This window comes from Oreochromis niloticus, linkage group LG2 (assembly GCF_001858045.2).
Source record: "Oreochromis niloticus isolate F11D_XX linkage group LG2, O_niloticus_UMD_NMBU, whole genome shotgun sequence".
Lineage (NCBI taxonomy): Eukaryota > Metazoa > Chordata > Actinopteri > Cichliformes > Cichlidae > Oreochromis > Oreochromis niloticus.
This window is the reverse complement of record NC_031966.2, coordinates 25,196,394-25,254,464: the sequence shown is the minus strand read 5'-3', so window position 1 is coordinate 25,254,464 and position 58,071 is coordinate 25,196,394. Positions and strand designations below refer to the sequence as shown.

Sequence of the window (58,071 nt, the reverse complement as noted above, 5' to 3'; positions counted from 1 at the left end):
AAAATACAAATTTAACACTTGGAATCAACAGATATTATGTCTGCTTCATTTTTTAAAAATAACACCCTGTCAATAAATTGTCCAGTTAATTCTGAGAAAATGGGTGACTGTGTAGAAAAATTGCTGCAATTTTTTCCAGCAAATTATGAACCTCATTCTGCGCATGAACTTCCTGTTGTAATCCATTCATTAGGAGAAGCATCTGAAGTCCCAGCAAATGTTTAATAGCTAAAATGTAAACAGAAATACTGTTATTTACTCCATGACAAAATAATTTCGGTGTTTCTCATGAGAAATAAGATTCAAATCTGAAGCAGCTTCTTGATAAAACATTTATATTCATTTAAAATAAGGTAGGAACAATTTGAGTGGACAAAACAGATACTTTACAGTTTGTCATATGTTTCAAGCCACAGTAAGAACGCACGTCACATATATGAGAGTAGATTCTTTTAAAGTTTTACACACAGCAGCTGACAAAGAGTACAACCCAGTCTTTAGCAGAGAGATCATGAAGATCATCATGCTTTGCTCAAAATCAGTAATATCTCAGCTTCTTGATAGAGCAAATTTCAGCACCTGATAAAGTAGAGCAAGATAGTTCCTGAAAAGTGTCTGAGACTGATAGAGAATGAAATAGGTTTCTAGCTGAACCCACACGGGGAAGGAAAAGAGTCCAGACTGACATAGAAACTGAAGCCGGATTATTACTTCCCTATAAAGATTTTAGAGTTGCGCAATTGTTGACAGACACTGTGGGAAATGTGGACTGGATGTTATCCAATAAAAACAGGAAGCGAGGAGAGAAGAACACGAAGGAAACAGTTTCTGTTGGCACAGTTAGGAACAACAAAGGAAAAAAATTGGTGTGAAACAACAACATTCCAGTTGGATAGTATAAAACTTTACATTGGAACACAGAGTTTCAGTGATAAAGCTTTTATGAACGCCTCTGCAGTTTTGCAATGACTTAATTTGCAGCTTTTTTGTTGATTGTCTCATTTGCACAAAAGAAAAAAAACGAGACATAACACATCTATGAAATATTCATGTATCTCTTCTACAGTGAAAATAAAGATCATTCTTGATTCATGTGTTATATATACATTATTCGACATCTCACTTCTGTTTCATTCAGATGCAAGCACATTTAAAGTAGCCAAAGTCACAGAAATTGGCAGTCCCCGTCTCTCGTATAGCTTATATATATATATATGATCATATAATCTTCATACATTTGGCAGTGTAGGCTGACTGCTACATACAGATGTGCATGAAACTTATCGTCTAACGCTACAGGAAAGTACAAGATTCAGCTGCACCCTGCTAACCCCACCAACCCCAAACATCAAACATTGTTCTTCTGCTCCGTAAGACATCTACCGATTTCCCTGCTCAGCTCAGTCGTACTCCTTGTTCTAAAATCACGCTGACTAATTAGATTGAAGTGGAACAATCACATGCTGCAACCCACTGACAGCTACTGCAAGTGTGTCACAAGAAATACAGCTGTGACCAAAGCCCAGCGAGGAAAACACTGCACTCATTATCTGCCTCCTCTTTGGCTCCTTTAGCATGTTTAAATCAAGGGAAAAACTTGAGCACTTTATATTTTTTGATTATAATTAATATAACACAAGTTGTCTGGAGAGAAGAAAGGCTCTCATGGTTTTAATTCAGTGTTTCCGACTGTTGTGCTGCTTCCTTTGGAGAAAACGTACATGCCAAAAAACGACAAATTCCCCCCGAAATAATGAAAGACAGTGATCCTGATGGAAGAACACATAATTCTGAGTCTCCTGTGGCTGTAATAAAAAGTACACTAAACATGGTGTGCAACAGATAATTAAGAGCACACTCACAAGAACAAAACAAAAGAATCAGGGGGATTCTTGCTTGGAAAAACTGATAGATTCGACCTCAAACAGAGAACAGAAGAAGGGCTAATAAACAGCCTGCCACTGAGCAATCTTTAGAATAAGCTACCCTTTGATACCTTGTGTGATTTGTTGACATTGCTTCTTCCTTTCATTTTAGACGTGGCAATTTCTAGTCATGGATCGCATGCAAAAGAGGCAGGTCACATGCTTGCCGCAGCTGCTCGTCTGTCTGGAGAGCAGGCACGACAGGCGAAAAATAGCTGATAAGGCGACTCTCCGGCGATTGGAACAAGCTGTGGCGCTTTGGCTGCAAACTAGAGATCATGCCAGTGTTCTGATCCTTGTTGAAGATTGATTGGTTTGCTGATTGATTTGAGCTTAAGGCCTTTCAACAAAACTGGTAGTTGTTGGTCTTCATCAGAGGCTGCTCCTCTTCTTGGTGGTCACAAGACTGGTCACAGGGGCCGTCGAAGCACTCGTCACACCCTTCACCCTCCGTGACCTGCTGCTGCACATTCTGGTATGTTAACTGCGGAAGAGGTATCATCCAGATGGTGAGAGTTATACAAAACATGATTACAGAGTTTATATTTTAGACTGACATAAATAGTGGCATTGTGAGTATCTTCAGTTGGAAGAACACCCAAACAGACATTATCGCAAAGAATCTAAATCATGTAATTGGTCTGACAGCAAAGCTAAATTTGCTGTCTCTTAAGGAGCATCAAATTAAAAGAAACAGGGTTTCCCGAGGACATCTTGGCCGGAGCACCACATGTTTTTCTCCCTGGGTGCTTTTGAAGAAGACACATCAGGACCACACTGCACATGCAGACTAACTCACCTGTTCCTGCTCAGGTTGGTCCCCAAGTAGCCTTTGTATCATGTGACAGATTTTGCTGAAGGTGGGACGCTCTGTCGGCTCCAGATGCCAGCACATCTTCATGATACCGTAGCTGAAATAAAAAAGAGTTTTTTCAGAGAAACAATTCATGGTGTACATTAAAGGGGTTTCACACTCTTATTTTTCACTCCTCAGACTGAGCGGCGTAAAGCTGAGGAACTAGATAAAGCTGAGTTAGATGAATAAGGAGAAGCTTATGGAGGTGTTGACGCAGTTTTAAAAAAGACAGACTTGTTTATAAGGACCCCTGCCCCTCCAGTTCCATTTAGTTGCCATGAAATAGCAGTTACATGGCTCTCTAGCTTCGAGATCATGTGGCTAACAGGCAGAACTGAGGCCTGACTCACAGCAGAACAAGAAATGATTTGGCCCTGACTCAGATTCAGTCTATTTCCACAGCACATTTATTCCTGGCTAGTGTGACATGCCATGGCAAATCAGCACACACAGATGTTAGGGCTGTATTGCAAAAAAAAAAAATCTTTGTTTTTAATTTTGATGGCTTGCAAAGTTTGGAGTTTGAACTTATTTAGTTTTAGGTTCGAGGTCGAGAGAGAACCCAAAAGCAAATTAAATTCATGAATAATGGAAGTACTTTATGAGGTTATCTCATCTGTCAGTTATTTCAGATGTCAGATAGCCCGCAAGACTGCAGGAGGAAAAAAAAGGACCTTTGTTCATTCATAAAGACCATTTAGAAAGCAGACTGTTTGAACTTTGGGAGGCTAGCGCCTAATTGCGATCAGCTACATTAATAAGTCTGTCATCTTAAATTAACTTGTTACTAGTTAAGTCACCACATGTTATCAGCTGATCTCACTGGTTAGTAAGCATAACCATAGTATTACTCCTACGATTGCTTAACTACGTGCCACCATCTGATACGAAGGCCTTTAATTGGATGATTTGCCATTGTATCAGTCGTAAAAAATCTGCTGATAGTCACTTGATACGCCCGTAAAACTCAACTGATAATCAGGTGATGGTTAGCAAGATAAGAGCCTCGGATAGACAAAGTAAAGTGTTTGAGAAAAAGGGGGAAGGAGTGACTCATCCCTGAATGAGCCATGCTGCTGAAGTGTCAAACTTACATTTCAGGTGGAGCAAAGTCTGGTTGGGACATCTGGTAGCCACGCTTCACCATCTTGTAGAACCTAGTGTCCACAGCCATGCTGGGGTAGGGGCTTTTGCCTAGTAGTGAATAACATGATGCGATTTTCAGCACCAACCCATGAAACAAATGCAAGTAAGCACAGAAGACATGTTTACGCATTCTTACCTAAAGAGAAGATTTCCCACAAGAGGATGCCATAGGACCAGACGTCACTCTGGACGGTGTACACGCAGTCAAAGATGCTCTCGGGAGCCATCCACTTCACTGGCAGACGTGCCTTCGCACAAAACAACACACAAACAAATTAAATGATTTGCAATGGATACCATGTAAGCAATATTTAGCTCTTATCAGATAAAACGCTTACATTGCCCTTCACCACATAGTTGGAGTCATTCATGATGTCCCGTGCCAGACCGAAGTCACAGATCTTTGCCTCTCTGCGACTGGTCAGGAGCACATTCCTCGCAGCCACATCTCTGTGAATACACTGCACACACACATTTCACACAGTTTGTCTCTGCTTGTAGAGCTTTGCCCAGTGAAAGACAATAAGATCAGTGGAAGGCTTAATTTAGCACGAAAGATCTCCACCAAGAAATGTACAACGTCGAACTATGACTAAATATGTAATGGGAAATACCCCTCATGAGCCCAGAGGGGTGGTTTAACACACAGGGACGCTGTGTAAAAACAAATAGAAGCTGAAAGCAATGTTTTTGTAAGATATTAAGACCCCATATTTATTTGAAAATACCAAAAATAAAAGAGAAGATTTTAAAACTGAAACAAATATATGATTTTGATGCCAGCTTTAAAAAAACATGGAAGCGGAACTGGTCACAGCGGGTTGTCTCACCTTTTGCCACACTCTGTGTTGGCCCATAAAAGATTTCAAATGTCTGCTTTGTCATTTTTTTTTTTTTTATCAGATAATGCCCAATATTCATAATTCTTGCTATGGAGCCACACTCCAGCAAAACATGCATAATGTGGGTTTGCATTTCTTATGTGCATTTTAAAGCACCCAGTGTTCCCATAAAGATTTTTTAAATTAGCCTAACCACAGTTCCTCTTTCACGTCTATTTTTATTGCAGTGCCACTCATGGATTAAAAATCAACCATTGCTCCTTGTGTGATTTTTATAATGACATTATGTATCTTAGATAATCTACTATCTACATCATTTGCAATATTAAACAGGGAAACATTATCGTAAACTGTTTGCCCAGGGTCACGCTCTCCACATTGTTACTTCTAAAAGTCTAAGTCTTTCCTGGCTTCTTAATGAAATCATGTTACACCTGCGGTCAGTTAACCTCACACCCATCCTGCTTTCCAGTGCATGATTTTTTTTTGTCTCTGGTATGAAATTGAAATCATTAAGTAATTTGTCATATAAAAAAACAAAGTTTCAGCATTCATGTGTTGTACTATTTCAAATTAAATGTGGGGCTGTAACAATTTGTAAATCACATTCTGTTCTTATTCACAAATCAGAGAGAGAAGAAATTTCTAATTTGTTAATGGAGTGTTAAACTCACATTTTTGCTGGCCAAAAAGTCGAGGCCCTGAGCGACTTGGAAGGAAAATCTGAGCAGGTCATCAATATCCAGCGGCCAGTCACCACTCTCCTCACAGACAGGGTCTAGAAAAGAATCAGATAGGAATAAAATCCTGCGGTCAGCATACTGATCTGATCATTCTCTACAATTTAAACCTCAGGCTGATGACGAGCTTACCTTCAGATGATTCCACAGTTGGCAACTCTGCTAAGCGGCTGGGTCTCATCTCCAAGTAGGTGCTGGAGGTTTCACTGGAGATCCCGCTGTCGCTGTTAAAAGTAAACAGAGATATCAGCGCTTGGATACATTCCACATGTCCTCTTTCATTAAGCGTGTTTGCTGACGTACCTTCGAATGAACTGCTTCTGATTGCAGATGTTCTTGTAGTCGGTAGAATTTTCCATGATGTCGGGAATATTCATGACAAAGTTCACAAACGTCTCTGCCTTCTGGCGAAGGAAGTTCAGCAGGTCGCCGAGGCAGCAGTACTCAGTGATCACAAGCACTGGACCTGATGAGGAAACCCGCTATGTTATGACCGTTGAAATGAGCTTGCATGCTTAGTTAGACAGGATTTTCCATGATGTGGATGACTTTTAATTTTAACATAAGTTTTTGCAGTGTTTTCATTTCATCTGCGTTCTCTGACCTCCGTAGGTGCAGGCTCCAAGTAGGTTGACGATGTTCTGGTGGTGACCCAGGTGACTCAGGATCTTCAGTTCAGACATTAGAGCCTCCCTCTCATCTGAATGGGCACTGGCTGCAGAAACAGTTTTTTTTCAGAGGTCTAAATATAATGTATTTTACACAGAGTCAGTCTGACTTGCTCATGTGGACAATAACCTCTCAGTTAGGTCCTATTTTCCATGAAAGATCTGTCACGCTCAACTCAAAAAAACCTCACAGTGTAACAGTGGATCCAAACCTTTTAACATTTTCACAGCTACACGCATCACATTGTCTTCCTTTCCCAGTCCATAAGCCGTGGCCTCAACAACTTTTCCGAATGCGCCTGCACCCAGGATCTTCCCTGTTTGTAGAGAAAATACACAAAGGAGCATTTTGACTTCAACCTAGTCTGCAGTTCACAATCAAATATTCAATTATTATTATTTTGATTTAATATAATGAGAATTTAGTCAATTTGATGAACAAGTTGCACACCTAGTTTGAGCTTGTCTCTAGGGAACTCCCACTTTTCATTGTAGGGCAGCTGCGTGGGGTCAATGAAGGTGTAATTGTTCCCATCTCTCGCCTCAATGATCTTCCAGCGGATCTCATACCTCGGTTTCTGAAAAATAAAGTCAGTAAAGAATGGGTGTCATATTTGGATGTTGGAGATGCTTCTTACAGTTTATTTTGCGATGTTACATTTTAAGAATTGACTCAACTTACCTGCTTGTATTTGTAAAACAGGAAAATGAGGAGAACAAGAAGGATGGTCAAAATTGCTGCCGCTCCAATCAGAAGGGAAGTAAAGGGCCAGTCTGTTCATAGAGAGAGATTTCTATGTGAGTAACCTCATTAAGAGTGGCTGTGTGACACACAAGCTGATGTCCTTAAACAGAATTTATCGAGCACTTGCATATTTATTGAGGATAATTAATAACCATGTTCAGAAAAGAAGAGAAACAACATTTTTCTTCTCTTTCCTTGAAAGAAACATTAGATTAGATCTGAACCACATCCAGTAATGGTACTCTAGAGAAATGAGAAATATAGAGAGCAGCCTTAAAATGGACATATGATCGAGTGCTCACCGTTAACGTTCATGGCAAGAGTGTCACTGCTGACGCCAGCGAGGTTGAAGGCCACACACTCAACCGTCATCCTCCTGTTGGAAAACGCCACAGTGAGGACGCTCTCCACTTCCACAGCCCCGTACTCCTCCCTCTGGACCTCCACTGTAGGAGCTTGGAGAGGGATTGCCATCTGCAGTCCGCTATTGTTTTCATTGCACCTGCACAGATAGAGAAAGGCAATAAACTGACAGAAACATCAGCGCTTAACCTTATCTCAGAGAGAAATCACTAAAATCACTACAGTTTGCGTTCATTCACAGGTCAGAGACTGGGTGAGGTCTTTTCTGCATAGTTATACTTACGTGGGTCGGATTCCAAAACACTGATACCAGATGATTCTGGGAGGCGGATAGCCATGCGAAGTGCAAGTGAGTGTGGTTACATTTTCCCATTTCACGACAGCAATTGGTCTCTCTGCCAGTGGGAAGAAATGAGGGGGGAAAACAATAATTACTGAACAGTGAAGGATCGAGATATATGACCAGTTGACAAAGAAAAAATTAAACAATGTTAGTTTGTGTTTCTGTCACTTACGATACATCTGGACTTGAAATGTGATGGATGCATTGGCCATTTCACTCTGAGCATAAAAGGTGTACTGGCCCTGCTCCTGTATGTTCATTCTCTTCAGCTGCAGAATAGCATGGTATCTAAAACAAAAATAAATGGTGAAAAAGAGGAATATCTACAGAACCAGAAGTGACTAACTTGGTGGCTTGAATTCAGACAGCTCCTATGCATCATTGGTGAAATAAAAAGAGAACAGTACTCTTCCCTCTTTGAGTTTCATGACCTGAGGAAATATAATGACCTGGTCAGATTTACGCAGAATGCAAGGACAGCAAATCTCAAATTTAGTAAAACTTCCTCTTCCTGTAGTACACTTGATTTTTGCACTTTTCTAACTGTACTGCTGAGATACCAGAATGATGAGTAGGGGGATTGTACGTTTCTTTCCCATGAAGCTATTTTAGTTCACCTGTTGTTGTATCGGATGAGCTTGTGCTCCTGTGTGGCTGTGTTGGGAGATATCGGCGTGTCCCATCTGTGCTTTGTGATGTGGGGGTATGCTTCGATGAGCACGCTGAGCTCCAGATCGTCTCCCTCGTTCACCTCCACTGAGAGGCCCTCGTGGGCCAGCTTAGGCGACAGCTGGGGTGATAGTCTGATGTAAGGCTTGTCTGCTCAAACAATGAAGAGACAAACTTTTTAGTTTATTGAAATCATTAAACAGTTTATAAAGTGAATACTTTAGACTCTTCTTTATAAATTCCAAGAGGTTTTAGCTGTTGGGTGTTTTTTTGTGGCTCACCCACAACCAGCAGGTACGTGGTCGAAGTGTTCACCCCTGCTTCGTTAGAACCAATGCAGGAGATGTTTCCTGTGTCGGCCAGGTCCACAGCAGCGATAGTCAGTGTGCTCTCTATGTCCAGGCGATTTTCGCCATTGGAGCGAACTATCTCAGCAATTTTTGGGACCTGAAGACAAATACAAAAAGATGTTTAAAGAAGAAAAAGAAGAAGTAAAAATTTTGATTAGTAACACTGTGAAACTTGAAAATATCTTGTACTGACTGATTTGGTTGTGTATTTCCAGGTGACGTTGTAGTAGAAGTTGGGATTGTGTGTTGTGCATGGGATCTTGAGTTTTTCCCCAACTATGCGCACATATTCCTCTGTCTCCAAGAAGACGTATGGAGGGAAACGGAGCTCTAGAACAAGAGAAAAATCACACCCAAATGTCAAAATAGACACAAATGGTAATGGGCGGATTCTTATATTTGTGTTTTCTACTCTACTTGAGCACTCAAAGCATGTTTTATAACATACCTCATTCACCCAAGTCTCTATTTCTACACCTAAGTGCTTTCTATTTAATATTCATAATCCAATAAACGCATCAGAGAGCAACTTGGGTTGAACATCTTGCCCTTAGGCATGCAGACCAGAGACAGAAGCAGCCAGTGACTGAACCACCTGCTCTATCTCCTGAGTTACAGCCACCCCAGACAAGTTTCAGTTTACTGGACTTTGAAAAAGCTTTAGTAAATTATTTTTCTCACTCTGAATGACATTGATGGAAAAGGCCTTAGAGGTCTTCTCCACTCCGTTGACCCTGGCCGTGCAGATGTAGTCAGCATTAAAGCTGGGGTGAAGGCTGTGGATGAGAATGCCGCGGTGTCTGAAGATGGTAAAGTTCATTCCTGGTGGCACAGAAGTGCCATTGTTCATGCGCAGGCTTATGTCTGTAGCTTCTGGGTCGGTCAGTAGGCAAGGCAGCAGGTAGCTCTCACCCTCCTTCACTACCACCTGCAGGGATGTGCTGCTAGTCCAGAAAACATGACTTGGATCTGGAAGAAGGATTTTCAAACAATTAACGAATGCGAAATTTAGCCTGAACACTAATAAACATCCAGCTAAGCACAAACTTCAGGAAGCTGAAAGCGGAACAACAGAAGCTCACCTTTTACATACACATACACTGAGGAGTCACGATGTGACCCATTGGTGTAATAACACTTGTACGTTCCAGTGAATTCTGCGGTGGGACGGTCAACTTTAAAAGTACGGACAGTCCCATTGCCCTTGGATATGTAGCGTCTGTGTTTGGGTAGTCTGGTTTGCCAGATTACAGGCGCTTCACCCTCACACCTCAGATCCAGAGGGCTTCCAGCTCTGACCACCACCTCAGCGCTCTTAACCACCTTGGAGTTTAACTTGATCACTGGACGCCTCCACTCAGCTGAAAATAAGAAACGGCACAAATTAGAGTGACATAGAAAAATAGGGTAGAACGATTTAATGAACTGAATTTGTTCCTGATGGTCTCTGAGGGTTTTTATTTATTTTATTTTTTTTATTGTGTTGCATATTATTTTTGTTCTCGCCATTTCATCATCTCATCTGCTCTGTGATTCAAAATTATTTTAAGAGTATGAATCAGGAAACAGATTGAAGACTCTTGGCTCCATCTATACTTGATACTTCTGCTTTTTGCATTGTTGTTATATCTCAACAGTGGGGGTATAAAAACTGTTACTATGGGAAACCTCAAATATTACTGCTGTAATTTTTGCTTAGACCCTTTGTCCTTGACACCAAAAATAAAACTAGGGACACATTTAAGAATTTTAAACACATGAGGACGGAGAAATATTTATCAGCCGTTTCTGAGGAAGGGATTTCTTGTAATGGGCCAAACCCTGAGGGGTTAATAAAACATATTTTTGCAACAAAGAACACTGATTTCTTTGACTGTTATGGTGAGAATCTCGACGTTTTTAAAAAGCTGGATAGTGCATTACGTCAAATTACCGACACTGGAGAAGCTGAGACGTCTTTCCAGTTAGCGGTCATAGAATTTTCCATTTGGCCTTTCTTACAGTGCGTGTTGAATCTTGAAGCAGAACTGAGATTCCACGTTCAGCATTTTGCATTGGCCACATAGCACAATGTACGACACTGAAAATTAAATGTTGTGTCAAGCCAGCATTTTATTTCTGATGTCCTGCTCAGCAGTGTAAACAGCTACCTTTGCCCCAAAGTCCTTCAGCTGTTTAAAAGAGCTTTTCGTGCAACCTCAATATGACCCAATATAAACGTCATACAATAATCAACCAGAAAGCAAAGCTAATTCATTCAGACCTAACTCAGCGAAACAACAGATGCTTTTATCTATTAAAATGCAAATACATAAAATTGCAATTGGATGGCTGTTGGGTGATACTCGTATTTGTCATGTTAAATATTATCACAAGAAAAACCCTGAACCCCCAAAACTGAAGACAAATAACAGCTGAGAAGGCTGCCAGCTCTTCTCTGCTGTGAGTACAAGTGCATCACTCCAAATATGATGAGTACGTTGTTGACATTTTTACATCTCACATTTAAAAACATAAACAAATGAATGCTATTTTCTGTAATCGCATTTAATTTGATTTCACTAACTTAATCTTTTAGTGTTACACAAACTTTACTCACACAGTACTTTTCATTCCTCAAGTCTATCAGGGAATGTGACAGTTACGTGCTTTACCCAGTCATCTTTCACGTCTAATGTTTGATTAAAAATTGTGGATTTAAGTCTACAATAGCTTTCAAAAACAAGACAAAACAGAAAGGAAAACATGTGATATAAGGGGGGCAAAATCACAGCAATTGTAATTGTTGCTTGTCAGAGCTTACCTGAAGCAGCAGAGGCCACAAGCCACAGCATAAGGTAGGACAGCATCCTTGATCAACTCAGACCTGCAGTTTAAACATTGTTACTTATGAGTGCAGGAAGAAAAAATCGGATTTGTAGTGATGGGTGCGAGTTTAAAAACAAAAAAACCCAAAGAAACAACTGTTGCTATCACTGAATTTCATCTTTTACTTCTTTCTGAATGATCAGGAAAAACACTGGACAAACTGTTTCCATTATTATTACCAGTGTAATAAAACCAGAACTGAAATATTAAAACTTGAGATCATAAAAACAATTAAAGAATGACATACCCTGAGAAAGAATTTCATTTGTGAATGTATTAAAAGTAAAGAGTCACTCTAACTTGAAACACAGCAGAATTATAAATTATAGAAGAATCCCATATTTTTTTCCAGTGTATTCACCTGCAGATGTCTTCAGCTTGGGTCTAATAACTTCCCTGAGTTAGAAGTTTCCAGCACCCAGAGCTGACACAGCTGAGTTCCTCGTTCCCTTTCTGTGCGTCTCCGCGCTCCTTCTTCTTTCTTGTTTACAGGCTTTTTGCCACAGAAGTCACACAGCAAACAGAAAGTCGTCTGGAGAGCAAGTGGTAGAGGGGTGGAGGAACAATGTGTGTGTGTGTGTGTGAGAGAGAGGCGATGTGTGGGGGTTGGGGGGGCAGTCAGCATATCACGCTCAACAAATTAATGAGGCAGTGTCAATTGGCCTCAGAAAGGCACAATAATATCGAAACATCCGCAGAGGTGAGACCAATCATCTTCATCCCGGCTGAACTTTGGACATGCGTGAGGAACGGAGGCTTAGAAATTCAGCTCGGTAATAAACTGTGAGAATGGACAGTGAGAAAATTAAATCACAGAAAGATTACAGAAAGTTTTCCTTTTTTGTGTGTGCTTGAGTTGCATAAACAGCAGTAACGACAGTGAGAGACACCAAAGAAAACACCGGTTATTCAAGGAATACTACGATAATACACTTTATTGTCACATTTACAACATAGAAAATGACACATATAAAAAATACATTTGTAAACGTTAAGAAGAGCTTTGGTACCATAGCTTGTGATAACAGTGATCTTGTGCATTTTACATAGAGTAAGAAAGGCTACAGGAAATACAGACGTGTTCTTCCTTTAAGTGGTGAATTACGTTGAAACACAGTCAGTGTTATCCAAAGCAACAGAAGACTACAGGTATTTTTTTAGATTTTTTCATGTGTACATACTGTATGGCTATCTATTTTTTGAGCAGCAGCCCTTCATATGCAAGCAACAACAGCCCACGACAACAATCAGTCTATACAAAGGCACTCATCTGTGCCATCTTGTGCTAAGGCAGTGATATGCTGTATTTATTGTTTTCACTTGAGAGTCACAGAAACTGCATATCATAATCACTCTAACATTAGATCCCCAGTTGCTGCAATGTAACTTTCACATAATTGAAATGGTTTTTTTGTTATGAATATCCACATTTTCTACATAAAGTGCAAATCTGGCACAGAACTACGAGTTAAGCATACAGAACAAAAAAAACTCCCAAAAGTTTTCATACACATACAAGATAATATTCAAAATACACAAATAAAAACACTGACGCTGTGGCATATAAAACTAAAAAATAAAGTATATCTCACATTAAAACAGTGCATGTGGAACCTGTTTGTATTTACTACGATTAGTTCTCTTGACTGTACCCAAGGTAAGGAAAAAGAAGGAAGGTAAAGGTTTCATTTAAATATCACCATTTCATATCTGATCATGCTTTAGGACAAAATGTTCTGTAACCTGTCAGTTAAAGACAAATTAACTTCTTTTCAGGTTCTTGAGGATGTTTAACCTCTTACCTGAAAAGCCTCTTTAGCTCTAAAAAACTGATGTGGACTAGCAGGTCTTTAACCTTTAGTTTGGTTGTCACCTGTTGGTGGTCCTCATCATGTGAGTCATTAGGGACACATGGGTGAAACTCACACTTTGACCCATGGCTTGGGTCTGGTGATCCTAAGAACTCACGTGATAACAGAGTGGGTGAGCAACTCTTACGACTACCTCTAAGGAACCTTTCAGACAGAGGTGAAATGTCTTCAGAAACCTAAATCGAAGTCTAGTTGCCTTTAATCAGCCAATTAAGCCTGTTGTGACGTGGATGAAATCTACACAGAAAAATGGATTTGAGGTTTTCTCACAATGTTGTGTCAATGATTTCGTACTTTTTAAAAAAAGGAAATGCAGCCTACTTGTGAACAGTGAATATGGGGAACAGTTGTTGATTAGTTATCTAAAAGATAAAGCACTTATTTATTAAGGCCTCATAAACCTCACTACACCTTGTAAACTAAGTGTAAATTGTGAGGAGGGTACCGCATTAATTTGTGGCAAGTTTCCTAATACAATCGATTGACAGAAGATAATTTTGTAGTTAACTGCTTGTAGTTAAAAAAAAGAAGAAACTTTCTGTGTGCCTAGTGAAAATACAGAGATTTCCATCTCAGTCTCTACTTTGCTACATTTTAGTTTATTCACGTTCCTTTTCAGCCCCAGAAAGGAAATCTGTTTCCTCGGGGCTCCTACATCTGGCTACAGGAAGCTGTCTTCTACCTCGGGTGTCCCGGAGGAGCCCAACAGAGCGTCTCTCTCGCTGGTCTCTTCCAGCCGGTCCTCCTCTGGAAGGGTGTCAGCAGTGTCCTGAGACATGGAGTCGGTCTCCGCCCCCAGACCCACAGAGCTGAAGGAGAAAAAAATCATTCACAAGTTCACAGAGTGCATTTAATCACAAAGTCATACACAGACAGGTCTTTTTGAGGTGTTGTTGTAGATGAAGTATTTCAACCATAGTCACAAGATTGTAGGGGAACATGAACTTGTTCATAAAAAGGCTCATAAAAACCACCAAAACATATATTGGTTATATAAAAGCCCAAGATGCTAGCTGTTTTATTATATCCTTATATATTATTTTCATATGCCAGCTAATTAGTGGATGTTTATTTGGTTTTTATTATAAAATACAATAAAAAAAAAATCAGTGATCTGTGTCAGTGATCTTGGACAAAGCAAATGGTTACAAGGTAAGACTTCCAAGCCAAATATAAAACAAAAAGATTTCCATCACTGGGTTGGATGACTCCCAAGCTGGAAAAAAACAACTCTATGTTCAAGTTAAATGTGACTAAAATTAAACTTTGGTGGTTCAAACATTCATTTTCTCATTAATGCTGAGTGAGTGTTTATCTATGCAGTAAAAACACTTCTCCATAATACAGCTATTGTTTCAGCTCAACATCTGGATGAGTGGGTGTTTGGATGAAAAAACTGCTTGTGTTAAGCAAAGACGAATTCATCTTTGTTTCAATCCCTGCTCTTGGCACACATGTGCGGCATCATTTCAGTGACTCTGTACCTTCCAGGACTTTCCGACGGCATGTCAGTGAAAGCGTCTTCTGGCTTGGGGTCCGGAATGGGAATGATGTACTCGTTGTATGACGGTATGACTTCCTGTGCCTCTTGTCTGAAGTCTTGTCTAGGCCTTGAGTTTTGGTTGTAGGCATCCAGTGGAGATTGGAGTGTGACAGGAGATGGGGTGCCAAATGCTGGGTTGGCGACTGGAAAGGGTGAGGTCAGCCGAGGTTTGGTGCGGGCGACTGCCGGGTGGTCACTCTTCATGAAGTTTTCATTGACTTGGTTGTATTTCTGTTGTCAGGAGAGAGAGTTTGATTACCTTAACAGCATGGGAGCAGTCTGATGAGCTTGTAAGAAGAATGATGATGAGCATTTTAGTGAAATTATTTATGTTTTTTATTGACTGTGACAAACCTAAACTCAGGAAGGGGTAATTTCTTCAACCTCTGATGATGATTTAATATGTTCAAAAGAGAGCTACATCAATAATCTCCAGCTCATTAGTTGCACTCCATATGACAGGAAGAGCTGTCATATGGAGTGCAACTACTGCGCTATGACGCTGCTGCTGTTGGCACCTTGCTTCACGCTTCGAGGTAGGTAGTGTGACATCAGTGACATTAGCTTATTGGAAAAATAAAAGTATGGAAAATGTCATTTATTTATTTATTATTACTTATTTATATATATAAAATATTACTAAATAAAACATTCAGTATTTCTATTCTGTTTTCTGTTTGTCAAAAATATCAAAATTGTTAAAAAGATTTTTAAATATTGTGATTTCATTTTGAGGCTATATTGCCAACACTTTCTGAAAACACTTGCAACATATGTAATATGTGTTACATATAAAATATGTATTGATGGTAAATGGCTGTAAAAGGTAGTACAAATATTTTTAAATCACTGTATTGGTGGGAGGTAATACAAATACTGAATAAAAGAAAGGGTTAGGGGGGTTAGTGTGAAACTGGCTTATTTTAAAGATTTTTTATTTTAAAATACAAAACAAGTGATTATTATTGCTAATGTCATAAGGTGACTGAAAAAGAGCTTAAAAAACACCAATTTCCATCTGAATTTGGTTGAAGCAGTAGCATAAAAATAGAACCATAAAACTGAAGTACAAATTTAAGGTTAAAGTGCAATTACTGTAAAATTGCACCGATGTAAAGTACTTGAATGCTTGCCAATATCTCAACCAGCTACTAGGAAGTGTTATTATGTACCTTTTTATAGCTGTCTGTCAGCATATTCCCCACGCTGTGGACCAGAAATGAGAACTCGGGCCTTTTCTCAAACTTTTCATCCCAGCATTTCTTCATAATCTCATAACTGCAACATGAGCAACATGAAATAAGAAAATAAGTGTGTTTCTTTTCAAGAGTTGTTGAAAAGGCAAGAAAATGCCAAGGTGACAGTGAGACTCACACTTCATCGGAGGCATGGGTGGGTTTGGCCATTCGGTAGCCTCCCTTCAAAGCACTGTAGAATAATTCATTCATGGGCAAATCAGGGTAGGGGGTCCCTCCTGCAGAGAGCATTTGAGATAATTCAAAAGCTAACTTAGAAATCAGAAGCAAAGGCTAGGAATCTAATTAAGTTCTGTATCTAACATAACGCAACCTTGCACACAGAATTACATTGTTTCAGCCTATGAGACAGTGAGACATTGAGTGAATTTAATGTGTTTTCTGAGAAGCAGAACACTGACTTATTATTTCAACTTCATTAAAGTAAAGTATTTATGCTGACCCAGATCTGCGAGAAAAATTGATCCATAAAGTCCAGTTAATTTCACATTTAGACAAGGAAATACAGAGAATTTCGTAAGTGTCTCGCTTACAAAAGTGGATTGTGAGTGTGTTTTCATCATTCTTGCTCACAAGTGCATATCCTAAAAACTGTCTACTTTGTTTTCATGGTACTTTCAAAAAATTGGTGAAAGGATGCTTAAAAACAAACAACAAAAAACTCACAATACTCTGAGCAAGGAAATGCTGATTTCAAAGCTTGACTGTGCCTAATAGGAAGATTGACCTCATATGAATCTTCAAACAAACTGGTACGTTCTTGCAATCAGACATAGAACAGAAGATTGGCCATGGCCTTGTATACTCTCGTTTACTGTCACATGAAAATAGTATGTCTCTTTATTGGTTACACTTTAGGATAGAGAAGTGCGTAAAGAGTCCAGGAGAGTTTGTGTGACAAGCCACCAAAGACCAAGCAGGTTTAAATGTTCAGTACAAAGTGTCCTACATTACCACTTACAAATAAGGTGATTCTCTTGTACAATATGAATACAGCACTTCAGCAGTAGGACTAAAAGCTTTTTGTGTGTTGATGTGAGTGTGCTTGAACTGACCCAGTGTGAAAATCTCCCAAAGAAGAATGCCATATGACCACACATCGCTTAGGGTGGTATACAAATTATGGAAAATGCTTTCAGGTGCCATCCACTTCAAGGGAAGGAAAGTCTGAATGAAAGAAGAAACACATCTTATTAAAGAACCACTGTTCCTAACTTGAAACATGCAACAGTCAGCAGGGCTAAAAGAGTCCAGCTAGAATTTATTTGCTGCTATTAAATTTCTGTTATATGCGGATAAAAACGTCAAAACAGGTGAAAACTTGTCAGAACAGAATAGAGTAACTTTCCATAAGTTTTTCCATAAACCACATTTTTTTTTACACTTACGCTGCCTTTGGAGATGTAGTTGGAGTCATGCATGATGTCTCTGGCCAGGCCGAAGTCACAAATCTTCACCAGTTTGCCCTCACAGATCAGGACGTTCCTGGCAGCCAGGTCACGATGGACGCACTGCGGAGGATTGAAAACGAACATACCTGTTGTAACCATCACGAGGTTGCCACATAACCACAAATTCTTGTTTTTAAATATAGTTACAAATTTGGATGCTGATTAGCTAATCTTTATGTCTTCTAATTTGATTTAGTTCTCTTTTGACAGAGTCAGGCTACCTGTTTTCTCCTGTTTCTTTTCTCTTTTTAAAAAAAATCTTTACGCTAAACTAAGCTTCCAATTCTTCTCTACATAATTGGAAAATTAAGACTAATTTTCTAATTTCATATTTGTCTAGAAGGTTGAGTCACCAGCTAAACCGAGATGAGTATTTTGTAAAATATCATACGTTCTTAGAGGCGAGGAACTCCATCCCCTTTGCCACTTGGTAGCTGAATCCTAAAAGATCTTCGTAGGTGAGACTGGGAGAGTCGCTGATCACCAGGTCTAAACTGTTGCCTCCTGAACACGGTGAAAAGGTGAAAGGATCAACAGGAGAAAAAAAGGAAGGTGATGAACATAAATGTAGACATTGTCTTGTTGTGATGGGGGAACGCTGGCTGTCCTGTGACTGCCCAGCTAAAAAGAGATCAGGCTCTTTATATGCTGCCACATTTGTCTGTACATTATCTCCAGCATTTCATCAATTAAGAAAATAAGAATTCATTAGTCTATTATATGAAAAGCACTGTGCGTTTCAACCAGAAGTACAGCTTATACTGGCAGAGTTCATCATCCATCATGGTTAAAGTGATTTTAAAACAGTGGTAAACTGGCTCAAATCAAACCTTGTTCCTGGTAGAAGCCGTGTTGGTAGAGAGACTCGTACGGAGAAGGCTGGATATCTGCATATTTGATGGAATCTATCTGCTCTTGCATGGGAACGTAGACTGAGGGCTCATCTTTGCTCATGTCCATGTATCCTCCATCACTCTCACTTCCGAAAGACACATAGCTGGAGGGATGGAGATATATATATATATATATTTTTATTGTGTCTGAGAAAGTGCACTAAAGTGACCTTAAAGGCACATTTGTTTATTTATGCTCCATCATCTGAAACTTTACAAGAGAAAAATATCTATTAAACTATCCCCTTAGGAATCAATAAAGTATATTTACTTATCTATGAGTAGCTGTTTCAGAGTACATAAGAGGATATATTTTAATAAAAAGAACCTCCCACATTATACAAAAAGGCCCTTTGTGCAGCTCTGAAAGCACCAGTCTGCTTCTCTCACCCTTTCCTCTGGCTGAGAGGGGTGCTTCCTCTGGAGATGAGACAGCTGTAGTCCTGGTTTTTCTCAGCATAGTACTGCAGGAACGTGTGCTTGTTCCTGTGCAGGTAATCCACCAGGTCGCCATAGCGACAGTACTCAGTCACCAGGTACAGAGGGCCTGTGATCAGAGAACAAGAAGTAAAACAACAACTTCTTTATACTTTTTGATGTATGATGTATGCCTCATAACATCAACTATAACTTTCAAAAATATAGAGCTTTTATACAATACTATTTTCACTGTGTGGTTAACTCTATGCTTTGAGCATATTTAGCTGAGTGACTCTCTTTTCCTGCTTCTCTTTGCAAAAGCAGCTGTTCTAGTTGTAAAAAAAAACACTTGTAAGCTCTGATGTGTTACAGTTAATGCACTTGACTGTTTTCTTTCATTCAGCGTTCTTTAAAGAAATTCCACAGCTATTTAAAGTGCAAGACATGCCAACACTCATTAACTCATTATCCAAAGTGCAATGTAATGTGAATTATATAATCTAGAACAGGAGTTCTCACATCGTTACCCAAAAGGAGTGGGGAGGGAGTAGAATAACGGATACTTTTTTCAGTAGTGATATGAATATATTCACTATTAGATGTAGCAAAATTTTACATTTCCTAGGGTATTGTTCTGAGAACCCTCTTGCTATGAATGGTAGAGTCACAACCAATACTCAGAAACATTGCATGCCATTTTTGGGGTAAATCAAAGCACTGTTTTAAGAAATTAGACTTAAGGGTTTAGGAAGTCTGGTGAGGTAGTATAAAGAGCCATTTAGAAAGGTCCATTTAGAAAGCATGCTATGGTAAATGGGTTAAACATCAAATTTCTAACAAACAGTCTGGTTCAAAACCTTATTTTTACTTGCTTGACTAATTCTGTCCAGTTTATTATGCTTTCAGTTTCCAGTAGTTTTGTTTTTAGTCATGTGTAAGAAAGCCAAGAAAGCTTTTCTATTCCTTTGACCAGTGAAATAAACTTATTTCTGGGCAATGAAAAAGAAACTTCCAAAATGACAAACTGTATTTTTCTATATTTAAAAAATCCTTTTCTATTAGTCACATTTTCTTACTTAAAAGCAAATTTCCTTACTTGTAGCCTCTTGTACTGATTATTTTAATGTTAAATGTATTGTGACTTTAAAGTAAAAAAAAGAAAAAGGCCCAAACAAGCACAAAATACCACTGAACTTCCCACCACCTTTCTCTTAAATAAATCTTCACCACTACTATCCGGTACCCTTAGCATTAAACAAAGGAAAAACGAGCAGACAGACATGTGATCAAAGCAGTTTTCCACAGTTTGTCATTGTGATGCATGCTCACCATGTTTGGTACAAGCCCCTAGCAAGTTCACGATGTTGAGGTGAGGACCCAGGTGACTCATGATCTTTAACTCTGACATCAGGGCCTGAGTTTCGCTCCTTCTCGCTGTAGCTGGATGTCAGAAGAGCGAAAAAGAAGGGAAGAAGAAGATGGAAAGATTAGATGCACAAACCTAGGGTAGTTGGAAGTACATATGAGAACAAGAGAACTAAGAACCCTGAGAGCAGGACACACTGTGTCTTTGCCAAACTGCTCAATGACCTGTGAGCTACGACTTGAATCAGACTGGCAAGCAAACTAAAGCTCAGCGGGCTGCTGCTCTCTCTGAGCCCACAGGAATATGGCACTGGTGTCACAACATCTGACAGCTAAGCGGGGGTCCATATACTGTTCACACAAATTACGCACATGGCTTTCTGCTTTGTTTTTTAAATTGTAGGGCTTACATTTCAGCATTTTCACTGCCACCTTTGTGCTTGACTGCGAATCTGTGAGACCATATGCAGTTGCCTCGACCACCCTGCCAAACGCTCCTGATCCAAGAGTGCGACCTGAAACACAAAGAGGAGCTCAGAAGGACAGAGTCTGAATGGGGCCCACATTGGACCTGCAAGAGTAAGGGAGTACATTTTTAACTAAAATAATAGTGTCAGCAAATGTATGTTATTTTCTCAAGAAGGGAAGATTATTGCCAATAAATAGTATCATATGATGTTTTTTTCGATCTTGAGATGCGTCCTGTTTGTAGGGGAGCAGCTGACTACGAACAGCATGTCGTTAGACATGAGAGTTTAAAAGCTCTCTATGAATAGAGCTTTACGAATGAAGTGCCACTGGAGCTGATAAGAGAAGTTTAACAAGGTTTGTTTAGTATTCCAGCGTCGACTGTGCCCAGACAACACAAACCACCCACAGCACTACAGCTACCGAACAAAAACTCCAGTTTAAAATGTCTGTGGAAGCAAATACGTCTATTTAGACAAATGAAAAGTGGCAAGCTGAAAATTTAGCTGCAGCTAACCACAAATCCGTGTCCTCAGTTGACTAGGCTAATTTTAATGCCTAAGTTAATAAATATTTGTTCAAGCCTCTGTGTGTTGATCGGTTTAAAACTCTGTTTTTTGTGCCACATAATTTTTTAAATATTTTTTTAACCGCACATAATATTTTACCATTTATGGAAAACCTCTATTAAAAAAGTTTAATGTAGCGGGAGAAAATTACAAAGACATTTTCTGTTCCGTTTCTTTCTTTTTTCTTTTTTTTAAACTTTTTTTTTAAAGTTTTATTTAATTTAATTTGGTTTTGCCATTTAAATGTGTTATTATGATTCATATTTTATGCTGTTGTCGCCTTTGTTTTCAGCATTGTTCATCTTTGTTCATTAAGTTGGTTTTTCCTAATTTGCACTAACAGCAGCTGATTTAAGTTAAACTGCACACATGCAAGATATTAGGGTTTCCATCAGGACTAGTTTTTTAGCTGAGCTTAGCTCATCATCTCTCTTAAATGAGGACTCACCCAGCACTAGGTGGTCACGACGCATTTCCCAGGCCAGGTCATAGGGCAGGTGGATGGGATCCACGTAGATATACTCATGTCCATCCTGGCTGACAGATTCTATCACCTTCCATCTGATCTCATAGCGAGGTTTCTAAGAACAAAAAGTGTTGCTTTTGAAGAAAAGAAAAATGAAAAATGTAAACTAAAAAATGTTTGAGTTTCTCTTACCTTCCTCCAGATTGCAATGAGGATGATGAAAGACATGATAACAATGACCACTAAAGCTAAAACAGCAGCCAACACTGCCACCTGGGAGAAAAGGGCTGCAATAGGCAAGAGGACATAGAACATTAGACACAATATAAGTAACATGAATCTCCACATGCTGGAAATTAGTATAATAAAGCATAAATAAAGCTATGTTTTGTCTAAAACATACAATCTACTCAAATTTGCTTTGCGTCTCTATATACTTATCAGATTTTCCTATAGTGTTTGTGCAGTTTAAGCCAAATAGAATTTAATTTTTTCTTATTGATTTACCCGTTTTACAGTAAAGCGGTATAGTCTATATTTACATAATAAAAAAATTGGATAAACTTTAAGTATAATGTTCTATAATATCCTTTGATCTACTCTAAAATATATATATATAAAAAAAAGAATCACAAGACACGTACAGCTGAATACCAGTTTGATGTCCCGCCTGCTGATGAGCCCCTCTTGGTTGCTGGTCTCACACCGAACTATGACCTGCTGAGGTGTCTGGAAGGTCAGCTGGCTGCGCACCTGACTGACCTTTCTTGTCTCATTGTAGCTCACGTTCGTATGGATGCTCAGCACCTCTGGCTCTGGTGTCAGCGGCTTCCACACCTCTGTCTGGTTGCTACACCTGCAGAAGGACATTAGATGGGAGGGTGAAATATTTCCAGTCAAAAACAGACGCACTGAAAGTAAAGTGTGTTTTGGTCAGCCCCCTAGTGTTCCTTCTGTGACAGTTCAATGGGGAAATGGGTGGTAGGGACTCACTTGAGCATGCTGCCACAGCTGTACCACTGTATGGTTGGGGCTGGGACCCCTTCAGCAACACAGGTCACCAAGTGTCTTTTCCCTTTGAGACTGTGGTCAGTCAGGTCTTTAATCTGAGCGGGAACTAAACACAGGGTGGCGGCGGCCATTAATCATTGCTGACTCGGAGAAAAACACAATCTGTCCTCGGGTTTTTCCATTCACAAACACCACTTTCAGACAGTCGGTCCAAAAAATATAAAACACCACACAAAACCCCACAGCACACAAAACACCTGGGAAAAATTTAGCTTAAAAAAAGGCTCACCTTGGACCTCCAGGTCAAAGGTCATTTCCTTTGTGTCATCTCCATTGGTAACAAGGACAGTGTAGAGGCCCTTCTGGTCTGTCCTCACCCTCACCAAGGTGAGGACACTGACATAACTGAGGTACAAGAAATTCATTTAAAAAAAATAGAATATATACAATTTCCTTTTCTTCCAGTACTGAAAATGTTGACTATTTGTCTGGAGAAATGTAAATCAAAGCTGACTGGCAAAAGGTTACAAATTTAATTAAATCTACTTTGACAAGTGACAAAACACTCTAAAAATACTCTAAAAAAAGCCGCAATGCTGTTTAAAATGTAAATAAAAACAAAATGCAATGATTCATGTGTAAAATAATTTTTTAAAAATTTTACTTTTATGTAAAAAAATAGTAAATGTAAATATTTCTTATGTTTTCCATGTTCTGTTGTGAATAAAATGTGATTATATGAAATTTCTAAATAACTGAATTCTGTTTATATTTACATTTCACACAGTGTTCCAGCTTTTGTGGAAATGGGGCTGAACACTAAATGAACTGTTCTTTTAGATATGAGAGCAGACAAACTAATTTCTAAAGTCTTCAAGAGACTTTGTGAGATATGAAAATATTAAGAAGCACCCGGGTTAAAAACACTGTGCACAAGGACTGTTTTAAATAAAATATCTAGTAACTCTTAGAAACTCTGTGATGGCACCAGCTGATGTGTTTACACTACACTATAGTGGAATGAAGCTTTCTGTTTATGATGTTTGACTTTTTTTAAACTTGTTTTTTCTTTTTAAACTTTTTTTAAACACAAAAGAAGATGTAATGTTTATGATGTACCCCATTATCGCGGAGCATGACAGTTTGTGTTGTACATAGCTGTCAGCGTGGAGGTGGTGATTTTGTCTCTCTATTTGTGAACTACTAGAGAAAATACAGTCTTCACTTGATGTTTCTCTTTCTTATTTATTACACGCCGGAGACTTCATGGAGCTTGTTAACATGGGTTGTTTCTACCTATCATCATCCCTGTGGTTGATATTTCACTTAGATATTTAATGTGTGTTGGCAGGAATGTGAAAACATGGCCTTCAAATTTAAGCTTTATTTGACATCCGTTTGAAAGACACAACTCAGTGAGTTGTGACAAGCATTTGGTGTTTATGGTTCCAGTGTGATGAACGATGGCGTCCAGCCCTCCAAAGGGTATCATGTTTCTCTCTGTGGAGACCCTTATCTAGTGATGATTGACAGGAGCAGACTGACCTGTGGAGGCTGTCGCCCTATCATAGGTCCTGTGCTAATTGTTTAAATGTATCAAGGCTGTGGATGTGTTTGGGTGCTTTGTGGTATGCCTGAAACTAAATACTGGTTGGATGTTCTACCTTATTTCATGCTCTTGTCTCATGGTGATGATTTTGTCTCCCTTGATGGTGGCACCATCCTTGGTCCAGTAAACCTGTGGGGGAGGGTACGCCTCCATCGCCACTCTCAGCTCCACGTTCTCTTGTAGCTTGACTGAAATGTTTCGTTGCTGAGGAGGTTTGATGTCCACAAAGCCGTTTTCTAACAAGAAAAAGAGCAACGTATATATGCAATGCACTAAATGTAGTAAATTATCTTATCTTATCTATAGTACTGTGAAAAAGTCTGCTGCCACCGCCCATTTCTTTACATTTTCCTAGGAAAATAGAAAACACATGTAGTGACTTAGTGATGCATGTGCAAACATTCCTAGAGATACAGCTAGTATTCTTCAGGAATAGTTCTCTCAGACTACTTAATGAACATTCAAGGTTCTTCTTTAGATATTGGCGCCTTTTGTTTCATGACAGAGTATCAACTGTATTTTACAGATGGCTGTAGACTCTCACTGCTTAAGACCCGTTGCCACTGATTTTCAGTCAAGTTTCTGTGTAATTTGGCATACCCGAGTCTTTTCCTCATTACCTTTCCTTAGGATTAGCTTCTACCACTGAGACCATTTCTAATGAGTCTTCAGAGAACAATAGATGGATCAAATACAGGCAAAGATGCATCTCTCAGATCCTGCTTCAGATCTTTGTTGGATTGTTTTCCTATTTCTTAAAGGCATGACTTTCAGGTCCTGTTCATCTGCTCTAGGTTATTTTTTAGGCCTGTGACTTCTCTTTTATTCTTCTCTTATTCAGGTTTCCTCAAATCTTTTTAAGGATATGCTGCACATCCTGCTGAGGTATTCCCAGTATTCCCAGTTTTTGCACCAAAAATTGCACAAAAATACTATTTTATGTCTGTCAAACTGTGTTATCTTTGGCATTTTTCATAGCTTTAACCAAAAAATGGTAGCAACAACAACAACAACAACATCAGGATGATGCTTCAAAATACAATTTAAAATTATACTGATAATGAGTTGTTAAGCAGCCAGTATCGAAATAAAAACTTCTTCATTTTCATCTTAAGGAAGCCTGGAAAACTATTACTCAAGACCACTTTATAAGAAATCTGAAGCGAGTCTGTCTCCTTGGAAGCAAATATAAAGAAATAAGAGGAGGCTCAAGACTTTTGCACAATACCTACTCTCCACTCCACTGATAGTTTTGCAACCAAAGATTTTGTCCATGAGAGCCGTGAGACTGAACCAAAACAACAAATCTGCAGGACAGACAATAAAAAGAAAAGTCCTAAAAGATACTTTCAAGTTTCATATAGCTGGGCACTGCTTTTCCCTGTGTTTCTATTCAGGCTGCTTTTCTTGGTCTAAGGCTTTTTGATGTGACCATTTCTCTGTACAAAACCATTTATTAAGCTGCTTCTGTACTGCTGCTCTTCGTTCTTGAACCTCTGTGGTCAGACACTATGCATCTTTTCCACTGAGATGTCCAGTGTCCACCATTAAACTGTCCTGGCCTCCTGTCTCTACTAAACATGGAGCTTCAAACTATTCAAAGCTTGTATAAATATAACACACCTCAGTGCAGGTGGAATAAGCATTAACTGACCTATACTGCATGCTTGACGGTCAGGAGACAGAGCATTAAGAGAAGTACCATATGATGAATCCCGCTTACCTTAGCAGCTAAGATGCTGACTTACTGTTAACATTTGAAGTCAAACCCCAGTTACATAAACACTGTGAGTCTAAATATAAAGTTGCTGTACCCACTGATTTACAGCTCTGTTTCTCAGTGTATCACTCGAGGGATCCACACTGTGTCAAAAGTTTATTTCACACTTTGAAGAGAAACAAACAGAAGTGATCTTCATTTCCTTTAAAAGTAACTCCTCTCCCACCGTAACATCCAGAGGTTGACATAATAAGCAGTCTTTCCTATGTCAGCAAAATGTAATAATAATCTGCACAGAATCAGTTTGTTTTACTTTTGTGTCTATGTCTTTGTGTGTGTGTGGGATGAAGGTGGGAGAAAGGTTGGGGGTGTGCAAGGGGGTTTTATCTTACCAAGCACAGTGATGTTGACGCTGGCAGAGGCGCTCTGGTCTTGTATACCCTCATGGACGTGGCAGACATATTTTCCACTGTGGTCCACCGTGGCCTGGGAGAAGATGAGGCAGGAGCGCATGCTCGTGGGGGACAGGACATCAGTCAGTGGCTCGTAGAAGTCAAGCTTAGAGACAAGTACAAGAATAAGATTTGATGTTTTAATATGAATTTTACTTTTATTTTTGAAGTCAGACTTATTAGGAAAAGCTGCAAGTTAGTTTTGAAAAATGTTCTAATGCAGCCATGAAAATAAAACTTCATCATCAAAGATAAAACAGAGACAGTTCAGCTTCACTGTTATCCAAACAAGGACCTACAGGGACCCAGTTATTACAACACCAGCCTAACGTGAGCTGTGAGTAAAGTTTCACAGCAGAATAAAAACTACGAGGTGTGTCTCTACATCTTGATATAATTTGGGCTTGGTCAAGAGGCCTTCGAGTGATCACAAAGGGAAAACGGAACAATAGCGCTTGTTCTGCTCCACTCCTACTCACCCCTCTGTTGGGAATATCCCAAGAAAAATTCACCAGCTCCAGTCCGTGCACTGTGCAGTTTACTGTCAGTGGTTCACCCTGCTTCAGGACCGTCTTCGAAGCATTGATGTAGGCGTCAATGGCCTCTGGGACTGGGACGAGAAGAGAAAACACAAGGGAGAAGTGAAAAGGGTGTGGTAATGTAATTTAACTAAACAATAATGTCTGCACTAAGGCTGATCAAGTTATTAAGTTGGAAAGAACTATTTCTCCAACAAGCTCTTCAACCTGAACACTTACCCACAATGCTGATGACATAGAAGTCCTGAGACTCTCTCTCTTCCCCGTTCAGCTCTCCCCGACACACGTAATTCCTGTCCTCCACCGGCGCCTTGTAGCCCTCACTAGGAACATACACCCCACTTACGGGTATGTCAGTGTCCCTCTCGTGCAAGGTGACAGTGATTTTTGGATTGGTGACCACACAGGGGATGGTGCTTTCCTCACTGGTCTTTGTTACCATGCCGTGAGAGCTCTCTATGAACCACACGTCAGGATCTGCAGACAGACACATTTTTTATGACAAAAAATATTTTTCTATTGATTTACTGCCTCTTCCTCAAAGAACTTCCTGGAGGTTTTTAACCTTACTCTTCTTCAGAGTGCTTTCAAAATCACAGTGTTTTCAGAAGCTCTTTATTTACATGCAGCATGGAACTTAACCAGTTTTTTTTTCAATTGTACTGCACAGTTAGCTTTGCAAACTCTGAATCAGGAAGGTAAACCAAAGGTAAGCAAACCAGGCCCCACCTGGGACAAACACAGCCACCTCCTCTGTGTCTTGAGTGCGCTGATCAACGCACTGATACACGCCTGTGTGCTTCCAGCTCACATTGAACAATGTCAGAACGCTGGATGTGGCTCCGCTTTGCACGATCTCGTAGCTCCGGTGACCCGGTTTAGATGGTTCCAGCTGAAAGTACGGCACGTCGTCCATCTTAAACTTCCACGTGGTCTCCCCTGAGCCGCTGCAGGTAAGGGTAAGAGAGGAGCCCTTGGCCAGAACAAACTCTTTGTCGCCGGGCGTGATCTCCAGGCAGCGCAGCTCAGTGCAGAAACACAGCAGAGCTGCAGTTTGCACAGCAAGACAAAAAAAGGTCAGGATGGAGGTCACAGAGACTGCAGCAGGAGGTGAAAGGTTAAATCAACAGTGTTAGTCAGATCCTGCGCTATCTTTAAATGATGAAGGATGTGAGTTGTCTGCAGCAATTTAGTGGGAGCGCGATGACGCCTTGTCACTGATAAATACATTTAAATTGAAAGAGGTGAGTGAATGCATCAGTTGTGTTGTGAAATCCCACAGCTAATAAATCACAGAAGAAGTCGCTGTATTCTTTAAACATTCTGAACACAATGATTTCATACCTACTTAACAAAACCTGAAACATGCTGTCCCAATAATCCTAACCACATGTCTTGCAAATTTAATAAGATATATGTTATAACCCATTCAATTATATCCAATTTTTATATTAAATTATTATATTAGATATCCAAATCATATTAACTGTGATTTGTTATAAAAGAGTCCCAGTCGTGCAGTATCTATTTCCCCTAATTATAAAATACTCCATCCAAACTTAGCTTCAAGCTTCTTGCTTCCCTGCAAATCACTTTTGCTTCTTCTTACAGAGTTTTACTTTTTGTTGCTGAAGTAAAATTTAGGCCTCACCTGTAAATGTGACTGTCAGGTGGAGCGGGGATGCTGTCACCTTCCTCATCACGGAGGCCTTCAAGTCACGTCGTTCTGCAAAAAGAAAAAAACAACAAGAGTGATCCTTTTCAGAAATATTTTGCCTAAACAGTCAAGTGAAAATGAACAGAACAGCAAAATTCTGTTTTGTATTCGCACCAATTAAGACACAACTTGAACAGACTTAACATCTGTCCATGTGAGGATGAGCTTCATATCATGATGGATTGGTTCCTGCTCTCGCAGGCTCCACAAGGTCAGGTTAAGTGAGAAAATAAATCACATTGCGTGTCAGAACAAACTGCGTCAAATGAAAGAGAATGACACCAAACTATGCTCTTCTCCCACTAAATGGAAACAAAAAGTATTGAGTTTGTTATCAGGCTGCTTTCTTTAATAGCAACTGGCTCTCACAGAGAAACTGAGGTACCGATGCAACTCGAGGTATTTGATGCCTCGCTGCACCAGGACAGAGCAACAATGTCTGGCTCTTTTTGTTCCCGGTTCACCAGCATTCTGCCCGCTAACAAACGGGTCACTGTGTGCGGCTTTGCAACGCGCTTGCTGGCAACAATGCTGCGTCCGAGCTATTCCACAGCCATGCTGAGCCATTAATTGGTTTTGCTAAAAACAAAAGTAAAAATGAGGGCAGTCACAAAAGCTGCTGACAAAGGAGTGCACTTGGAGTTTTGAAAGGTTGCTATGGTTTGGCATTACTAATAGGGTATCGTGTTGTACACCAAAGCGATGTCAGCATCAATGGATTCAGCACTTACGGGGGTCAAAGTTGACCCATGCTTACCATCATCAAGACTGTTATCAAAGACCTTGAAGTTCTAATTGTACAGCACAGTGAGAGGCCAAAGGAAAGCGGGGAGGGGTGGTTTGCAGTTATGTTTAGGATAGGGGTTAAGGCCTGCAGCACAGGCGTCTGGAAACAGTTAAGGATGGATCACAGGCCTATACGAGGGTGGGAAAAAGAGAGGGCGGAAGACTGATTCTTGGGAAGAGTGAGGGTGGAGAAGGAAGAGAGGGAGTGAGCCAATGGAAAAATTGTGAAATGCATCTCGAGAAATCGCTCCCCAATTTAACATTTTTATAAGATAATGCACACCAATTGTACCACCTCTATTTTAAGAAACTGGGCCGTTTTCCTGCATTACATAATAGAACACATGTTTTGAAGATTACATCTCTCCATCTAATCACGAACAACAAGGCTTCACGCTTCATTCATCAACTGAATATCTTTGGCAAGACCTCCTTTGCTGTATCCATCGAGCTGTACAAAGTTACTAAAGGTGGTGTTTTCTGGTATAAACAAGACGACAGAGCTGATCAGTTTGATAGTGGTGGGGAAGCACAAAAAGTTCTGTGACTAACCCAAGGACATTTACTCAAACCAGATACATGTTGTCTCTCTAAATTAACTGCCTCTGGTACTTCCGCTCCCAAAACGAAAAGCTCACAGCTCTTGAGTTGCTCCAAAAACATGACTGGTCCATTTCCTCCCCTGCCTCCTGCTTCCAATAAAAAAGGGTGAAGGAGAAACAGACAGAGAGAGCAAGACCGAGCGAAAGTAATGTTATGTTTTTATTGTGTCGTAGTTCATTCACATGTGCACGTAAACATTCTTAGTGGCACATAATGGATGCTGGATGCATATAATGTACACACAGACACATGCTGTACAAGAGTCCTGTCATACACACAACTTACACACACACACAAACAGACCTCTCCCGCCTTTTCCCCTTTTTGTCACTGATTTGGGTGTACAGTTCACGTTCCCACAGAAAAACTGAAACTTTCCCAGGGCTGTTGATACACTGGGGACCCTGCTGGTGATGACGGCAGAAGAGGAGGGGTCACCTCATCCCTGGAGGCCCCGGCAACATGCGGCAAGGTCCGGTTCACCGAGGAAGCCATACATCAGCACTCTACAAGTACTAGTAACCTCAGTGTCAATGATGGCGACAACAACCAAACGCAGAGATGCCAAAGGCATGTGTCTTTTGGCAGTATGAAAACAAAACAGTCTGTGACTGGCTGCTGATGATATGTTTCCTAAAACAAGTCAAAGTGGTACATTAAGGGCTACTACAGGATGTGAATTCACATCTAAAAATCAAACAACAGAGATCATGCTGAGATTAACAAGAGTCGAGGTGTTTTCATTAGGCTTGAGAAGGGACAGAAAAACAATGTTTGGTTGTTCCAACACTGGTTGATGGGCATTGGGACAACATGACCAGAGAACACTGAGAGGGAAAAGCTACTTTCAGCCGCCCCCATACTCACAGGAGTCACTACAGTGGGTGTTTGATCGGTTAAAGTTCTTACGCTGGATCCTCTTCCTGAACCTTTTTGTGCTTTCTTCCAGGTTCAAACCAATTATCTTTTGGTTGTTAAGCAAACGTGTAAACCACTACACTGTGGAGCCACTAACCTCAAAGTGGGATGTGCTCTCAAGGATCATGGCCCAAAGGAGTCAGTTATATAGGAGTTAGGAGAGTGAACATTACCACAGGAGGGATACTTTTAACACTGAGATTAATGCTCATCTTTGTCTTGGTCAGATCTTTGTGTGAGATGGGAACAAACAGTGTTATGAAGCCTTAAAAGGGTCAGGCCACTAGTGAATCTGCCAAGAATGCTTGGCAACCTTTCAGAGAATTTAATAAAGCACTTGGTAACAGTTTGATCCCTGAACCACAGGACAGCTCTTTGTCTGCACCACAGAGACAACAGAGTCATTTACAGTAAGAAAGGTCCATAAGCTAAGTGAAGGGCTTCTCAATCTGAGAATTAGAACGTGTAGAAGAAGGATCTGGAAAGCATTTTTGTAACCCAGATGTTTATTGGTGTCTTTTGAATCTTTGAAATGGTATACTGCATTCCTGTAGTAATCTTGGAGGTCTGGAAAAAACAACAACAACAACAAAAAAAAACAAAAACAAAAAACCACAAGTGATGTTTGTGTTAGTGATGGCATAGTAATCACAATGGGGGATAAATTCTTATCACTCTGCATGAGGTTTCCCACAGATGCTTGGGAATTTGGTGGCTGATTGACCCTTCCCAGTTTTCATAAACAATCCTGCTACACTCAAAGTGTCACCAGCTAATGAGGAAGAATGCTAAAGTCAACCTCCTCGGGATGCACGCAGCCCACGCTCAGCCTCAGGATTCAGCTAAGTGTGTAAACGCCAGTCCCCAGCACCCCGTAATCCCACTCCAGGGATTATCTATATATACTGTAGCTCCATGTTTCAGTTAAACATCTGGCAATGATAAAGCAGTCCTCGATGAGGTGGGAACGACTGTCAGAACCACAGTTGCAGCAAACTGTTTGCTTGAGTGTCTCCCAAGCGGGGGTAAGCTTGCACTTGGAAAAAAGGGAGGGGGGGGAAAGTGTAATCTCTAACAAAAGAGAAGGATTTTTGAAAAGCCTCCCAAAGTGCAGCTGGAAGGCTCCGACTTCCTGTTGTGGTCTTGTGTGGGTGTTAACCAAATGTGTGTCATGGACACAGCAGACCATCACAACCACCAATCCAAATAGGCTCAGAAACAACAATCAGTAGAAATCTAACAGCAATAAGACTTCTACAAGGAGGAAAAAAAACATCTTTGATTCACAAGCGTCACAGACGAAAGATGTAAACTCACCACCAGATATGAAAAACAACAGAAAAACAGCAACAAAACAATGACAGGCAAGAATAGACCAATTAAACCAATGACAAAGCATGACAAACCATTAACACACCACAAAAAAACTGCACACATCACCAGACCAGACAGTGGGATAAACAGCAAAGGGAGCACGCAAACATACGGAATATACCTTATGGGTAAAACCACATCAAAGAAGGGAGTGAGCCAGCAGAAGGCGCACACACGCAGACTTGCATCACAGACTGTGATGTTTACTCTGCTGAAGTGCCCAGCAAGCCACCATACAAAAAAAACCAAACTTCTCCAATTTAGCAGTCACATCTTTCCAATGAAAACAATTATAGCTCAGAATGTGAACTATTGCTGACAATCAAGATTTTTATAGGGCATGCAGTGTATCATTAGACTATCTACAGGGCAGAATAAATGTACATGCCACATTTGTCTTTTTTAGTTTTTGTTTTTAGAAGGATGCGACGTTTTCCTGACGTATCTCTGAACAGCAGGACTTGGCAAGCTCTGTGGGAAAAAACTGACCCAGTGATTCTTTGTTAAAATAAACCTCCATTTTTATCACTCATCTTGAACTGATCATCCCCCCTGAGGAAAACCTTCTGGTCTCTCTGCAGCAGACCCATGATGCACTGTTCCCACCCCAGGCGGCCTCAGTGTCCATCAACTCCAATAACTCCAGTATCACTAATGCACACTTTGTGCATTACAGGAGCTATAAAAATGATAGCACAGTGAAGCCCTTTGAAAGGTTCGGCTACAATCTCATACAACTGATTTTTATCAGGAACTGCTTTTGGAGATTGTGTGAAACTTCATACTTTTTGATTTACAAATACAACCGCAATGGAAGTTCTTGGCATTTAAAGTAACATTAATTAATGTTATTGGCAACCAGGGACCAGCAGAAAAAAAGCAGCTAGGCACAAGCAGCAAGGATGTCCTTACGTAAAAGAAAATAAGTACAGTGCAAGATATCTTAAGACACAAATTAAAATGCTACAAAAATACTACAAAATTTATTTTTTTCTCAATTTCTAGTGAAATGTGCATCTTCTATCTACATTTTGCGAATAAAAGAAGTCTACAGAGGTCGCATTATGCTATCAAAAATAAATGTTTAAGTTCACATGAAGTAGCAGCAAAAATATTATATTTAAACTCTGAGATCATCTTCTAGCAAAAAAAGAAAATAAGAAAAAAAAAGATATTGTAATGCTACAGGCATTAGATCAAGAGTCAAATTACCAAAAAAGGAAATGAGACTCTTCTTTCAGGGATCACAGAGGACACTGACCACCAGGGTATCTGGTGAGATGACCTGCTCTTAACTGGGAGGAGAGTCCTCATGTCTCAGAAAGCACTTGAAAAAATACCATAACATGCTTAAAAGTGACATACTGGTGATATTAGAATGACAAAGAGAATAATTTGGCCTGTAATCAGTGATTCCCTTCAACTGCGGGGACCCGTCTCTCTATCCATTGCCAAGACTCTTCACTGAACGGCTTCAAGTTGTCTGATCTGTACTTGGTGAGAAGTGCACGTTGATCAAACATACTGGCCGTGACTCATTGCATTCACTCAGCTATTCCAGAAGTGTTTCATTCATGCACTGCACCCCTGAACTCCAATCCAATCCAGTTTTATTCATACAGCACTTTGTACATTACACCAAAACACCATACAGCTAATTCTCAACCTAATATGGGCAAAGATGATTCCAGAAAAAAAAGCACAGTTGCCTCTGGTATTCAGTTTAATCTTAGGGACTCCACAAATCTCAACGACCTTGATGTGAAATGTGAAGTCAATAGCTCAGCCATATAAGTTGGTGCTGATTTTAAACAAATAAAACTGTTAAAAGAATCCTAAAGCGACTGGGGAGTCAGTGGAAGGCGGCTTGGTGGAAAAGGCGCTGCTCTTTATAAGTATTTGATTAAAGATTAGCAGCAGCATTTTGATAATTGTGCAAATAAAGTGTTGTTAAGGCTAGTGTAACTCTTCAAACGAGTTGTAAAAGGCATGAATACGATGTTCCAAAATTTAACTGATAAGATTTCACCTTGGATAAAAGCCTCTGTGAGAGAATTCATTTCCTTATCTAGTTTAAGATCAGACTCAGGTTTGACACTTAAGGTTGGTTATTGTGGGTTTTACATATGGCACGAGTCCAAGAGAGGATCAGCACAATCACCACTGGGTCTGAACACAATAGCCTTAGTTTTACTTTCACTGAAATAAAAAAAAAATTAAGCATATCGATGCTTCGATGTCCTGATATCATTTATTTTTACTTAAATGTAAATTTGCAGATCATCTGCATAAAAATGATACGAGAATCAGACCATACATTGAAAAGACTTTACCTTATCATTCCCCAGGTTAAAGTCCATATAATCTCCTTCTGAGTCCACGTGTGAATAAAGCAGTTTTACTGCCCGGAAAATTTGCACACCCTCCCCCTGCACCAGCTCAGCCTCGGCAGAAGGCTTAGAGCACACAGGGAGCAGCTCTTAAACATTGGTCTGAATCAGGGTCACTTTCTTTAAAGATATAACTGCACTTTTTGAGTGTCCTTCCAGTTGATCTCATCTATCTAATTTGAGCATCTTTAACAAACTAAACAAATGTAATCTCTAACCTCTCACTCAATGATGATCTAACAGTTGCCATTTGCCAATAATGCACATGTCATACCCCACATGTCTTTCCACTTCAGAGCCTTTGGTGTCATGATGCATTTTCATGCCAGCCAAGTTGTATAAAGGGCATTTTTTGTGTTTTTGTGGTCATGACTAAAAAAGTTTCTTCAGATGTATGACTCACTTGTTCTGACCTCAAAGTAGGTTTCACTATTATGCAGCAGGACACTATTAGAAAACTGTTAGACTATTAGAAAAGTCTCTACCGGACAAAAAGTGTTTGTACGCTGAAACTTAAAAAGCTACAGCTGCACCGAAACCATCTCAAGTTTGCATTATCAGCACTGAAAAATCTGCCTACTACTCTGCCTGTAACAGGTTTCCTTCTGTTCGGTATTTGGACACAGTGCTTGTGAGGTCTTATCACAGAAACCAAAGTAACTCTATACTCATGCTGAGGGAACATATGTTTGGGAGACTGCGGATTTTGGTTCAGTGCCTTTTAAACAGAGTTGTAAATGCTGTGTGTAGTGGCAGTCGGGGGAGATGTAAAGAGCTTCTGTGTGAAACCCATGGATGTAGAATGACAGCCTTAGATGTGGCTAGCGTTTGAGATCAATTTAATGACTTTTCAGGAACCAAAATGAAGGAAAAAGGGATTACGACTTACAAACTTAAGCAGCCTCTGTCATTGAAGTCAGTTTTCCTCTTTCAAATCAGCTGGATGTGATTTTGTCACTGCCAGTCAACTCAATAAAATTGCTCATAGGGTATACAGATACATGCAGCTCATGCAGATACATTTGCTGGCATAAGCGACACAACATCCTTCAAAGATTTTCCTCCAAAAACGTCTCCACCCATGTTCATTGTGGTACCCTCCTTTTTTGCTGCACGATATGAGACCCCCTGCCTCATGAGAAATGAAGTACGCCTACACACACTTCCAGTCCCTGCACTCCCTTCCAAAAAGAAAGAAATTGAAACAGCTGAATACAATTAGGACTGACTGACTTTAAATTCCATCTGTTTACCTAAAAAAGCCCAAGGAGACGGGAAAGGAAGAATAACAGTCACAGGGAATTTCATTTTAGTGGATAACTTATGCTATTTGTGCATAAATTCTGTAATTTTAACTGATCTGCAGTTTCCCACATTTTGTGTCTTCCTTTCAGTGAAGCTAAACTGTGCAGATTAACTCAACAAAATGCTCCTTCATTTTTAACTGTGCAAAATATTCTTATCTCACAAAAGACTGTTTTCCTTTATCCTCCTTTCTCACTGCACTGTATCACCATTTCCAACATGTTTTTGTTGGAAAGAGGACAGAACAAACTCCAGGGAGAAAGCCTGGTGCTTTAAACGAATCTGATGGAGACCAAAACTTCCTGTTGAAAGTAAGCCTGTATTAATCCTTATGCAATAAATCCAGAGAGGAACTCATAATAACACCTTACTAATGTTACACTCATACAAGGTTGGACACAGCTGTCAAGTCATTTACTTGAGTAAAGACAGGAAAAATCAATAAAAAAAGACCACATTATAAGTCAAAGTCTTACACTTTAAATAAAAGCTCAATATTTTGTGAAATAAATATATTTCATCTTTTTCAAAGAGTTCAGTGAAAACATTAATGCAACTCTGGGGCTACTGAGTAGCTTAGCTTAGCACATAGACTGAAAACAAGGGAAAGATGTAGTGGACCTTTCTCATCAGTTTCTTGGTTTTACACTTATTTAAGCTTTATTTATCTTTTTTTACACTATATTTTTTGTAATATTGTAGTTTTGCATTTAAAGTGTATTGTGGTTTTATGTAAATGAATGACATAAATTTTGTTTTCGCACAAGCCCAACAAGAGCCAAGGGTTGGAAATTAGCCATAGGTATAAACTGTGTGCAGCGCATCAGTCCCATGCTCTATATTGGACTTATTTCAAACTCCATTTAGTTACATAAATAAATAAAAAATATTTATTTCACAAATTCATCAAAAGATACAACATGCTCATTTGTGACGGGCTGTTATTTCCCTTTAGCGACAACTCAGCAGCTGTTATTAGATCCTAATTAAAATGTTACCAAATATTGATCTGAGGAAACCTGGAACGCGACTGGGTGTTTATTTGTTAACAAAACCATTTTTTAATCAGTGACAATATTTTTTTAAATAGCAAACTAAAATGTACCTATACAGGTATAGCATAATTACTATCAAGAAGTTACAGTACATGCAATGAGTATACAACAAGAGAAGTACTAAATGAGGAAGTAGTCTCCTAATAGTCTTCTAGTAATTTTCTGCACTGTATCCACATTGCAATGTCTTTTTCTTTGCGTGATTATGACACCTTTCTTTGCGATTTTAGGCTTATCCCCTTCTAAAAGTTTGTTATTGTGCGACGAGAGTATATATATAATAAATCAAATGAATGTTTCCTCAATGAACAAACTCACTTCCTGTCTTAAGATGAGATGCAGCTGCCTGACAGCTCTGTGTGAGTGGGAGGGAAACAATGAGGGGGGAGGCCAGATGGACAGCCAGCCATACAGGATGCTTTACTGCAGCACCACTTAGTGCTTTTCATTAAAACTGTGTGACTCAAGTATAAAGTCTAAGCACAGTATGAAAGAACCAGCGACGTACAAAGAGGCACTAGACTGATAGTGTTAAGAAAAGCAACAACTCATTCAAAAAATATTGGTGGTGGATAATGAGTAAGCCAATGAGTGTCCACCAGGGGATGAGTCAGAGTTTGTTCTGTGAATCTGAAAAATGAACCAATCCGTGTCACGATAACATGATGTGAGAGTGTGTAAGTATTTTAACTCAGTGTTTCCTCTATAAACAAGTTTTTTCAGATGAGGGTTGCTCAACTTTGAGTTGAAATCACAGAGGATAAATGAAACGAGGACAGAATGGGATCAGTATTTTTCAAAAGTTGTTGTTGAACTCAAAATGTTACATATCTGCACATGTGAGTTAAATCAGACTCCTGGCATGTTTTCTGCATGGTCATAATGTGAAGCACATTTGCTCAAAGCTGCTGGCATGCAGAAAGCCTAGAGAGCCAGGAAACAGCTGATGTCGACGGATTAGGTCTGGGCCAGGGGGAATGGAGCCGGCTGGGCTGCACTGCATCGGGGCCGGAGAGGAGCACTCCGCTGGAGTACATACCAGCAGCCTGACGCAAGACAGGAAAATCCCCACTTGTCAGAGTCGAAATTAAACTAAGTTTTGCAAATCTTACAATAAAGATTTGTCACAGCAGATTTAGTGTTTTATAAGTTGGTGCTGTGAAAGTAGAAACTGAATTTAAAACTATGAAATGAATGCAATGCAGTCTAGCACCATTGATGGTAAAAGTATGACATGCATGCAGTCTTCCAGCGGTTCATCTACAAAAACAATGCCAGACAGTGCCCGGAGTGAAACATCCACAGAGCCAGAGAAGATCAAAAACTTCAAAAGGACACTCCTGTCTGCAGAGGAGGAGAAGAGCATCCACAAAACACATGCCAACAACGTTTTGATTACAGCAGATGCTAATTCAAATGGTTTCATGTCAAAAAGGTCCCCTGTATGCAGAAGATGGATGTGCAGCTACCCAACCCAACAACTTAAATACCAAAGCAACCATACACAACAGTCAGGCGGGAAGGCTTTCAGGTGCAAAACACGTGTTGGAAAAGACATGTATGCCACATGTGTCACAGCCATGAAATGGCTCACAGTGCTATAATATAACTCACTCCAGCTACTAAAATCTTCTGATGAACAGGAAGCAATGATTCAACTGATTGTTTATGTCGGCTCTCAACTTCTTGAGATGAGACCAGATTGATTTTACGAGATATTTACATTATAAAAGGGAGACTGAGTCATAAAACTATAAATTTAAGGTGGTATGTTTCCTCCAAAGAGGATGCTGTTGACAGTGATAGACGCTGGGTCTGATATCAGTTCACAGCCATGGCTCTTCAATGAGCTTCTTCATGAATCAATGCAGAGAAGATTGAAAAGGGAGGAAAGTGACCGATGGTTTGGTGGTGAGGACCGCCACTCTGGGTGACTGAAGAGGGCTGTACAAACAAGCCCTTTAGCAGGGAAGCACAAAGTGGAGAGCGTACAAACAGCTTGTACTATAAACCCTACTGTGTTTGTGTGTACACTAGACCCCGGGACACCTTGTCAAATGCATTCTGTTAGTGGGAAAATAAACAATGTTAAAGTTGTCCAATGTGAAAGTGTCAAACAGTTGCTGTGTACAGAGATGCAAGCCATCACTATGTTGATGTTTGAACAGGTTGCTTACGCTCTTTCACGCAGCGTTGCAATGGCTGTTGTGTACACACACACACAAGTATGTGGGTAACGAACACCAGCAAGAGACAGCAACAACATCACGAAGACCTACAGGTTGTTCTCTTGTCAAATCAAATCAGATTTTTTGTTTAAAAAAGCTATACGAAACTTGGGTCCAGTGTTCAGGATGAGGTGCGTCTGTGTCAGATGGCTGTGAAACTCAATCTGTCACAGTGGGCTTCCCATACAGGATAAGTGAATGTTCCCCACTTTGCACGGCCCTTTTTTACTTCTGCCAGCAGATGTGGAGCAGCTGTAACTTATACTAAAATACTTGATGGTGACAGAGAAGTATGCTTCTTACCTTCAGACGAACCCCAGAAGCACAGAAGAATCTTTCCTCTTTGACCAAGAAGGTTGTCGGCCAGCAGAAGGAAATTGGAGAGACTTCCAGTGAGATGTCTCTACAGGGGCTGCTGCTTCAAATGTATAGATCCCTCTGATGTTCACTCTGAGGTTAATCTCTGCTGTCCCAGGAGTCCGTTGGAGGAGGTACTGCAGTGAGCCCGGCTGTTTGTTTAGTCAAATCACATCACCATGGGTGTCTCTCTCTCTCTCTCTCCACTCTCACACTCAGAAAGAGTGTTCTAAGAAAAAAAAAAGTTCCCCACAGAAACATGCACACACGCACACACAAACTGTGCACACTCCACCCCTGACAGATCCACACTAAGCAGAGCGTCAGTGTCCACCCCTGCTGAAGCTGAGAGAGAGCAGGACGAGGGAGAGGAGGGAGGGAGCAGTGAAACAGAGCTGAAGCAGAAAGCAAGAAGTTTCTAACAGAGTGACGAAACTTCAAAATACAAATCCAGTTCTGCTTGTTGTTCTAAGGTAGAGGCTCAGAGGTCTGAGCCGGAGCGATTTGTTTATGAATGGAGTGGAGGTGAACTGAGACAGTCTCTATTGGCAACGGCAATCTGGACCGCATCTAACCCCCTCCATAAAACAACAAACACAATAAAAAGGAGGAGAAAGAGTGAGAGAGTGAGTGAGTGGTCCAGCCAGGAGAAAAAAAAAAAGGTTTTGGCAGCGCTGATTGCACCCTGCTTTGGAAACAAACATGGAAGTCTCAGTTTCTCAGGAAAAATAACTTCCCTTATATAATCACACTCTTAAAAACAGGTATAAAAGTGGTTAAAGGGGACTTTAGTGAACTAGCTTTGTTTTTTACATCTCTTTTTATATCATATTTTTTTTCAAGTGTTTTCTTTTTCCCCTGCATGAAATAACTCAACACCTCCCACCATCCTCACCCCCTTCTTTCTCCTTTTTTTCCCTGGCCTTTTATCCTCTCTTTTATAAACACAAGCAAAACCATGTAAATATGTCTGCTCTCAATACTAGCCTTCTTCCTATTTCAATCCTTTCCCAGGATATGAGAGGATGATCTGAGATTCAGAACGCAGCACTGCAGCTGAATAAAGACCTGTTCTATCTAACAAGCAGGTCGGGGCAGACGGGGGGCGGAGGGGAACAGGAGCTAAATTGGAAACTAACATGTTCTCCTCTAATTGAGAGGGCAAATCTAAAAGACCTGCTCGCACTAATTAGAGTGCCAGAAAGCCCCCTCCAGTTATTAGATAGGAGGGGAGGAACACCACACAGGGACAGTTCCTCCTTTTATATCTTTCTAATTCTGCCTATGTAATTAGCACCTACTTGCAATAAACCTGCTCTAAATCCACTTATTTGAACTCTTGAATCTATTTGTAGGCGTTTCATTGCTTGTAATGTCAATAAAACTGTAGACCCAAAAGATAAAAAGGCAGTAATACAGCAATAACGTGCTCGTCAGTCACGTATGTAAACACTCATGCACACACAATCCTTTATCAGCATGAGATAAGACACGAACTCTGTCGAAACACCCGCAGAAATTCACCGATAATAACAGGATGCTAGAATCTTAGGGGGTCTTTTCATTTTATTATCACATGTAATTTTAGCATCTTGATACAATGCAGTGCTGAAGAGAGTCCACAACGGGATGTCTATTGCTCTATATATGGCAGCACTCCTTGTTTACCCCCACAGAGTGGAGCAGCTCTTAACAAGTGGGATTCCAAAATATTCTGCCTCAACAATACTGAGTCTCTTCAGCCTGTCAGCAGCTAACAAGAAGTTTCTATCACTGCTGATCTGAATTAGTGTTATAGCTGGAGTGCAAAGCAGTGCAAACAGGCTCTACGGTTGTTTTCCTGCTGGGTTTCAGGAAAAGGTAAAAGTTACAGCGCTGTGTTTGTCAAGCACAGGCCATTATAGAGGTACAAGAGTTGAGACAAAGACCTGTGGAGGCAGGGAGCATGTATACTAAAGTCTAGACCTGGAGCTGAACCTGCTGCACCTCTGATAGATGAAGACTGAGGGAAATGTTTGAACTACAGCTGCCTCCATTTTAAGTTGTCCCGATAATAGATATATGACTTTGGGGCACCTTAAAGCTTGATTTCGGCAATGTGATCTGGGACTGAATCTGAAAATGAACCACAATAATAAGACATTCAAAATAGAAAACAGCAAAAATCAAGAAGAAGCAATACAACATAAAACATCATCATAACAGCATCATCACATGTGAGCTGATGTTTATTTGCAGGGCTTTTATTAGAGCAGGCTTCCAGTTGCCTTTGTTGCTCCACACCACACACAACAACTCCTGTCAGGTCTCAGCAACCTACTGAAATGGGGAAGGCTAGCTGTATTGGTCAACCTCCCCTTACGCCATTTCCTGAACCCTTTACTCCACCCCCCCACCCACCCCACTGCAGCTGATCTGCAAACTACACCCCGCCTCAAACACACATCCATCCACTTTCTTCTCCTTATCCAGTTTGGGGTCTTAGGGGCTCTGGAGCCTGTCCTAGCTAACATACACCAAAAGGCGACATACAACTCGGTGAAGATGCTATCACTCGCTAAGACACGGAAACAGACAGCTCACATTCACACCTAAGGCCAGTTTAGAATCACCAGTTAACATAACATGCATGACTTTAGATTGTGGAACCCACAGAGAACCCATGCAACCACAGGAAAACCTACAAACTCCACACAGAAAGGCCCCAGCTGGGTGGTGGATTCAAACCCAGAACCTCCTTCCGTGAAGCAACATTGTTAACAACCACACTGAAATGGTTAATCCATTAATCAACTAGTTTATTGTAAGACTCAGCAACTACTTTAAAAACTAAACCAAAAACAGAAAACCTTCCATGGTTCCAGCTTCTCCAGTGCAAAGAGTTTCTGCTTGTCTTTGCCAAATGTTGTGATCAATTTACAAATATTTAGTTTAGGGCTACTGTTCAAATGGAACGATTTGTTTGATCTGGTGCTTCAAGAACTAGTTATGGGAATGAATGAGATTAAATGCTGAACTGGAGGAGAAATGAGAGAAATTGCATCCGCGCCCTCTCTACACTCACATCTTAGTGTGATTTTGTTGCATGGTGTCTAACGCATTGTCAAAAAAGAGAAGGCAAAGTGGGACAGACAACAGAGCAACAATGCATTTGCTATCTGTTTTGCATTTAGGGAGAGGCTTAAATTTAAACTAAATATATAACTAACCACGATTCTACTGTAAAGGGTAAAACATTCCCTAAACCAGCTCTCTTTTTGGAGCGCTGAAAATTTTGAATAGATCAAAAAAGGAAACAGGCATCTTAAGGTCAAACAGATTTAAACTAAATCTCTAAATGTGGGATTATAACTATACAGTAATGGAAATGTTTAGGGTTTATCAAGGTCAAACTTTACTTTGTACATTAAGACATACCCTCATAAGTGCTTTAACCACATTTGTTTATTTTCAGGCAAGCTGGTTCGCATTGTGGTCGCCATCAATGTATTTCAAGCGTTGGATGATATGTTTTCATGTTTATGTTGCAATTTCCTTAATGTTCAGGCCACTTCCATTAACATCAGCCAGCTTCCTGCTAACAGCTGATAGGCACTGTAGCTGAGAATGATTATCTTGATATTGACATGAATCTTTTATGATAGTTCAATATAGATGAGCTCATGCACGAGCTTGATAAGTGCAATATATAGGATAAGGCACGGTGTCAGCTGAAGATGGAAAGAATAAAACGCTAACAGCGAGAATGATGATGATGAATTAACTGTGTGGATCTTTTTAACAACAGGTCAGTTGTATGACTGAACTTGAAAGACTCCAAACCTGGAAGGTTATCTGCTATTACTCAGCTTTTTGCTGCCCTCATATGGATGTTTTGAGCCATGACATAGCAGGGAGCAAAGCAACTTTGCTTTTGCTTGACCTGTGTCCCTATTAAGAGCCTCGGTGTTACTTTTGACAGTGCTTTTAAATTTGACAAATAAATCAGCTCCGTAGTCAAGGGATCTTTTTATCACCTACGGATTTTAGCTAAAGTCAAGTCCTACCTGTGCAGGAACGATCTAGAAAGGGTGGTCCATGCTTTTATTACTTCACGGCTGGACTACTGTAACTCCCTTTATGCTGGTTTAGATCGTTCCTGTTTGCATCGCCTCCAACTGGTGCAGAACGCTGCTGCCCGCATGCTGACCGGTTCCAAAAAGAGAGACCACGTCACTCCGGTCCTCTGCTCTCTCCACTGGCTCCCAGTTGCTGTTAGGATTGATTTTAAAATTTTACTGCTGGTTTTTAAGGTTCTTAACGGTACTGCACCTCCTTACCTGGCAGAGCTTCTTAGCATTTACTGCCCCAGGAGATCTTTGAGGTCAGCAGACTTGATGCTTTTAGATGTTCCCAGGTACAGATTAAAGACTAGGGGAGAGAGGGCTTTTGCTGTGGCTGCACCCAGACTGTGGAACAGTTTACCCCCTCACATCAGATTCTCCACAAGCCTAGGAACTTTTAAAACTGCTCTTAAAACTCACCTCTTTTCATTGGCTTTTAGCAAGGTTTAACCTATTGTTTTAATTTATTGTTTTATCAGTGAGGTATTTTATGTACCTGTGTTTTATAGTATTTTATATTTGTATTTTATTGTACAGCACTTTGGTCAGCCTTGGTTGTTTTTAAATGTGCTTTATAAATAAACTTGACTTGACTTGACTATTGGTCTTACATCAGAGCAGACTATAAATAAAGACGCTGGAGTGGTATTTCAGGATTTTTATCATGTGTTTTCCTGGTTAATCAAGCTCACAACACAAAGAATTACAAAGGAGAACCATTTTCAATTCAAATAGGAGAAAAACCCGTGTAGTCTGAAGGACTACAAATGTATATTAAACAGCTTAAGAGAATAAAAAAATTCTTTATACTTGCCATAATAATGATACTGAAGTGTATTATCTGGTCAGAGCCATAGCTGCCACTGAAGGCAAGCAGGCCATTTCTACAGCTATGTTTTCTACATGTTCTAATGTTCCTGTGATGTATATAATTAAAATATGGACTTTAACTCATTTAATTACATGTACATTTTTCATGTTTTTTTCAATACAGTATGCAAATGTAATTTGCTTGATTGGTTTACATTTAGTTTATACAATGCACGTTTTCCCTCACGATTAATTATTTAAGTAAATAAACCTTTAATTTTATATATTTAAGTTTTATCTTACTCAAATGTTTTACTTGCATGTTTATTGGGGTTGAAGAATTTAATTTTTTTAGTGTATGAAGATTAAGTTGGCAGTGAAGAAAAACAATATTTAAGCTTTAAAATAAGAACCTAAATTATATGAAAAGAAAAATATAAATTAATAAATGAATGGGCATTTTTAAAAAAAATCTTCGGCATGGCTAGATGAGGTCTTTATGGGTAACCGGGAATCTGAACCTTATTATTTTTCAACATATGCAATTTTGTATTTTAAAAATTCCCTTACTTTGAAAAAAATATATATTGTGGTATTTTTTCCTGCTTGTCTGTTTGTCTATTTGTTTCCTTCCACCTCTGTTCGTATTATTATTATTATTGTTATTGTTGTTAATATTATTATTAATGTTGACCTGTAGTCTCTGTGCTGAATGTCAGCCCCCTATATACATGCACGCGAAGGCACATGGACTTCCCACGCATTCCACACATTGTACCGCCTTATCAAAATGATTCATCAGGGCAAACCTGGTAAATCGGGGTCATTGCCCTGACGTCGCAAAGACCAGCAGGCAGGTGAGTCTCAGGTAAAGCGTGACGTCAGGATGATACTTTCGAACTCTTTGCCAGTAAATCTATAAAGGTGTGTAGTCTTACTGCACAGGTAGCCTGAACCTTAGACTGAAATGAAAACAGAGCCTGCTGAAGATAAACTCGGGGGCCTAACATGCTCTTGGAGGTTTGATTTTTCCAGGTCTTCCAGAGATTCACCCTACCTGTCGAGCGAGGATACCGGGATGTACCCCAGCTCTGCTTCTATCAGACAAACGGCTCAGGCACTGTCACTGAACAGTCAGTACATTCCGCCTCCGTATGACTTCCCTAGCTACCACCATCACGTCCCGGGAGTCGGTGATTTGTCGGCAAGTACCTGGAACCCCCTTTACGCGCCCCGGGAGGAGTACCCCTACAGCTTCCCGGGGTCAAGCCCCAACACCGCGCAGGTCAACTTCACCTACCCGGATCTGAGCAACGCTCCTTCCGCCGCTGGAGGGGGATCGCTCACCCCTTACAACTTCATCTCTGGACAGGATCCCCTCATTCCCAGGAAAAGACCACAGGAGCCCGTTAAACAAACAGCTTCAGGTGGGACTTTATTATACTTATTCTTAATCATAGGCTTATTTTGGTCTGCAAAATGTAATCAGTGAATTATACAAATACAGGGAACATTTTTAACATCTTCATGTAAGAGTTGCTTCGTGCATACAAATATCTGTTATCTGGAGTACTTCAAACGCACTTGTCTCTGGGTTTTTTCTTCTTCTTCATTCTCGCGACTGATCACATATTAGCTGTCTTAAATGTTAACAAGTGACACAAACAGGAAATGCAACATCTTGATAAGACACATCCTATAGGGGAAGCAGATTACACAAACTCCTGGGTTACTTTTGTAGCTGTCACTGTGGTTGCATGTCTAACTAAACCGCAAAAAGCGTACAAGTTTGGGTAACACATGAGACCACATGCAAACCTGTTTTAACTGAAAAACAAACCCAACTTCAGCAGGCGCACATTCATCACGGTGTTCGCCTCTCTTTGGACAATCATGCTGTGAGATGTCAATGCAAAGCTAACAGTGGAGGCCATGAAGTCTACACAAGTCTCACACCCCACCCTCTCTGTCCACTGGGTGGGTGTGAGATGGTGACAAACTGGATAGATAACACTGGAGTCTGCAGAAGTTAAACTAAGTCTCCTCTAAAGGCTAACCCTCTCTTAACCCTTTTGTATGTATGTGTGTGTGTGTGTGGGTGGGTGTGGCTGGATCAATGCTGTCACATGAGCGAGTTTTCTGATCAATAACTGTGACTCCTAGTTTCTTGAGTGTGTATGTGAACATGCGTGTCAATGAATAGCTGCCTATGTAAACAGCTGTGTAGACAGCACTCACGGTGATAAGGAGAAGCACTGATGCAATGCAGTGGGGAGTCTTTGCCTTCGTTATAGTGTGAGCACGATTAGTAGAATTGATGAGGTTTTAAGTGGCGCCTGAACTTGAACGTGGCACCAGACTGTTTGGCCACGACACACACATTTCGTGACTCACTGACACAAAATTATTAATTCCTGAAAAAGATGTGGGCCATACACATGAATAAAAAATGACTCTGTTTACTTACATTCACTATTTTTATTTTTATGCCTATGATTACTATTCTTAATATTTATAGATTTTTACTAAAAAGCAATTGTTTTGTCTGATTTAGGTGGGAAGACTCGCACTAAGGACAAGTACAGGGTGGTGTACACTGACCACCAAAGGATGGAGCTTGAGAAAGAGTTTCAGTTCAACCGCTATATCACAATGAGAAGGAAGTCAGAGCTGTCAATGGCACTCAGCCTTTCCGAGAGGCAGGTGAGAAGATTAGAGTAAATAAACGGTCAATGTAGAAATTATACAGAAAAACTGAATGTAGAAAATATATAGAAACTGTCTGAGACTGTGAGGCTGTCTAACTTTTGCATTCTCTCTTCACATTCAAAGAATTACAAACGCCTACCACTTTCAAAGTAGTCAACCACATCTTCTGTTTTTTTTTTTTTTAGGTTCCTCCTTAGGAGGAACGAATGATTATGTTATTCAGAGATAAACTAAACTCACAGCAGAAAAACCCCATGAAGCAATGAGACAGTGTGTTTCGTTACTGTTGAAACTCAGTTAGGAAACAGAATGTGGGATTTGCTAGTGAAAACCCCCCATGGTTTGCACTAACAAATCTATGGGCCAAGGCCAAGAACTATATATTCAGTGGATACCCCCCCTTTTGGTTTCACCCCCTTTTGTGAGTGACAATAATAAGGAAGGTTACTGCAAATTTAACATGTTTATGTTAAGGGTAAAAAAATATGCCCTAATTTTTTAAAACGTAAAGCCTGAACCACAATTGTTTTTTGTTTTGTTTTTTTTAGTTACTGGAGTTTAACCTTTATCTCTATCATTATCTCAAAGAAATCCACTTAATTGCCCAAAAATGCTGAAGTATGTTTAAAGTTTGCTGAACAATATTTAGACAAGCCTGTGAAATACTGGGGGAATAGTCTGGTCAGATAAGACTGAAATGAACTCTTTGGATGGCATAATCCACGCCATGTTTGGAGGTCAAAAGGCAATGCATATCACCGCAACACACCAACAGTGAAGTTTGGAGGTGGGAAGGATGAACAGAAAAATGTACTGAGACATGTTTGATAAAAATCTACTGCCAGGATGATGATGATGAAACAAGGGGTGGGCGTTTCAGCAAGACAGTGATCCCAAACACAAAGCCAAGGAAACTCTCAACTTGGTTCAGAAACAGGAAATAAAGAAAATAGAAAATAGCTCTGCCAATCACATGACCCGAATCCAGTTGAAAATCTATAGAAAGAACTAAAGCTCAGAGTTCATAGAAGAGGCCCACAGAGCCTTTAGGATTTGAATTTCTGTTTGTTTGCGACCAGTTTCGCCACACTGGAGGCATCTTGAAGCTGTCATCACCAACAAAAGCTTTTGTGCGAAGAATTAAATAAATGTCAGTAAGTGTGTTCAATATTTTTTCCCTGTGTCACTTCTTATTATTACACATAATTTATGGACATCTGTAGTTGAATCTTTCTTTGCATGTGCGGACTGGATGGCTTGTTACTGACATCTGGTGAGAATTTCATACCATGTGAACTATATTTTGCTTGTGTTCAATACTTATTATACCCCATGTGTATAAAAACACATGGGGTTTAACAAAAATGATCTTGGCATGTTTGTGGAATTTCATGCTCACCACATATATCTGCAAATACTGCAGATATCTGATTGTAAACAGTGTACCACTGATGATGTACAGATCTCAAATATGGCATTAACTTTGTGTTACGGGGTTATTATCTCATTTGTGGGTTTCTTTTTTTTCTTATGCAAAGTGAGATAACAGGGAAGGTGGAGCTTGGATTTACATTGTTGATGTTATTGTGCATTAGAAAATAAAACCGCATCTGTAGGCCATCTATTACCACTGTGCTGTATTTGACTTATTCCCATGGTTAAGTGTAGGGTTTCTACTAATGCAGCACATGTGAGCACAAAGTTCTCAAACAATCCCCTCTGGAGAAACGAGCTCCAGAGAAAAAAACAAATTCTGCAAACCGTAATGTTAACATATGTGGCCAAACGCATAAGTAGTGTTAATGGTGAAACCCTCAATCTTACTGTCATTATGCTGTTCTTGTTGTTTCTTCTGCCTGCCCTTGCAGCTTCTTAAAACCACAGCTGAGTGCAATTGTTGTAGCTCCCAGAGTAATTCTGGGAAAGTTGAAGATTACTAAATTTCAAGTAGATAAAGCAAGGCAAGGGAAAGTTACCACAGAAAGCAAAGTCGCTGCAGTTTTCAACTTCCTGTTAATGCCGCAAATAAGCGATTTATAGAAGAAATGAAAACGATAATGATGTGCTGTTACATTTGATGTCGTTTAGGGAATAAGCCATAATGCTCCTTAACTGAGAAATGTTCTTGATGCTGATATCTCATGCATGTGTGTCTCAGGTGAAGATCTGGTTTCAGAACAGACGTGCCAAGGAGAGGAAGATCAACAGGAAGAAGTTGCAGCATTCCCAGCAGGCCTCAACAACCACACCCACCCCACCTGTACTGTGTGCACACAGTGACACTCACAACCCCGCGAGCCCCAGCAGGAACATTTTGTCAGACGCAGTATCGGAGGAGTACTAGGTGAAGTCTATGTGAAAGACTGACACTGTATCTGTGTGTGTAAATAATGTTTTTAATAGTTGTACAAGTTCACCACAGAATGAATGAAAAAGATTCACATGAAGATCACCTCTCTTTTACAATGTCACCACCACACGTTTGTCACATGGATCGAGTCGAGTGGGCATTTATTCCACTTGCTTGTGTTAATCATTATCAACGTCAAGATAGCGTTTTAAGAGTGCATGCCCAAGAAAGAGGATTAGTGTCTTTCTTGTTGTCTTTTCCTTGTATATGTATCCATTAACAGGAATATAATGCAAATGCAGATATAAAAAAGATTAAAAAAAACCTGACAGCCCTTCTTCTTATTTCCAAGGCAGTACTGTGACACTAACACGCCTTTTTTTATGACAACTTGAAGTTACAGGAAGTCAGATGGGGAAAGCAGATATCTAATTTGAAAGGTGGTTAAATTATTCTTTTCGTTTTTCTCAAAACATGCATTTACTCTACATTTTAGCTGCAGCAAAGCAAGGGCAGCATTATTAAAAGTGTCACTGGTTTTAGACATTCAGACGGGAGAGTTTAGCCACATCCTGAAAAACTGCTGAAGATTGCTCAACCGCATGACTCGTGATCTACAGTCGCTGTGGCACAGACATTCAGCTCTGGCAAGAAACTGGATATATGCGTTTTATGTTAAAAAATGTCTACACTTCTCTATTTTTTTTAGAACCCAATGTCTGTATATATGAAATGTTAAAGGATGTGCTGTACATGCAAGAAATGTTGACACACTTTGATACTTTTTCACTGTAATTTTAAAGAAAGGAAGGAGAAACAAAAGATGTGGAAATTTAGTAGGTATGAGTCATCTAACGATTAAAAGTTTTTCCATTTCTAAATAAATGACTGACTTATCAACAGTGCAGTGTGTGCAGTTGTGTAATCACAAGTGTTTCGAGTGTAAGAAAGTCTCCGTTTTCTAATTCAGCTCTTCCTTATTTCAGTGTGTTTGTGCATGCTTTTGTGTGTTTCAAGTGGAGTTTATGTTGGCTTTGCTGCTTAAACCTTCTCCTCAGCACTGAGGTTTTATTGATTTAGAGTTGGATTTTCTGTTAATTTGCTGTAGCCACATTCACGTGGGTCAATGTGCTTTTCATACACCGCAGTTTTTATAGGGAAAGGCTTCTTGATGAAGAAATATAACATTAGTATGAAGTTCTACCTATAAATGTGCAAAACTAATACATTGGCTTCCTGTCATCACTTTTAAGACTCTAAATGAGCCTACACTGCTTTATTTGTTAGATCTTTTTTATGTTCACACTCCTGTCAGAGGTCCAATCAGATGTTACTTCCATAAACTAGACTTAAAAATAAAGGTGACTAACATTTTTCAACTGTTCCTCCGAGTCTCTGAAACGTCCTACGATTTCACACCAGAACTGCAGAATCTGGTTCTACATTTAAGTCTTTGCTCCAGCCTCATTTCCACTCTCTGGCCTTTAATTCGATCTGAACCTTGACATTTCCTTTTTGTTATGTTTTATTATTGGCTGCCTGTGAAGCACGTTGGTCAACTCTGGTTGTTTTAAAGGTGTTATATAAATAAACTTGACCTTGACCTTGACATTAAATTCATCACAATAAAGCCTAAGCTGACCTCAATATTATATCCTATATATTAAATTATGAAAAAATAACAATAAATAAACACAACATTTACATTCGTTAACAATCTTTTTTTCTTCTTTTTTTATTGTGTGAAAAACAGAAAACAATTTTCAATACGTACAAGGTGTGTTATAGATTATAGGTTACAGAAAGAGACAAAAGACTATAGTTTTCACTGTGCACAGGACTATTTTGGTTTTCGGTGATAATTTGTAATTTGCATTATTTATTACGGCAGTTGCCACTTTAAGGCATAAGTGTGTGTGTGTGTGTTTGTTTTGTGCTGTATGTGCATTCATGCGTGAATGCGGTTTGTATGTATGGCTGAGTGTCTGTGTGCATGTGTCTATAACTGTCTGTGGAAAAACAAAGTCTTACATACTCACTTTGTCTTACAGAAAAAAATATACCAATAAAACTACAAAATCTGAAATGTACAATACTAAAGAAAAAAATGTAAAAATGTTTTCATTTTCTTGCATTAAAAATATAAACTATATTCTGTTTGAAATGCATTTATAGTTCAAGGCTTTTATCAGTTTAAAAACTGAAGTGCTAAAGACTGGAGAACTGGCGCCAGTCTGGTTTTATAGTTTAACAGCTTTGGCATGGCGAGGCAGCATCACATGACCGTGTCACGACAATTATAAAATCACCTGGTGTGTTTGTGCTTCAGCTTCTCAGGAGTGAATGTGCAACAGTTTACTTGTTTGCATTTCCTATGCCACACAGACATTAAAAGGTAGAAACAATGCTGGCCATACTGGCACGCTCTGATGTACAAAGCAGCATTTGCTGACTGATCACATGATCAAAAAAATAAACTCTGAGGACACTACAACTGTAATGGATCATAAACACCAATTTTATGGCAGTATGAATCAGCATAAAGTTAGTGCATGGTTATCAACCTTTAACCCCATATCAAACCAAATGTATTCCATCTGTTTGGTGGCAACAGTTGCAACTTCTGCATTTGTCAGGTGACAAAAATATTACCAGTATTTTGGAGCAAACACTCAACCATGAAAGGTATTTTCTTCTTTTTATAAAACAGTCTAAATGTAGAAAAGAGGAACTGAAATGGGCAAACATTAAGTTACAGTAAACTGAACGGGACCAAACTAATTCAGCACCAGTTCATTTTAATAAAATATGGTTTATACAAATGTGTTATCGGCCTTCCTGTGGTTCAAAGAGACACGATAGTCGGCCTGACCATGTACACACCCACACCAAAGGTGTCCGTACTGTGAATGACCCTATTTAGAATTACTCTGGATCTGTAAGAAAAGGTTCACCATGCAGTACTCTGCACGTGCATCTGTCTGAGACTCAAACAGCAATGAAACGTTTGAATCTGTAATCTCTGTAATCTCTGATTAATGAGTTGGTCTAAACATGTGCATTATCCTGTTTTCAGCTGTGATTCTCCTTTTAACAGCTAGTCATCTTAAACATTATTACTTAGTTTTAGTTTTAACACAGGCTAAAATAATTTTCTATCCATGACTCTCACTCCACCTGCTGATTAACACTGAAACATCTGCTTCAGCGGGTTTTTGTTCAGCTGACCTTTTATTAATTTAAAATCATTTGAATGGATATCAGCAGTTCTCCAAAGCTGTAAGTCAGAACCTTATATTTGATTAAAAACGATGCACTGTTTGAAGAGACTGATAACGTCATCTCTGTTTTCACAGGTACAACTTAAACTCAAAACCACAAACACGTAGGAAATGTAATTGAACTAAATATAGAAAACATAAGTCGATGCTGTTAAATGATAAACAGGTGGCTTGCTCAGAATCTCACATGCAGTAAAACAGCTTTCTTCCTCAAACTACAGCTAGTTCACTGAACTCCTTTTAGTGTAGTCACAAATCTACTTCAACACAAACATTTAAAATACACTTTAAATATGAAAAAGCAGATGCGTCTTAACTTTTTAAAACTGAATTTCTGAACCAATTTTACATTTGAAGGCAATTAGCAGACATCATGTGACAAGTATTGATAAGATTGCTGGTCTTGATACACAGGAACAAAACTTACTCCTTTTTATATTACAACCAGTGTCACGATTAAACCTACACAACCCACTCCACTGTATTATTGCACTAAATGGTTATTGAACTTCGATCTTATCCAAATGGTTTGAGCAGAAAACAAAGGAAGAAAGAATGAAAACTAACGTCTGAGAAAAAAGCAGAAGTATTTGCATCATGGAAACAAATCCGCTCACATGTCTGCTTACTGTGAACTTCCTGAAACACTTCGCTGTAAATTTATCTCTGGACTGGAGAGCCAAAGGAAGACAACCTCCACCTACAAACTACACTGAACTGTTAGTAATTAGGTTTGTGTAAATCACAAGTCATTACCCACATCTTTTTAATAATCACACTTCAATTAAATTGAAAAATTTTTTGTGGCATTAGATTGAAAGTGGCCGTTTTAGGATAAATGAGTGCATCATGTATTGTTAAAACTATAGTAATAATGCAGTTTATCAGTGTTTAGACAATAAATAAGATAAAACATATCCATAAATTATAACTACGATTAAAACTATTACAACATCCTATAAATATAAAAGCTACTAGAAAAACATGAATAATTATGTTTAGAAATGTTAAATAGCTACAAAACTACCGCAGCTTGTGTAGCATCATATGAAATGATAACCCAGATGTCACGTCAAGTCTGAGTGTGCTGATGCTCTTTTATATAACAGAATCACAGTGAAAGCAAAGAAAATCAATACGTATGAAATCTGAAGGTTTTTATTTTTCTGATGGGAAATTGAATTAAATAAAAGACCTTTTGGCATCTTGACATCATCTCCTCCCTCCATGGACCTTTAGTCTGTGTGAACACACCAATAACCTAAATCACCGGAATCTTTGGACCTTTGCATACATACAATCATCTCCTGTTGGTTCAGTGTGCCGAGATCGCCTCGAAAACTTGACTTGGCCGTACTCCACCTCCACCTCCGCCTGTGTTGTTTGCACCGCTGGCTTCCCCTGTTGCTTCATGATCCTGACATCAGCATAGGTTACATCTTGGTCGCATTCCTCCTCTGCAGAGTAGCAAGAAGATTGTTACAAGCAGAGTATTACAGATGGTTAACTTTTAAAGGTTTTAATTTTTGTGAAGTTTTTTTGCTTTCTTTATGAGAGTTTCAAAAATATTTTCACAGTGATATATGCTGCAGAAAGACCTGGTTACCTTCAGCTCATAGACCGGAGAAAATGAGTCAGATACAAAAGTGGATTTTAAAATTAGTTCTTTAGCAATGCTTAAAGTTTATAGTAGACAGATTTGTCACCCTTGTACACAGAGGTCTTCTCGGCTTTTGTGTTAAACCTTATTAGTTAACAATACCCACAGATTTTATATGTGACAGAGGAATTTTTGTACCTTTTGGTTTTGTAGGTTTGTTGTTTTGTTTTTTCCTCTGAGCACAGATGACTACTACACCCACAACTAAGAAAAATACCAGTGCTGAGAGAACACCACCGATCACTGGCAAATGTCCTGTTTCAAAAGTAAAATACATAAAAAACAGATGTTTCAGTTATCAAATGTATGTTTTTTTGTAAAGGAACATAAAGAAAGACAAAGTGACATCAGTGGATCTAGTTAGTTTTCACTTACTAATGTACCATTGGCCATCAGTGTAGGAAGTCACACTTCCATTGTTGAATTGTGTAATTGACACTGTGCCAGTCTCCTTACCCACAGAAGTTGTTGTGACTGGGGTAGGTTCTGTTGTTGGTTTAATACACAGGCTGTTATTGTCCACAGGCACCCACCCTAATATATGTGTCCCATTGATTGACTTGCAGTTAATGAAGCCTGACAGAAAAAAACACATAATTCGTGAAAGATGTTCGAAATGAATTAGTTGTTATTATTGACTTTCATTCATAATGTTGTCACTCACGACAGGTCTTCTGTTCTTCTGAGACATTACTGACGTTGTTCCTGACTGAGCAGACCAGACGTCCTGAGACGTGCTGTTTCAGAGTGATGTTGTTGGTCTTATTATTTGGAGAAAGGAACTCAGCATCTGTCAGTGTGCGTCCATCCAGAGTCCAGCTGTACTGAGGACTGTCCCCTCCCTCAGAGGAGCAGGACACCCTCATCTCTCCCTGGGACAGACACTCAGAGAGCAGCAGGACAGAGGACACAGGAGCTGAGAGAAACACACACAGATGACTTAGATATCTAATCCAAATCTTTGTCATTGTTGATCCTCTCTAATGAAGAACAGGGAAAGCATAAAATACATGTAGCTTGTGTATTTTGTGCTATATCACTAAGGTTATCAAAACAATGTTAAATTTATATCTATAATCTGTTCCGAACAGAGAAAAAAAATACCTTGAATAAACAACTGTAAAGTCCGGTCGGGCGATTTAAATCCATCTGAATCAAAGGTTTGAAGGGTATAACCACCACTGTCATTCCTGCTCAGGTTATTGATCCTAAATGTTCGATTACTGAGAAAAAAGAGAGACCTGCGTCCTATGGTATTAGTAACGCTATTATTTCTGACAAATAGTATGTGAGTTTGTAATGAATTCTTTAACAGTTCATATCTAGATATTTCTGAGGTGCTGTCCATCAGCTGGATGTCCACAGTTCCTCCCAAAGCTCCATAACACTGAGCTCCATCCTGTCTGCCATCACAGTAAGGTTCCACACCTGCATGGAAAATGTAAAAGTAAACAAAAGCAAAAACTAAAAAACAGTAATGATTCAGCTAACAGCTCTATCTGATATTTAAGTTTTTTATTTTTAGAAGAATATTTAAAAATGATCTCAAATCAGTTATATCAGTAGAAGTACAAATGATTAACTGTATGTCTGAGTTTTGAATTTTGCAAGTAGCCCAGTGTTTTTCAAAAAAAACAAAAAAAAAATTCCTTTAGTGAATTTTTCAATTTTAGCATTTTAAAAATATATTTAACTCACCCTATAATTATGATATTGTGTTGTTTACGAAAAATATTGATGCAAAAGCTAGAATATTTTCATTTTTTAGTTTTTGCTACCATACTATCTGTAAAATACATTTTGCTGCAGTAAAATAACCCTCCAAAATATTTTAAGTGCACATTCATGTTACAATGTTGAAATCATATTAGAACGTAGCATTAATGTAAAGTTAAAGAGTTCAGACAATAGTACTGTCATTATGTTCAACATGTCCTGAACTGAATTTATTTATTTATTTATTTTGTAAAACTTGTGTCATTGAGTTTTGAATCCTGCAAAACATGCTATTCATACACAGAAATGAAGCTTGATGAATTATAACATGAAAAGCTCACCATGAGAGACTCCGAGCCACATTAATAGCAGTCCAACTACAGCTTCCATGCCAGCTGCTGAGCCTCTGTTGATCGTCAGCAGCTTTCAAACCCTTTTCCTCAAAAACAAACGTGTGTGTCCTGCTCTGAACAGACTGCAGTGTGTCCTGTTAGTGATCAGCCTCAGAGGAGAATGTGTGAAAATCTTTACGTGAGGTCGTATTGAAGTTATCTTTTCATGCACTGAGAGGATGAAAGGAAGTGGTATCAGTTTTTCTTCCCCTTTTAGCCCTGACGAAAAAGAGAATTCATGTGTGATAGACTGAGAGGAAGAGAAGGAAATGTTTATCATTTATACTAAAAGACCTTTTGACTAAGACATATTATAGATTAACATGGAAACGATCAATTACAGAAATATGTTTAGGTGGCAGAATAATAATACATCATGGCTTATAACAATGATAATAATAATCCAGCGTTCTAAACCACTTAAGCTTTCCTTACCAAACTGGTAAAAGTTACAACAACATTATGAGTAATGACTCTTTACACACACTGTATACTAGAAGACTTCAGTATTTTAAAACTCATTAGATTAAACTTAGATAATTGAAAAAAGGGGGTGTGGGGTGGACAGCACTGAAAATGTAAGTGCAAATCTTAAGAATGTATGCATATCTTTTAATGAAGAAATAAAGTTTTATATAATATACCCGATTACAGTTAAACTAAACAGAGGTAGAGGTTTTATTATTTGATTTTAAAATCTGAACATCAAAGTAACAGAACAACAACGATCACAGGGTTGTTTTTTGTTTGTTTGTTTGTTTCTTTACACAATGTCTCCCTCTAGTGGTAATGAATTATACAGCCTTGGAATTTATTGGACGCACATATTGCTTATTTGACTTCTTTGTTTCTGGCAGCTTCACATATACTTTTTAGATTTAATATTGTCAGTTGTAAATCTCATCCTATTGTCAAGCCAAAAAAACCCCCATTTTTTAAAAAAGTGTTTTGAGGGAAGAGCTTGCTGTGTCTGCGTGGGCAGTCAGAAATAACAGGATGACAACCTGATTGAGTCAGATACTCAAGGTTAGAGCAGGTCAGTAATAACATGCAGGCTGCTGGTTTGTGTTCCTTTTCATATAAGAATAATTAACATCCCGACTAAAGTGGTTTTAAGAAAACTAATTTTTTCCAGTCTACAGGTGTTTTTCATTGGATGAAGACCGGCA

At 39.4% G+C, this 58,071-nt stretch overlaps 3 protein-coding genes and 1 long non-coding RNA gene across 6 annotated transcripts; 1 reads left to right on the top strand and 3 right to left on the bottom strand.

Annotated features, from left to right (window-relative positions):
- Positions 1 to 318: 318 nt before the first annotated feature.
- csf1ra (colony stimulating factor 1 receptor, a) lies at positions 319 to 12,058 on the bottom strand. 2 transcript variants are annotated; one of them, XM_013277553.3, is made up of 22 exons: positions 11,877 to 12,058; positions 11,451 to 11,513; positions 9,730 to 10,008; positions 9,329 to 9,616; positions 8,841 to 8,977; positions 8,579 to 8,744; positions 8,246 to 8,447; positions 7,801 to 7,916; positions 7,569 to 7,680; positions 7,225 to 7,424; positions 6,860 to 6,951; positions 6,629 to 6,755; positions 6,369 to 6,494; positions 6,114 to 6,224; positions 5,813 to 5,975; positions 5,642 to 5,733; positions 5,444 to 5,547; positions 4,266 to 4,388; positions 4,064 to 4,175; positions 3,876 to 3,975; positions 2,725 to 2,836; positions 319 to 2,409 (listed from the first exon to the last, which is right to left on the bottom strand). In XM_013277553.3, exons 2-22 carry the CDS (start codon positions 11,494 to 11,496, stop codon positions 2,269 to 2,271), a joined length of 2,949 nt encoding a protein of 982 aa, XP_013133007.1. In that variant the 5' UTR covers positions 11,497 to 11,513; positions 11,877 to 12,058; the 3' UTR covers positions 319 to 2,268. The 2 variants fall into 2 exon arrangements, with proteins under 2 accessions (XP_013133007.1, XP_003455234.1); XM_003455186.5 differs by having other exon boundaries at positions 6,390 to 6,494; positions 11,877 to 12,057.
- Positions 12,059 to 12,432: 374 nt separating this feature from the next.
- On the bottom strand, positions 12,433 to 40,405 carry pdgfrb (platelet-derived growth factor receptor, beta polypeptide). The gene is made up of 23 exons (XM_005467763.4): positions 39,828 to 40,405; positions 28,800 to 28,874; positions 27,878 to 28,195; positions 27,368 to 27,625; positions 27,089 to 27,219; positions 26,550 to 26,715; positions 24,493 to 24,673; positions 23,118 to 23,233; positions 22,811 to 22,934; positions 22,462 to 22,673; positions 22,010 to 22,104; positions 21,800 to 21,932; positions 20,725 to 20,829; positions 20,279 to 20,389; positions 18,920 to 19,076; positions 18,467 to 18,633; positions 18,028 to 18,140; positions 17,574 to 17,696; positions 17,241 to 17,352; positions 16,304 to 16,403; positions 16,102 to 16,207; positions 14,871 to 15,160; positions 12,433 to 14,195 (listed from the first exon to the last, which is right to left on the bottom strand). The coding sequence occupies exons 2-23, from the start codon at positions 28,846 to 28,848 to the stop codon at positions 14,048 to 14,050; spliced, it is 3,315 nt and encodes a 1,104-aa protein (XP_005467820.1). The 5' UTR covers positions 28,849 to 28,874; positions 39,828 to 40,405; the 3' UTR covers positions 12,433 to 14,047.
- A 5,028-nt stretch (positions 40,406 to 45,433) lies between these two features.
- On the top strand, positions 45,434 to 51,441 carry LOC100695871 (homeobox protein CDX-1). Its single transcript, XM_003455219.5, has 3 exons — positions 45,434 to 46,221; positions 47,349 to 47,497; positions 49,662 to 51,441. The coding sequence occupies exons 1-3, from the start codon at positions 45,762 to 45,764 to the stop codon at positions 49,845 to 49,847; spliced, it is 795 nt and encodes a 264-aa protein (XP_003455267.2). The 5' UTR covers positions 45,434 to 45,761; the 3' UTR covers positions 49,848 to 51,441.
- A 129-nt stretch (positions 51,442 to 51,570) lies between these two features.
- LOC102078676 (uncharacterized) lies at positions 51,571 to 57,119 on the bottom strand. Of its 2 annotated transcripts, none has more exons than XR_001225349.3 (6): positions 56,852 to 57,119; positions 55,899 to 56,222; positions 55,459 to 55,710; positions 55,170 to 55,370; positions 54,933 to 55,049; positions 51,571 to 54,591 (listed from the first exon to the last, which is right to left on the bottom strand). It is a non-coding gene; the product is annotated as an uncharacterized LOC102078676 (long non-coding RNA). The 2 variants fall into 2 exon arrangements; XR_002064346.2 differs by having other exon boundaries at positions 55,251 to 55,370; positions 56,852 to 57,114.
- Between the last annotated feature and the right edge of the window lie 952 nt (positions 57,120 to 58,071).

What these genes read in the sequence shown, in the direction of transcription:
- LOC100695871 (XM_003455219.5), top strand. Translation starts at nt 45,762, where the DNA reads ATGAAAACAGAGCCTGCTGAAGATAAACTCGGGGGCCTAACATGCTCT. An exon ending in CGTTAAACAAACAGCTTCAG is followed by an intron (nt 46,222 to 47,348) that starts GTGGGACTTTAT and finishes TGTCTGATTTAG; the next exon opens with GTGGGAAGACTCGCACTAAG. An exon ending in TCAGCCTTTCCGAGAGGCAG is followed by an intron (nt 47,498 to 49,661) that starts GTGAGAAGATTA and finishes TGTGTGTCTCAG; the next exon opens with GTGAAGATCTGGTTTCAGAA.
- pdgfrb (XM_005467763.4), bottom strand. Translation starts at nt 28,848, where the DNA reads ATGAGGAAGGTGACAGCATCCCCGCTCCACCTGACAGTCACATTTACA. An exon ending in GGCAGTGAAAATGCTGAAAT is followed by an intron (nt 20,390 to 20,724) that starts GTAAGCCCTACA and finishes TCTGACATCCAG; the next exon opens with CTACAGCGAGAAGGAGCGAA. An exon ending in ACCCATGCCTCCGATGAAGT is followed by an intron (nt 16,208 to 16,303) that starts GTGAGTCTCACT and finishes CTCATGTTGCAG; the next exon opens with TTATGAGATTATGAAGAAAT.
- csf1ra (XM_013277553.3), bottom strand. Translation starts at nt 11,496, where the DNA reads ATGCTGTCCTACCTTATGCTGTGGCTTGTGGCCTCTGCTGCTTCAG. An exon ending in TTTGGATCCACTGTTACACT is followed by an intron (nt 6,225 to 6,368) that starts GTGAGGTTTTTT and finishes CTGTTTCTGCAG; the next exon opens with CCAGTGCCCATTCAGATGAG. An exon ending in CAGAAGCAGTTCATTCGAAG is followed by an intron (nt 5,734 to 5,812) that starts GTACGTCAGCAA and finishes TACTTTTAACAG; the next exon opens with CGACAGCGGGATCTCCAGTG.